Source organism: Trematomus bernacchii, unplaced genomic scaffold (genome assembly GCF_902827165.1).
Source record: "Trematomus bernacchii unplaced genomic scaffold, fTreBer1.1, whole genome shotgun sequence".
Lineage (NCBI taxonomy): Eukaryota > Metazoa > Chordata > Actinopteri > Perciformes > Nototheniidae > Trematomus > Trematomus bernacchii.
In genome coordinates, this window is record NW_022987564.1 from 3,812,512 (window position 1) to 3,876,666 (window position 64,155).

Below are 64,155 nucleotides of genomic sequence, written 5' to 3' on the forward strand. Positions count from 1 at the left end.
CCTCCTCCTTTTGCAATCTATTAGCTGTTTCAGTTTTGGTGTGAACCAGGGCTTGTTGTTGTTGAAACTCACCCTGGTGCGTGTTGGTACACAGCTGTCTTCGCAGAAGCTGATGTATGACGTCACAGCCTCTGCATATTCATCCAGACTTTGAGTGGCACTCAGTCCTAAACATGTCCCAGTCAGTACAGTCCAAACACGCCTGAAGTTCCTCCATAGCTTTACTGCTCCACTGCCTGTCCTCACTACAGGCTTACACAGCTTGAGTTTCTGCCTGTATGCAGGAATCAGGTGAACCATGGTGTGGTCAGAGTGGCCCAATGCAGCGCGGGGGACGGCGTGATAGGCTCCCTTGATGGTGGTGTAACAGTGATCCAATATATTCCCCTCTCTGGTGGGGCATTTAATAAACTGTTTATATTTTGGGAGTTCGTGGCTGAGGTTGCCTTTGTTAAAGTCACCAAGAACAATAACTAGGCAGTCCGGATAGGTCCTCTCCACACACAGTATCTGGTCGGCAAGTGTGCTCTGTGCCTCCTGCACATGTGGTGGAATGTACACACCGACCAGTATGAATGAGGAGAACTCTCGGGGGGAATAAAAGGGTTTGCAGTTGATGATAAAAGTTTCCAGAGTGGGAGAACAGTGCTGCAGAATCACTGATTGTGATGATTAATTCAAAGGCTGGGATGAAGATTAAAGGTGGGGTAGGTAAGTTTGAGAAACTGGCTCGAGATACACTTTTTGTTATATTCCATGGAATGCTCTTAACATCCCGATAGCAATGAATATCTTAAGTGCTTTGACAAAAAATCCATTAAAAAAAATCATCTGTGGAAGCCGTAATACTGTAAAAAGTACGACCAATCATTTTAGCCGGCCCGGCTAAAATAACTGGATGGCCTACCTGCCTGTCAGCCTTCCATCTGTGCACAAACTTATCTTTCGAGCCGGTTTCTCAAACTTACCTACCCTACCTTTAAGCATTTCAAAGTATGTAACAAGGCAGGAGACAGAGAGGAAGGAGATAAAAGCGCATATATAGAGAAAAAAGAGGGGATCAGGAGTGCCAGGAGCTAAGAGAAAGTGGTACAGATGGGGAAACTGAAAGATTGCCGCTTCTGTTTCTCCAGTCTGTTAGTTCTGTGTCTTTGTAGGCTCTCTCCTGGGAAATGGAGGATATAACCCCTCTAAAGTCTCCCTGTTTCATGTAGGGTCAAGATCTTTTTGATCAGGGGTGACTGAGAATAAAAGCTCAAGAGGGGGGCGAGCGAGGGTGGGGGTAAAGAGTGTAACTGAGGAGGGAAGAATAGAGGATGAGTGACAGAAGATGAGGAAAAGAGGGTGATGGGAAGATGAGGTGGACAGACATGGATTTCACGGTGTCTGCTTCTCAGAAAAGATGGAGGGGGAACTCAGTCAAAGGAAGGATGTTTCTCAATTACCATCCTCCAGAGCGAGCATGCCAAAGTTTGTTGCAGAATAGTTTCATGGATATAAAATAAAGGCAGAGTGAGAGGGTTTCATATGACAAGAAACACAAGAGTCAGCATTGTTGGTGTGTGTTTCTGTGTGTGTGTGTGTGTGTGTGTGTGCAGCTGTTGAGGTGACACACACATGACATGGCAGGCACAGAGCGTTGCTTCCATATTGACTCTCTCAGGGGGGGTCTCTACATCATAAGCGTCATATTGATTACAGAGACTATGAGATGAATGGCGGACACCAGATACTGCAGCCATATGTCCACACAAAATCTGTGTGACCGTCACACACACATGCACACACACCAGTGGTGGAAGAAGATACTTTACTACACTATGAAAATAAATACTCCCTTTAAAATGAGAGTCCTGCACATTAAAACCTTACTTGAGTAAGTATGAGTTTCTTCACATTTTCTAAATAAAAGCACTCATTGTGCAGTACAATGTTCTCCGTCAGTGTACTTTTTTGTATGATGTTTATTGATGATGTTTAAAATCAGATAATGCATTTGACTGCTGCAAATGTTTAGGTTTAGTCTTTTATACACGGCAATGCATCATATTCTATAAGTTCATAATATTTGGCGTCATTGTTCTGTGAAAACCACATATCTCTAACAGGTCAACTTTCTATGAGCTCAGAAAAAAACTCCCTGCTGAAGAATTCTGACAATGTTTCTCTGGTTGATCCAAGAGGAGTTCTATATAAATAACTCACACAATACATCCCACTTTTCGCTAAAACCGTGCTATTTCATATGCTTCCACATAGACAAAAATGTGTAAATGACTGAAAAGAACAAAAGGAAGACATGCTCTTATAATCCCTCGAGGCGAAATTCAATTTTCACTCTGTTATTATCACACAAATAGGTCTGTAAATACACACATGCACATACAAGACCTGCATGCAATTATGGCTATGGTTGAACACCTCGAGCAGTTGGGGGTTAGGTGATTTCCACAGAAGCCTCCACAGGGCCCATGAGGCCATCCACCACGTCATCAGGACTTGAACCGTCAACCCTCCGGATCCCAAACCAAGTCCCTATTTTGGACTGAACTACAATGAGACATTGATATACTGCATGAGTGGTGTCACCATTTATAAATGTTTTGATATGGTTTAACTGTTGTTAAATGTGGCCCAATTTTATCTCAATGTAAAGTATTTTCTAATTTTTTAGGATATTTCGCTCATAGTCTAGGAATGCAAGAAATGATGTATTGTAAAAACAACAAAGCAGTATTGTAGTGGTAAAACTGGGTGAGTAATTAATACAAAATCATCATTGTGTGGGAAAAGCATTCCTTTAAGAAGTAGGGCAACACATAAAGGAACACCTCAGCCTTCAGTTTATCTGGAAAACAAAAAAATCTGGAAATACATGGATTTCACTGGACAGGCTTAAAGCTGTAATCTAAAAATATAATAAAACATGTCAGAAAAGATAAAGTCAATACAAAACAATTACAACAATCCATAAAATAAAAGTAAGTGAAGTAAAAGCAACAAGAAACAGAACAAACACTTCTCTCCCTAGAGGATCTTATCACAACCTGTCTTATGCAGCATGATACATAAACACATGGTGTACACGCCCACACACTCACACACGTTGTTATTATGTTTGCATAATTATTGCAAAAGCAGAGGAGTGTCACCTTATGAAATCAGTGTCACATAATGCCCACTGCTCTCACAGGAGTCCCTCTGCATGCATGTCTTCCTCCAGTGTGTGCCTCACACATACACTGAATATGTGGTGCTGTGCCTTTAAGCTGCAGGCGTGGCTCTACTACTACGACCCGCCCTTTTATGCATAACAGCCAACTCTCCTTTCCCCCGATCATATAGTGCAGTAGTCTGCAAAGAAAGTGACCACAACCGAAGCACATCCAGCCCTCTGTGCGGTGGGTACTGCGACCATTTACCTCAAACACTGTTAAAAACCGGAAAAAGACGCCCATTGGATAATTTAAAACCTTTACATCTGAGGAAGAGGAGTCGTTGTATTTTGGTTTGGACACCTTACACTGCGCCCAGCGGATCTATGAAGACGCGGGCAGGGTTTTCACTCCCAACACCAGGTAAAACCCTTTATTTTTATTTTTTATTATACAGCAACTTTTCCTTAGAGGCATGTTAGCACACAGGCATAGAATAAGGACAGGTTTCACGCGGAGTTGTTGATGTTTTTGCGGCTTTCCCACCGTGACTGCTGCTGCTTAATTACCTGATTTTGAGTCGCAGCTGATTTCTCTGAGCTTAACAAGGAGGAATTGAACCGGGAGGAGCTAAATACACTACTTTACATACGACACCGCCGTCTGCACAGGTTCATTGGCAGCCAGGAGGAGTACCTGTCTATCCAATTAATCTATTTAATTCTAGTTTAATCTCCCTATTTTCTGCCAAGCAGTCAGCAGAAAAAAAACAAAAAACTGCTCTCCTCTTGCTGTCAGTATACTACTAAAGCAGTGTTATGTAATGAAAGACTGTTGCGAAACTTGTACTTCTCAGCAACGGCACAGAGTAGTTTAACTGTAACTTTGTGTAAAGATAGTCTGTGTGTCACCAGCGTTTTGTTCCACACATCTATGGTTCTCTAGTCTTAAACCTTTTTATAATGACTATTTTCTACCATTAATTGGCTAATTACATATTTCCTCAAATAAAATAAAAGAACAAAAAGCTGCATGGCACCAAATCCTCATGTCTGTGATTTATAATGATGAGAATAAGACTCGGTTGTGACACTGTTGGCTCTTTCTCTCCGCAGACCGAGGGAACAGGGTGTGATTCATCCCCCCGCCTGTAAGCCCTGATGCCGGGCATTAGCTCCACCGCGCCTCGGTATGAAAACTGGGACATGGAGCACCTCGACCACTACCAACATTATTTCTACGACGACCACCACGACCCGGATGAGGATTTCTTCAAGTCCACAGCGCCTAGTGAGGACATATGGAAGAAATTCGAGCTGGTGCCGACCCCGCCCATGTCCCCTATCCGGGCAGTGGAGGGGTCCGGCCGGGTCGGGCTGCTCTGCCCGTCTCTGGGGGACAAACTGGAGTGGGTGTCCCAGTTTTTAGGGCAGGACGATGAGCAGCAGCAGCAGCAGCAGCAGCAGCAGCAGCAGCAGCAGCAACATCAGCAGGAAATCCCCTGCAAGCTGACCACCTCCAATGACTCTTATGGGAACCTCAGCTCCATTATTATCCAGGACTGTATGTGGAGTGGGTTTTCCGCCGGACAGCAGCTGCAGAGAGTTGTAGGGGAGAGACTTGCATCCTGTCCCGGGACGGGGGCCGGTGTTAAAGTCGTCGCCGCAGCAGCCGCCTCTGTGGTTGCTTCCCCGGGGAGGCAGCAGCAGGGTGCCCCCGCAGAAGCGTCGGCTCCAAGCGGACTGGCTGCGGACTGTGTGGACCCCGCTGCGGTGCTCACTTTCCCGGTAAACGGTGGATGCAAGAAGCAAGTGTCCTCCGGTTCAGAGTCTCACACCGACTCATCAGGTCAGTAACATATATATATGGCGTTTCTGTTTAGAGAAGCATGTTACTATAATGGATCTTCTCCCGGCTATTTCAATAATATTCCTTATCGGAAAAAATATAAAATATGTGCATTTCTCTCTATTTGCCCACCTACATTTCCTTAAAGTAAGGATGAAATTGGATTTTTTTCTTTATCTGACCTCATATGTGATGTGTCCCTCCACCGTTTAGTTAATATTTTTGCTCTGATAAGCCATTATCTCGCAGTAGGGGTTGGCAGCATGGCACATGATCACTGCATTGCGTTACCTTGGTGTATGCAACACATGCTTCCAGCCCAGAGTGACACGCCCATTGAAACATCTGCTGCTTGGCCCTGCTCCAGCAGACCAGCTGGTCCCTCTCCCTGTTCCTCCAGTCTGACTTATGATAACAATATCCTCTCTCCACACTCCCCGGCTTCGGATTTGACATGAATTCAATAAGAGTGCTCATTATTATTGGAAGTTTATGTAGCATGAAAGGAAGGGAAAATTGACCCTGTTTTTAGTTATTGTATCCAGACTCCAGGCCTACTTTTGATATCCATTTCCACTCTGTTAACTCATATGATTGAGATTGGTATGTAGGCCTGCCATGTGATGTTGGACCATGCATAATGGTGTGTGGAATGCCACAAAGGGAACTTGTTGCTGCATTCCTCCGCTCAACAGGCTGCAGCGCCAATTGTGTCAGTGGGTGGATTTGGTCCGAGCCAGCCCAGGCTGTGAATAGAGCGGGATTAGCCGTTTAGGAGGTCGGCTAGGCGTGCAGAATGCTTTGACGTGAGTTTGGAGGCTGTGTTTCACACCGTTTCAGTTGGTAATATGCGTTCAAAGAAGAGGAGAATGAGCAATCACAGGACATACATGTGTGCTTAAGCTCCTACAAAGAGGCATTATATAGGGCTGCTTGAAGGAATCAATTCTTCATGCCTTGTAATGTGAAATGACATCGTTTGTCATATAAATGTAAATAATAGACGGGCAGCCCTCCCCTCTAAAGCTTTCCCCTCTTTACTGTGTTAAATAGAGCTTAATACTTTCTGAGCAGTGAAATCCACAGAGGTGCAATTAATTTAAAAAGTGTGTTTCAATTTACAAGAGCATTGAAAATCTCTCAGGAGTCTTGTCAGTTGGCGGGAATCAAGTCAATAAGACCTTTTTCCTCGCGATTAATACCCGTTACCACTCTGGTGGTTTCAAGCGTGTGCAGCGTTGGTTATTAGTCGGCTCATTTTAACAAGAAGAGTTGTGGACTTGCACCTGAGTGCTTCTTAACCCGACCCCGACTCTTATCCTCGCTCTTGAGTGAAGAGACGGAGCTGAACTAATGCAGTGAATAATCCCTGCGACTGTGTGAGGTCATGTGGAAGTGTGAATTTTTAAAGAAGCAGAAGTGGACTCATCTTTCAGCTGTCACTTGCAGTTATTTAGCTCATCAAACACATCACTTAATACTCTTTATGCTCCTTTTCAGATGATGAAGATGATAACGATGAGGATGAAGAGGAGATCGATGTGGTGACGGTGGAGCACAAGCAGCAGCAGCAGCGTAAACCTCGTCGGATGGTCAACTCTCGCAAACCAGTGACCATCACGGTGCGAGGGGACCCCCTGGACCCCGGCATGAAGCGCTTCCACATCTCCATCCACCAACAGCAGCACAACTACGCTGCCCCCTCCCCGGACACACTCCCTCAGCATGTGGAGCCGCCTCGGAAGAGGGTCCGACAGGAGGCCTCCTCTCACTCGCGCCTGAACTCTCATCATCACCACCACCAGCCTCGATCTGGCCACGCCCCTCTGAACTCAGACAGCAGAAAGTCTCATGTGGCTGGACTCAGGTCCGAGTCGCCTGACCTCAGCGCCTGCTCTCCTACCTCCTCCTCACCCCCTTCATCCCCTCCCTCCTCCTCCTCTTCTTCTTCCTCCTCCTCTTCCCATTCCCAGATCTCCCCCTCAAAGCCCCGCTCCTTCTGCCACCTCTCAAGCCCCCAGTCCTCCGACTGCGAGGACACGGACAAGCGCAAGGCGCACAACTTCCTCGAGCGCAAGCGGAGGAACGACCTGCGCTCGCGCTTCCTTTCGCTGCGGGACGAGATCCCGGGCCTGGCGGATTGCCCCAAGACGCCGAAGGTGGCAATCCTGACTCGAGCCACGGAGTACCTGCAGCAGCTGCATGTCAGTGAGAGGCAGAAGGCCCAGGAGAGGAAGCAGCTGAAGTCCAGACAGCTGCAGCTGCTGCAGAGGCTGGCGCTGCTCAAACGCTCCTGAGCGACGTGGGGGAACCGGCTCTCACCACACGCACACAAACACTCACAGAACTGAATACATGAAGGAGAAGAGACACTAATGTTCACTTTGATTTGATCACGTTGGAATAGTGCGGGTGGATTTAATTGTTTTTGTTTTCTATTTTTGTGGTTTGCACATTTAGCTTCTGAGTGATTGACAAGGCCGTAAGCTGGTCAGGACAGCAAGCTAGGGACTGATTTTATAGGGCGTTTTACGGGCAGATTAATATGTCCATGGTTATTCAATATAGGTTCATGCTATAATCCCCCCCTTGCTGAAAAATGCTCAAAAATGTTGCTTGTTTACGGGAAGGATTGCTGTGAATGAAGCAGCTGCTAGTTGATAAACTACTCACATTTTTCTACCTGCTGCATGGTCTGGTCAGACGATTTCTTGATTGTGATGGGGCTTACCCAGCAGATATGTCCTCTCTTTCTGTCTGTCATTTTCTAAAAGGCCCTCTATAGATTCTAATGTTTTGTTCTTTACAGCCCTTTGCTCCTTGGCGCTTGGCAAACAACTTTCACATTTTGTTATCAAGTTGTGCCTTGTTTCTGATCTGTTTTCTTTCCCATTTTCTTTTCTATTATTCTCAATCTAACCTCATTTTCTTGTTCTTTTCTTACCACCGTTTCCCTCATCAGCAGTTGAGGCATGTAGCTTTTATGCTTGCTGAAAATGGGAAAGCAGGGGGCTGTAGTGGGACTGTACTGAGCCATGCAACAAATGACGTTACAACTGGATACAATATATTCTGCACCTCTGGAATAGCTCAGGTTGAGTTCTAACTTCTGTGCCTGCAGGTTTTCAATTCAGTGTTTTCCTCTTGCATCGTAGACATTTCAACAGCAGCACCACGCCCACAGTAATACCTGATTTGTAGCATTAATTGGATCAAGAAAAGACAAGTTGCCATAAAATTTCTTTGAGAATAATCGTGTTTTCAATCAAAAAAACACTATAAAGATGTTCACCAGGATAATTATTATTGTTGTGCCATGGAGACCAGCGGAAAGTTGAATGTTGGCTTCAAATTATTATCAACCAAAAAAAAGATCTCTTAAAGAATGGCTTCATTTAACCTGTATGTTTCGAGACATTTAAACATGCCAACATTTGCTTTGAGATGAAGCCCAACGAGGTCCAACTACATTTCTTTCATCTTGCTGTCTGATCAATTTGTTTTTGCATTCAGTGTAACGCCTATAGAAGCCTTTCAATGTACGTAGACTATCCTGTTGGATGTTATGTATAGTTCCCTTACGGTACAGTCCTTTCCAAACCAAAACCAGAGCTGTCTACTTTACTCATCCTAGTTTTTGTTCAGCCCTAAAGCTTGCTGGCTTTTCAAAGATAACTCAAAGCTTCTATTTTTGTTAATAAAAAGATTATGAAAAAGAGTCGAAATAAAACACTTACTGAACATTGATCACACTAGACACTTTGTCGCCAGGTTTTCTTTTTTTTTTGCCTACTTGTTTTCATTACTGTTCATTATCTGTTTCTGGGGTTTGATTTATTTGTACAAGTTCACAAAAGTTTTATACTATATTTTCCTACAGAGTTGTGTTTCAGTGTGAGCTAATGACTGTTTTTGTTATTGTAGCTGGCGGGGCTTTATTGGTGGTTATGTGCTGAAAATTGGCATGTGCGGTCTGCTTTTTATCTGGAGTTGAAAGCACCTGAATGCTCCTGTCTTCAATCCAATCACTGTAGCTGTAGCACTCTGTTAAATGTTTTGTGGTGTGCAGGGAGGAGGGAGGACTTAAGAGGATCTACCGATTCAACTTGTGGCTGTGTGTAGCCTTGAGTAACCTTATGCTTTCCCTCTGCCTTTGTTTTATTTTTTTTGCAAGGCCGATGCCCCCTATTGTTCCCATAAGCCATGCAACAGAGAACACTGTAGCCCTTGAAATAGTACTGTAAATGGCATGAGTAGTGTACTCTGCTATTACTAGCACTCAGGAAACTCCCACGTGTAGCTTGTAGCTATTCTGATAGGGCCAGAGGCTGCGCTTGAGGAAACACCCCCTGCTTTATTATGCTGTAACATAAACACAGACCCACACTGATGGAAAGAGAGCATTAGATCAGGGGAATCATCATGTATGTGAACACATATTTTATGTCCCCCTTTCTAATTCAGCACAAGCCACCATAAACCCTGGTTTTTATTTTCTCTCAATAGGGTGCATCCACAGCAGCCCCTTTTTGTTTATTATTTGTTGTTTGACTTGTATTGGTCACAGGTTTCTGCTGTTGGCACAGTCAGTGGATGTTGCTTACTGACTTTTGGAGTTTAACCATGGTGATTTTGGAGCCTTGTTTCAGCACTTTTTTTTTTTCTGTACCTCATAAGCCTCTATGTATGAAGAGTAAGTCCGGAAAATAATAAATTCATGGTTTGACATCATAAATTATTGTTTTGCTTGTTCTGGTTGTCTCTTGCACACACACTAATGAATGATCGTCTCACCTGTTTTTTGACAGCACCTTGGCCAATAAAAACATACAAATACATAAATAAAAACAAACAAAACATTAATAAATTCTCTCCTTTTTTTGAGAAGCTAGTGCAGTAGCACTTACTTTGGTTATAGATAGGAAATGTGCAGGATTCTTGCTTTTTAGTTTGTTTCTTCATGGTTGAAGTACTTACTTGCGTCAGCCAAATGAAATGTAATGTTATCTTATAATTGGCTTGAAATACTCTTAAATCTTTAGGAGGTTTTTTCAGAGTATTTTTGTACTGCACACAATTGTTTTCCATTAAAACCACCTGTACGAGTAAACACAAGTCTCCCTATTCACCATTTCCTCAGAGCAGTCTCCAAGGTAACTGATCCTGGCATCTTTACCATGGCAACAAGCATCTCCCGCAGAGCTCCGTCAGTTTCCATAGAAACAATTATAACTACGCTGCAATCCACCATGTAAAGGCATTTCTTAAACACCGTTAATGTTATAAAAAATTGCATAATATGTTCACAAATGCAGCAAAAAGATGAGATACATTCTTATTGACAGATTTTTTTTTTTTTATCCAATTCGTAAGATGTAAGTCTGCAGGAAGCTTTGAATTCACACAAAAAGTCAAAAAACTGAAAAACAATTACATTCTCGAGCAATTACATTCAATTAGTCTCGAGTCTCATAAAGATGAAGGAAACTTCACATTATCCACTGCTTGTTGCCTAGTAACAGAGCCAACCTCTCATCTCGACGCCCTATGCGCATGCGCTGTACCAGTCAGCTGGGCGCCTAGGAAAGAAGCATCATGGCGGCGTCCGCTGCTAGCGTGCTGTGTGGCTTACGCAGAGCCATGGTACCGTCTTTGGTGGTGATTTTAGGAGCTACCGGCACCGGGAAGTCCAAGCTGGCGATAGAGCTCGGAAGACGGCTTCAGGGAGAAATAATCAGCGCCGACTCCATGCAGGTAGGAGGACTGTTAAACTCCAGGAAACAAGCAGGGAGTCCTTGCCAAGGCAGCCATAATGCTCTTGATAGCACGCTAACGTTTGAAATAAGTCGAGTAAAGTCAAACTAAAACATCTGCTGTTCAGTCAAATGATTACAGACGTGAATACAAACTAGTAGGCTGTCTTATAACTGTGTGTTTCCGAATGAGGAGTTTGTATGTTGCGATATTTATGCTACCACGCAAGCTAGCAGGGGTTAGCTTAGCTTAAATCAGCAAGTCAGGTAATGAAAATGACTTGTATTGTCAATGTAATGCGGCCATTCCTCTACCATGTTCATTAAAGGTCTACACTGACTTTTATCCAGCTCTAAACCTCACCTCAGGTGCACTGCAGGGAGACACAGCAGCTGGAGAATACAGACATTTAACACAGTCATTAGAGGTCTGTTTGAATGAATTAAGTCATTTAAACTTGTCCTTTAAGTCTTTAAAAACTCACACACAGGTAATAGAGGATATTAACATAGAAGCATTGCTATCAGTTTATGTATACCAGCTGTACTGTCATTTCTAGCTTCTCTTAGTCATGGTGCACACTTTAAAAACTAAAATATATGGATGTATTCAATGTTGTTGACTGTCGATGAAATGCATGGTAAAGTTATCTCAAGACCCAAGGCTGTGGTTTCTAAGCTTTATGATAATAACAGACATGTTTTATTAAGGTGTAGTAAGGTTACAGAACATAATTGTTATTGTTAGTTTGGTATGACAAGTATAATTAAATCCTGAATGAATCCTTGATCAACCATATCATAAGACAACCATTTCAGATAACATGAATTTAAAATGAAATATCACTGCAGCCAGAAGAAGAAAGTGCACAATTGGATGTAAAGCATAGATTTGTTTCTGTCTAGAACAACACTGACTGTACTATGAACATCTACTTTATACAGTATGCATAATTGACAATAAGAGTAACATGTACAATATGTGCCAGACATATTAGCACAATTGTTGAAATTGTTAGCAAAATAAAATACAGTTGCATTGACAAAAATTCAATGTATTTATTAGAGGATATAAGAATAAATATATATAATTAATCTATAACTATTCTGCGTTTTGACATTTTTTTGTGTATAAATAACACTAATAAAAAAGGTATGTTACTGCAACAACTCACTATTGATTTAATCTGACAATTTGATTATGGTTTAATAAAATAAAAAGTAGTGGAAAAAAAGGGTCCATCCACATTTTTCGAAAGTCAAAGGTGATGTCTTGTTTGGTCTGTCCAACAAACTAAAATATGCACTTTAATTTGATACAGATTAGTGCATCAATAGATACTTTAATTTAAGTTATCAAAATCAGGAAATCTAGCTTATAATTTTTCTGTCTGTCTAATCGATAAGTCCACTTATTGTTGCAGCTCTACACATTATCTCCTCTTCTAGAAATGTTGACAACTTTCAACTAAATATAAGGGTTATATGACTGTGAATATTTAAGATGAATAAATATAAAATGTTATATTGTAGCAGTCGTTTTCTTTAGAAATAATACAGTGTGACTCTCTTCTATTTATAAGTGAATGGACTCCAGTCATAAATCAGTATACTGTAACATTGAACTTTTGTCGTAAAGAAATGTGTTTGTTCTTTTATCACTGTCTCCTATTGTTTTTGCAGTTAAAAATAAGCATAGATTGCTATATTTAAACCACAGGACATTACTTTCTCACTTCCACTTAGTGTGTGTGTCACAGTGACATTTATAAAACTCCAAGGCTTGGTGTCGTCGCTCCTCTCTCTAAGCCCCGCCTTCAATTTAGGTTCTCAGGCTCTGTTGCCGCAGCAACGAAAGGGCACGCACGCGAGAAGAAAAAAGGTTGGGTACCAGTTTTTAGACTAGGTCACACCAGTGCTCAGAGAGGAAACACACACTTGGAAACACACAGAGTGACCGCTACATCTAAAGCAGCCTGCAGTGATTCCTCTCTGCAGATTTTCATCACCTTGCTCCTGTTTCAGCTTTTTCTCCCTCTTCCTCCTCCCCTCCTCTTGGCGTGCATTGTCCTTGAGAGTGTGTGTCCCTGCGGGGGAGCGCCTCTTCAAGCAGTCACCTGGTACTGGGTAAACTGGGTTACGCTAATAACATTTCAGCCCAGAATATCTCAACGACCCTGCGTGTTGGAGAGAAACCGTGGCCTAGATACGGCACGGCAGCCCCGGCCTATCTCCACAATCCTTGGCCTTGTTGCCTCCTGTTGGTGTGTGTGACAGCCAGGCAGCCAGGCAGACATACAGAGAGTGAGAAAGGGACTGCTTATGTGAGAATGAGGCTGTGTATAGGCTAGAGCTGGCCTGTGTTGTCTTTGGGATAGGAAACAGTCTGGTCTTGTTTGGGAGAAAGCTGCATTGTGCTGAGCTGGTGCATATTCAGCGCCGTGCTACGCCGGCCCAGCAGCTGATAGTGAATGGACACGCTGTGGCCACTGGGAAGTGTCTATTGTCCCGGGGAGAATCGGTTCCCACACTCCCCTAACACTCCTATTGTGTTATGATCAACCCCCCCCCCCCCCTGCCCCTGGCCCATGCCCTCAACACACAGTTCATTGGACATGCTGGGGGATATTATTCACTCATTAAATGAACATGCTATCCATGGCACACACACACACACACACACACACACACACACACACACACACACACACATACACATACACATACACATATACACACACACAGCTGTACTGTCAGGGAATGAGGCACTGCCAAATAGTGTAAACCCATGGTTTCCCAAAGTCTGAGCCCAGGGACCAGCGGGGGTCCCTCCAGCAACAACGTCACTGTTCCCCCGCTCCCTAGTTGGCATTTGGGATTATGGGAAAATGTTTGCGTGTACAGTATGAGCGTATTTAAAAAGAAAAACGTTTTACAACCCTCACTGTACCTCACCCATATATAGCAAAATGTGTGTCACAGGGTGTCTCGTGGGTGTGAAATGTCTCTAATTAGCCAGTTATTTCAAGCCTTTGGAAGCTTTGCACCATATTCCAAGTACAGTACATTGTGCTAAATACATCTAAAAGTGTTTTTTTGCCCTTTTTACCTTTTTTTTAATGGATGGATGCAATACAATATTTATTAGATATCTGAAAAATACTGATCAAATAGCTGGATTGGTATTGGTGAGAATGAGGCCTATCTATGTCATTCTATGTTTGTATAACATAACATTTTAATACGATACTCGAAACCCAGGTATTGGAAACGGGAGAAAATAATAATATTCAAATATTTCTAGTGCATGTTCACACGTTTTTAATTTCCCCCCATTTTTCATGTTTATTTAGCTGTTTACAGTTAAAAAGACTGTTATTACTATACAGGTAGCATTCAAATATATTGGTAGACTTTGGCATTTTCTTAAGGGTTCGGAGATTCCTATTTGAGCTCCTGGGGCCGCTCTTTGGCAGTGATAATCTGTGTCTACTGGTTAGTAAGGGACATATTTTGGTTGGATAGGGAACATTTTAAAAAGTCTCTCTAGGATGTATAATGTGGCTTACATTTTCAGTTTGAGAAAGGTTATACTAAAACTGTACATTTCTGTATAGTAGGACTGTGGGTAAGCGTTAGGATAACCAGATAATCTGACTACACATTTTGAATGAATGTGTCGTCTCAAATGTTCATATAATCATTGAAATCATATACATATATATGTCTTATACTCTGATTGCCTTTTACTCGTTTAAATAGTATTTTTAGTCCTATACGTGTTTAACAGAGACATATTTTTAGGGTTGACATTGCAGGAAGGGCAAAAGCTGGCTTTGCAAATGGTTAAGGACAGGGGGGTTTTATGGTTTAATGGTGGGGATGTTTAGATAATGCCTAAGAGAATTGATGGGTGGGACCAGTTGGCTATTTTCTCTCTACTATATAGTGTGACTGTGAGCTGTATTCTGGGTGCAAAGCCATTATATCCTTTGAGGATGAAGTTGCTCTGTTCCTGCATTTGAGATTGAGGTGCCGTTTACACGAGGACAAAACGGCTTGTATCTGCATAGTTTCTCTTGCGTATAGCCCTATTATTTACACGAGGCCGATAGAAACGGACCCCACAAACGATAACGGGTCCCAAGGTGGATAGATTTGCAAACGAAACTCTCTGGGGGGTCAAACGAGTCCGTGTAATCGCCTCTATACGAATATTTCCTGAAAAAATAACGATAGCCCCACCTCTCCCCGCCTCTGCTGCTCACTGCTGTAGCATGGCCAGTAGCCATCTGTAACGATCAACTATCAAAAATAGCTGTGTTAATTAAACGCACAAGGGGTTCTTGAATGAAATAATATTATAAAAGGCAAACCAGAATTGTTAACGCCCAATATACTCCTTAAACAAAATAAACGGAGTCAGATTTCATGCATTGATCCATTATATTGACAATTTTCCAGCCAAACAACACAAACAAAATTAAACAGTCCGCTCTGCGATACACAAAATTGTCTTTACTGCCTAATCCAGGCCATTATTGTTCATTGCTCCTGTGCCCGTCTGCGGCAAAAAGAGAAATGTGTGTAGGCCTATTCAGGCTATAATCCACACAAAAAAAGGAAACACGGGGACCGGCGTGTCCCAGAGGAGCGATCTCACCCGGTGTTTGTAGAGAATATCTCTCTTTCTGAGCGCGTCCTCTCCACGGAGACGTGCTTCTTGGTCGGTCGATGCAATATCCACAGATTCGGTTTCTTTCAGTTAACTTCCCCGTTGCATTTATCCATATATTTACATGCTGAGGAAATTACTATATCCCGCTGAATACCAGCAATCGCCACACACACTTCCTCCTGTCAGTAGCTACTGCTAGTGCTACTGCTACTGACCATGCTACAGATGTTAGTGCAAAATCTACAGCTCCTCTACCACAACCATCAAGTGGACATGGAGAATTACATTTAACTACTACATGTTGCTAAATCCACCGCGGGGCATAAACAGAAGGGTAGCCATGGCAACATTGCTGCGGGCTGCTCCGGGGTCGTCTTCGCTGCTTTTGGTGTATTTTGTGGCGGAAGTTACAGCGCCACTTACAGTCCCGGCATATGTACTACAGCGTGTCCAGCGTTTCCAGCGGTCTCGTTTGAACAGACACGTTAAATGAAACGAATGCATGTGAACGGAAGACTTTTTTGAAAACGCATACTGTGCATAAACGCAAACGTTCCCGTGTGCACAACACCTGATTTCAATTGTGTATAGAATTTCTTTATTACTTTATTAAATATAACAAAAGAAAACTTTACCACGAATAATTTATCAGTTTCTCTTAAGGCGAGACACCCCAGGTGAATAGGGTAATTTTTTTAACTTAAAGATATCAGCTAAACATTTCTCCAGTTAATTACTTACAATAAGGCAATTGTTTTTTGTATTACAAGTTTTCTGAAATAGCATGTTTAAATATGCAAATGAACCATTATCTCATGAAATATGCGCGTATTTTAACACATTTCAGGAACCGAAATCTGAACTTTGGATAAAGCCAGGATCAAAATTATTGTTTCATTTTGTAGTCATATTAGTATCTAAGGCTTTTACAGAAGGGATTTTGGATATCTCTTTGTATCACTCCATAAATCAGAAAATACTGTCAACAGCCCTAAAATATCAATTTTCACCATGTTTTTAGGTATAAAATGTTATATAATTCAGGCTATGAATTATATATGACCAAACCCTTCTGTAAAAGCCTTCATAATATTGATAGGAATATAACTGGAAGATTTGGTGTATGTAACTGCTACTGAAGTGGAAATTTCGAACTCAGAGTAGGAGAAAAAACTCATTTTGAGAAAACAACCTTTAAAGATTGCAGTGTGACGCTAGCTAAACCCTCCTGTTATCTGGATGATAGCTTGCGCATCGACGCACTCCGTGAAGGTATTTCATGTTCGGGGTCATTTGTTTTTTGTATAACCTTGCTTTGTGCAAGTGACAATTGTTGTCGTCTTCTCTGTGAACGTTTTTTTCTCCGTTATTTTGCCATTTTCAGATTTAAATTTCTAGCGGAAAGCTAACCAGGAAGTGCTTTAGCACACCACGTGACGCATCTGAACGAATCACGTTGTCAGAAATTGACACCAGCCAATGAGATTTTGTTTCTTGGTTTAAGACCCCTTTGCACTTTCACGATTGGTTGCTGATACAAAGGAAATGACCATATTTGGATCCGATGAGATTGTGCAGGAGAAACGGAGCTTTCCAACGATACCTCTGAAGACATGGTGCAAACAGCGGTTGCGGTACTTTATGTTACGTTAGAATGCTAACTTTTGGTGAATGTAGGAGAAATCTACAGACGCAAATAGACAAACTATAGTAAAATAAACACTTAAATGTGTATTTTGTACGTTTTCCTTCCAAAAGCCTGAAAGAAAACATGTTATGGAATCAAAATAGCACAAAATCTCAAAATTGACCAGTGCAGGAAAAACGATGTTTTTGCCTGCCGTGTCTTGCCTTAAGGGAATTAGCATTTGTGGACAATTTGAGAACTGTATTTGTTTATTCAATCATTCCACATCCAGGTAGCGACCCACTGTTGCACTGAAGTGGTTGCGTTTAATTGGCCGAAACATGCGTCTGATGAGCAGTAATGGACAGACATTTGTTAATCAAGTGTCACCTCAGGGGAGAGGACGATTTATTCAGGCACAGTGGCCTTGCAAAGCATTATTGGTAATGAGAAACATTTGACACGGCCGGTGACGGTAAGAGGATAGAGTGAGGGCTCTTCACAGATGATTCATGTGAGGACGCTCAGACTGAAACATTACACCAGTTTACTCAGAGCTGTGAGCATCGTTTAAACGTTGCTTATGTTCTGCTGCACATTTCATCAGTGATATATACAGCGGACCCCCGTCTCATCTTCATTTAACGGATATTGACAGCTTCAACAAAATAGTGCTGTCCATGTTTTATTCATTTTTTGGTCTGTTGCTTCTTGCACCTTGTTTCCACTCTTTTGTCACAAGCAACTCAAGGTTATTTAAAGAGAAGATCATTTTCAGTTTCATATTTGTGTTTTTTGTGTGGAGGAGAGACACTTTGGGATTTTAGGCAAACACACTATAGGAAAGGTAAAAACCCCCAAAAGCATAATAGAGCCCCTTTAATCAGTAATGTCAAGGGTCTGAATGGAAAGTTATGGTGTTTATGCATCCTTTAGCAAACAGCAATTACTTCATCAGTAGAGTGCAATAGTTAAAATGCTAATTAAATATGTGTAATTATATATATATATATGTATTTTGGGATTTCGACTTATTGTGATTCACTGTTTTAGGTGTGATTAGTCTAATATATTTTAATTTAGTGAGGAGCACTTGAACACACCAGAAGAAAAGTTTTGAAACTAGTGTTTATAGTCGTTTTCTCATATGAGCTCTGGACAATATCTAGAGAACCAGTCAAATGTTGTCCACATGTTCCTGACGCGTATGTCGCACACAACAGATTGTCTGTGTCAGACTCTTTCTCACGAACTGAACATACTCAGTTTGGTTCAGGCCAGGGGGGTTCCTGCGTAGAGAATGCGGGAGTCCTATTACACATGTTTCATAACGGTCACATAGCCGTAATTTGGTCACAAGCTACCAAGTGATTCTTTCAGTTCCTTGAATTTCACTGAACATTTTGACCTAAGCCCTACCCGAACAGTTTTGTCTCTTCTGTTTTTAGTTCCAAAGTCTTTGAGTAAATGCACTTCTTCTGCATTTTTGGATGTTTGTTTTATCTTTCTATTGCGTCATCAACACACCCATCCATCGGACATTACACAGACTGACTACACCGGAGAAACTCCGAGTAAAGTCTGTTTGTTTTATCCGGATGATTCTGCGTTTGCGTTGTAACAGAAAGCTTGGCTTGGTGAAGGTAAGATCATTTCAGAGTTGCTGTGCATGTGTAAAAGGGGATTCTGTTTTTAAAGTTGGCAATTAAAGGTGGGGTAGGTAAGTTTGAGAAACCGGCTCGAGATACACTTGTTATATTCCATGGAATGCTCTTAACATCCCGATAGCAATGAATATCTTAAGTGCTTTGACAAAAAATCCATAAAAAAATGTCATCTGTGGAAGCCGTAGTACTGTAAAAAGCACGACCAATCATTTTAGCCGGTCTGGCTAAAATAACTGGATGGCCTACCTGCCTGTCAGCCTTCCATCTGTGCACAAACTTATCTCGTGCCCTCATTGGTCATGTGCGCGTTCGTGTGTGTTGGAGGAGGGGCTCTGTAAGGAAGTGGCAGATTTTTTCCGGCTGTGTATTTTCAAATTCTAGCGCACTCGAGCTGGTTTCTCCAAAAGTACCTACCCCACCTTTAAGTTGACTTACTTGTGAAAATCAATGAAAACATTGATGAAAGAAAATGAATTTCAGTGTATCATAACCAATACAAAGTCCACTGAGTATCGGCTGAAACCACCAGCATGGTTTTGTGAATACTGCATGAAAAATCTGAATTATTCAACACTTTCCAGCCTCCAATCAAAGTTAGTTGTTTGCAAAAGAAGATTTGTCATGCTTAGTCAGCTGCTCGATGCATTAACTAAATACGTTGTCACCAATAAACACATTGTTTGACTGCAGGGTGTAAAAAGAGGCATGTTTGAGTTATGTGTGGGCGGGGCTTTGGGGTATCATACCAAAGGGCCATCATCAGGGGTCGTAAAGGGGCAATTTTACAGGTCATGCACACGTATGCACCACCACTTGAGTTTGTTTGACCGTTGGAAGTATCGGTGGCCGGTGACCCTTTCGTTTTTCGCCTTTATGAAAGTAGGGGTTGCCGTATTCTCTCAAAGACAACATGGGCGGTGAAAATCGGGACAAAGGACGACAATTTGTCAGGCTTGTGGTTTTGTGTTGAATGTGAGAAATTGGCCGGAGCAGAAGGAAAAGCCGTCATGTGTCATCTTGACCCTTATAGTCCCATAAAAGTGGAGTGAAGGAGGGCTAATTTGTGTTTTAGGGTCGTCAATTTGGAAATGTGACTGTCGTAAATTTGGAAATGTGACTGTAGTATAAAGGGGGGATAATTCTTTCAAAGGTTATGCTTATTTTTCTGCAGGTTTTTCTTTTCACACATGCACCGACACCAGCTGCTTATCTACGTATTAAACACATCCTACACACAAATACTGTTCCGCTATGTGTTATATCCCTCTAATTCGCTCGCAGTCATCCCTCCTCGCTCGCTCTGTGCGTCCCCCTCCCCTCCCAGTGTCTCTCTGTCTGCTGTGGCTATGACCTGTCTGGGCTTTGACGTATCTGTTTGTATTGTAACTCAGGCCTCCCACATCCCATTTTATGATGCATCTTTTTAAGTAATCTAAGCCCGTGTAGGAGCGAGCCAAAAAACGCTCTGATTAACTCTTATTTTTGTTGTGTGTAAGTGTAAATATGCAGTCTGCGGGCGTGGTGATGCGGTCACCGCTACAGTATAGCAGCGAGCGAGAGAGAGGAGGATGGCAGGATGGAGGAGAAAGAGGGGGAGGAGGAAAGGGGGGGGGACAACGCCATGAATGATTTATTAGTCTGGCATTACTGGGCCATTCCCCGCAGAGGGACGGAGAGAGGAGAGGAGAGGAAGATGGAGGGATACATTGTTGAAGGGTAGTGCCTAAAGGGGGAAGGGGTAAAAAAAAGAGAAACATAACAAGATAGGTATTCTGTGTTAAATGTAAAAGAGGAAACGATTTAGAGGGAAGGATAAAAACAAAACAACGCCGCTTACAGTTTGGCTGTTGAATGTGTGAAGGGCAGTGTCCAGGGGTCAGAATAAGGACGAACTGCATCCTCTTCCTCTCTCTCTCTTCCTCTCTTCAACTGAACCTGCTTTTGTCTTTGATCTAAATTTGATGGCAGTGTATTTATGTACTGTAAACGAGGACAAGTGTTTTCCCCTAATGTTTTTGTAAACTCATCAGAGGATCTCTGAAACCGAATCTATTATTGAATTGGAAATAGTAGCACATATAAGGACTATATTAAAGACTTTTCTGTTATTGAATAATAACCGGGATGTAAACTAGGATATCATCCAATACCGAGTGGTTTGATCGCCAACATTTGAAAAGTGTAAACCTGTCTTTGTGGAACTTGTTCAAATGTTGTTCATACACAAATATTCTCTTTAGGCTTGTGCAATTTTGAATCACAGCATAGTAGCACAACTGCACGCCCACCCTGAAAATAGATCTGTTTACACACCAGCGATGAAATTGATTCGTTACAATTGTATCCATGCAAACGATTTCCAGGCAACTATTGAAGACTTCCCTTTTATTAAACCATTAACCTACAAGACCGTGTTAATTAGCAAGCTTTTGAAATGCTGGTATTATCTGCTGCTTTTTCCCAGTGTTTGTGCTAAGCTAACTGTCTGATTGGGGTAGCTTCATATTTAGCGAACAGATAAAGAAGGGGCATTCATCTTCTCTTCTGTCTTTTGGCAAGGAAATGAATGGGCAAATGTCCAAAATATCTTAAAACGAATGGATTTGCCTTAAAATATGAGTGGATTTGATTAGCGAGACCCAATCTGCTCAAATAGGGCAGTATTTGCGCCTACTTCCCTAAAAAAAAGTACATTTATTTAGCTAGCTTTTCAGTCTTGTATGGTCATCTCTGGTCAGAAGTATCTGTTTTTTTGTAAATGTATAGAACACTGACAAACCCACTGCCCAAACACTACTCTGTAAGGTCTGATTTATCCTCCTTTATCTGCCTCTCTGAATCTTATTTCATGTCTCAATGAGGTTTTTGTTCTCTCCGTCTTTTTCTTTTTTCCCTCACCTCCCCTCTCTGTCTCTCTTGCCCTCTTTCTTTCATTTTGCCATGCCCGTCCCTTATTTATGTGGCAGAGGAACAGCTGTCTCGTGCAGGGCGTAAGGTTGGCCAGGCAGGCCGGCTGCAGGCTCTGCAGGGCTCGAACACTGAGCTCATTGTCTCACACACACACACACACACACACACACACACACACACACACACACACACACACACACACACACACCCTTGCGCACAAGCCACACGGTCCCCTCCATTCACATTCATTTAAAAGTGGGACAGGAAGGAGAAGACAGCTGAGCCCACATTATCTTGGTTTCCATTGAAGTACATTGGCGTGAAGTATGACTTTTGCACTGTGCCTTTTTTCCATTGATATTGAAATGACGCAACACATTAAGATCTTACACTTATGGAACAATGAATAGTTTCACATCTTTGCAGACCAAATGTCTCTCCACCTTCCAGAAAGGTTGGTGCCTCCTGGCTTTTCCTCAGATGGCGGAAAATATGACAAAGCTTAGAAACCAAAGAACAATTCTGCAATAATCAATTCTCACTACATCTCCCCTCTAATACAGACATGTCATATTGAATTTGCATAATTTGAAATGTTTACTTAAATCCCTTTTTAGTATGACATTTCCTTTCATCTCCTTCCCGAGGACATGTGTGAACACGATAAGCTATGATCTGACTTTTATCTTTAGTTCCTTTATGATTTGAGGTTTTAATTCCGCTGCGATTTGTAGTCGAGCCGCTCCTAATTTATTTCTCATTTACTCCCCGATTTGTAGCGCCACCTTCAAAGTCATTTTCTCACATCCTCCAATCAAGTGGCTCTTGTCATTTCTCTGATTTACACTTCAATCTTCTTATGCTTGCTTTTAATCCTGGGTGTTTTTGTCCTCGTTAAGGCGAAATAAAAAATCATAATCTGTTTTCGCACAAGAAAATGAATGTACATAAAGGAGTGGTTTACGGGACGGTTTTCTCGGTGTCAGGTAGGATGGACACACAGAGGATTGTGAGGAGGAGGGCAGATGGATGAGAGTCCTGCTTGGAAGAAAGAAAGGCCAGTTTTCCAGGAATCCAGGGGCTCTGGAAGAACGGATGATGGAACAGAAGATCTGTTTCAATGGATTGATTTTGCCCAATTGTCATGAAATCTGACCTTTTTAAGCCAATACGGATGAGTAGTCACGAAAACAGTAAAAGAAAAATAATTTGTGCGTTTAACAGAGAGCTTTTGTCCTTTCACCGCTTTTTGTTAATCATGGAGGTGTGAGGCTCAAAATCACACACACATACACATACACACACACACCAATCTAATAGCAGCATTTATTTTCTGTCTTTTTCTCACTATCATTCTGTCATCCTGTCTTCATTCTACATCTTGCACAAGTGTGTGTGAGATTAAGAGACAGAGCAAGGATGGGTGATAGAGGATAATGTGTGCAAATTTGTCAAGGAGCATCCTGTTCTCTGTAACAAGTACACGGCACTCTGCTGTCAGCTCAACTGCTTTTCTCAGTCTTCCTCTCCAAAAGCTCCCCCCAAAAACTCCCAAACCTTCACTTGCTCTGCATCTCCTTCATCTGTCCATCCATGCATCCGTGCCTGGCAGTGGTGTCGTGCAGAGAAGTTGTGAATATTTGATGCGTCTGGCTTGTTCTGCCCTGCCCTGCTCCCCACTTTTGGTTTGCCGCTTTACCGAGAAACATTTGGTCAAAAGTACACGCAACCCAAACCCACACTTTAACTAAGGATGTGATTGATACCTTGCACAGCTGTACTGATCTCCCAATGTATGTATGTGCTGGTTTTAAACAACAGTCTATAATGTTGTTCCCTTGAAATATAAGATTTGGACTACTGGAGAAGGCTTGATAACAATGTTGGGGGGGTTTCAAGAGGATGTGGGCACACCTTCCAGCCCAAAATACATCCTAAGCTGAAAACATAAAATACAACTAGGTGCTAGCATGTTCTGTCTGACTATAAATTACATACAAATGTTTATAAATGCTTGTTTTTGCTGAAAAGACACATGAGGGAACTGTTGGATTTGAGCCTTTACAGACCATTTACATGCACAAAAACCTAGACAACACACTACAGGAAAAGGGAAAACCCCAAAAAGCATACATAATAATCTGTGCAACAATTGAGACACATTTTAGTTTTTTCTCATTTCTACTTGCAATGAATCTGCTTGTAGAAATTACAGCTACTTCACCTGGAGCTAGCTAATGTTAGCTTTAATAGCGTTCGTCCCTAAGTCAAAACATTCTAATGGCGCATTTCCACTGCAGGGCCTCGCACGGCTTAGTATGGTATAGTTAGGCCTTGGTAGGCCAGGCTCACTTTATGCTGCGTTTCCATTACAGTTTAGGAACTGGGGTAGTAACTATAGTAACGCAGTGTAGGCGGAGCCGTGACGTCATCTTCAATGCGAAACACAAAACCAACATCAGCCGTTAGCTGTTAGCCCTCAGAGCTCACAGCTCCTCATATCTGTTCAGAAACTAGACAAAAGTTAAACAAGTACAAACCACAGACTGCCTGTGTCATGGCGAATACAGTCGCTGGTTTATTTATGTCTGTAGGCCGTTGTTGTGAGTGTGGACGGTCGGAGCATATACTGCGTTAGCTTAGCCAATCTCCATTCAGAAAACACGCATTTGAAAAGGTTTTTCGCCTGCCGTCTGTCTGCAGACTTGTCAAAGCGTATCAGTATTACCTCATTCACACCAACGCAACTCTGGTTCAAGCTCCGTGCTAGAGCTTTTCAGGTTCAGAACCGGTTCTTCGGTTTAGCTCCGGCTCTTTTCACACCGCCCAGAGTCCGACTGGTGCTGCGTCATTGCGTCATCATTTGCGTCATGACGTAACCGTTTGCGTGCCTGCTTCATAAAGCCAAACCGCGCGGAAACCCCTCGCAGCTCACACCGACAACAACAACAATGGCCGATTGTGCTCCAGCTTCCTCTGTACCTCTTCGGAAGACCAGATTCCCAGTAGGTATGGTCTCTTCAGTGGACCACTGCTGCTTGTTAAGTTTCTCCATCGTTGTGTACAAACTGGATAAAACGCGGGCTTTTTGTTGTTCAGGAGTTGATCCCGCCCCTGCCCCTGCCCCTGCCTCGACGTAAGCGTGACGTATGCGGTGCTTTTGCTCTAGCCTGAAAAATTGTTGGTGCTTGAAACAAACCGGATTCCGGAGCTCAGAGGCTGCTCCGCTGCGGTGTGAACAGGAAAACCCGGTGCTTTTCAAGCTCCAGCTCCGAACCGGCCCTGAAACACCGTTGGTGTGAATGAGGTATAAGTTGTTACTTCGGCATCATTTTGAAACGTGTATTACAATTAAATCACGGTGAAATATGTTCATTTTGTTGTAGTTGCCAGCGATTCTCTCACTAGTTTAGCATACTCAGCCCGGTTGTTGGCCCGGAAAGAACCTCGATTTGAGAGCCAGAAAACTGTGAAAAAGTACCCGCTAGCCGAAACTACGCCTAGTGGAAACGCAACCAAAAATGGGCCGGGCACGGCACGCTTAAACCGTGCTCCGCGCTGTCGTGGAAATGCACCATAACTTTCCTCATGCATCACTCATCGTGAATCTTTTCTCAGGGAAAAACAAGCTCATGAGCGAAAGTCAAGAGTGACTTTATTCATCCATTGCTTTAGTCCCAATAGCAGGCTGACTTCTTATGATTAAAGGCCCTGAATTATTGAACAATAGAGCGTTTCACCATGCTCCTTTCTTCTTACTCAATTCAGAGCTGAATAAAACCAGAGCTCTCAGCTTACTGGTAATAATGTTTGACTCAAAGGGGCTTCATCAAGTTTTCCTGGCAATCACCAAAAATGATTCACCACTCTGAGACACACACACTCTTAACGGTTGATGTTATACAGATGCTTTGCAGAGGACAGGGGCATAAACGTGTATTTACATGATAAATGTTTATATTTTGCCATCTACAACCTGATCATTGGTGTCATAAACTGCACAACCAAAAGAAATAGCTTCTGTTTCTCTGCAGACAACTTATTTGTGTGTTTATCATGGCTAATACATCTACAATACCCAATTAATTCATGCATTTCGACTTGCATATGTTGCAGCACATTGAATGCACTTATTTCATGTTTTAAAGCCACCTGAGCTACCGGCTGTGGCTAAGTGGATAGAGTGCTGGACTTCGAGTCAGGGGGGTAGCAAGTTCGAGTCCCACTGCAGTCAGCATGTCGTTGTGTCCCTGGCCAAGACACTTGACCCCAAATTGCTCCTGTGGGGATTGTCCACAGTACTGAATGTATGTAAGTCGCTTTGGATAAAAGCGTCTAACAAAAAAAAATGACATGAAAATGACCTGAGATAAAAATGGGATATTTATCCAGACATTACTCTTAGAGTGCAGATCAAGTCAGAAAGTGTATATAATCTCCTAAAAGAGCCTTACGGAGTTTGATTTTCCGAATGATCAAGGATCAGGGATGCAAACTTGTCACCTTTCGGCGAAATTCGCCGTTTTGATTCCAAAATAGGTCGTTTGTGTGATTCATGTAGATCTGCAATAAAAATATTTTTGGGGTATGGGGGGGGTCTGGGACCCGGAGTAATCTGCGGCCGCGAGCTGTTATGTGCCATCATGACACGCATGGTGTTCTTTTTTTATATATTATAATGAAGCGCGAGCACAAGTCTTCCTGCCTGTCAGCTCTGCTCATGGATGTATAATAAGGCTCTGCTGCTCCGGGATGAGGGTCTAGCTTCAGCAGCTACATTACCTACGGTGCGTTCGTTAATATTAACTGTGCGGTCCAAAGTCACTGTGGCACAGACTGGACCGCTGGTTAGAACGGGGTGTTTAGAGCAGAGCTCCCTGACCTGAGCGGCAGAGCGTGATGTGCACTGAAAAGTGTTTCTGTCGCAATATTATTTAATGAATCGTTGAGCTAGCTAACTAGCATACATTGTCACTATCTGCTAACGTTAGCTTTAGCCTTCGTTTTCAAATAGTTTCTTTCATAGCCTATAAACGGAGGTGGTATAAGTATCTTGTACTTGAGTAAAAGTAGAAGCACTCAGATCTTGTACTTGAGTAAAAGTAGAAGCACTCAGATCTTGTACTTGAGTAAAAGTTGAAGTACTCAGGTCTTGTTCTTGAGTAAAAGTTGAAGTACTCAGGTCTTGTACTTGAGTACAAGTAGAAGTACTCAGATCTTGTTTTTGAGTAAAAGTATAAGTACTCAGATCTTGTACTTGAGTCAAAGTAGAAGTACCAGAGTGTAGGAATACTCTGTTACAGTAAAAGTCCTGCATTCAAAATGTTCCTCAAGTAAAAGTAGAAAAGTATTATCATCAAAATATAGTTAAAGTAGCGACAGCAAAAGTAGTCATTGTGCAGATTGGTCCATTTCAGAATAATATATCTGATATGTTTTATAATGATTGATCATGAAAGTGTTCTCAAAGCTGGTAAAGGTGCAGCTAGTTTGAATGACTTTGTATACTGCAGGGTAGCTTGTGGATTTACTCCAGGTGGAACTAAATTCTGATTTAACACTTGATTATATTTCACATCATTCATCCACATCTGTAAAGTAACTAAAGGTATTAAATACATGTAGTGGAGGAAAAGTACACCATTTACCTCTGAACTGTAGAGGAGAAGAAGAACAAAGTAGCAAAACATTGAAATACTTAAATAAAGTACAAGTATCTCAAAATTGTACCCAAGTATAGTACTTGTTGAGTTTATGAACTTAGTTACTTTACACCACTGGCTATAAAGATAGAAAGACAGCCTTGCACAGAGGCATGAAAATACATTTTCAAAATGCTCAACAGTCCTGCCAAAATTATAAACTGACTGCTACACAATTAAAATAAATGCTTAAATATATTTCTATTAGATGTGACTCTTTGGCGTTTCTGTTATTATTAACTGCTGCTTTAGTTGTTCTGACTGCTAAAATCCTCTGTTATTCCTCATTTTAAAGCCGATATTCCGTGGGGTCGGGGGGCTCGGATCCTTGTCACCTTTTTCATACCTGATGAGTTTGCATCCCTGAAGGATATTGAACAAAGGAAAACTCAACTTCGAAGATTTAAGGACTGAAAAAAGTCCTTCCAAGTTGTCCCGAGATCCTTTTAAACCAGGGGTCTCAAACTCAAGGCCCGGGGGCCAAATCCGGCCCACGACTTCATTTTATGCGGCCCTGCAATAGCTTGCAAAGAATATAATGCATTTATTATACGGTTACATGCCACTTTACAGAAGCAGGTTGCCCATAAACTACATGTCCCACAATGCATCTCGTTTTGTGACATGCACACTGAAGAGACTTGCAATTATTTGCCCATGACTTCTGCTTTCAGACGTAGTTAATTACTAAGTTATTATCCTATCCGATAATAATCCAATTCAGAGGCAATAATGTAATATAATACATTATTTTATATATATATATATTATATATTTATATAGTTACAACCAGCCCTTTGAGTGCAACCTTTATGCGAATGTGGCCCGCGATGAAATTGAGTTTGACACCCCTGTTTTAAACTCTCTTCACCCTGTTCGTTTGAGAATGAAAATCATGACAGACTACTGTATATCACACCCAGCTGTCAAATTCCATGAGGGAGGCCCCTTCGCTGGGTGAGGGGGATACAAATGGACAGAGGCGGTGTGTACCATAGTTTGTAGGAATGGTGAGAGCCTTTTCACACAGACGACATACAGAGCTTCTCATTATTCACTTCATAACTCTGACAATGATTAATATACACGCACTCGGACACACCCTAGCACTAAAACCGACTTCAATGTTCTGCTCGATTTGTTTAATTGACATCTTTTCCAGGAATTTATGCTTTTAAGGACAAAGAGCTTCCATTAACCTTCTGTTCTTATGGTGCATTAATTGGGACTGTTTTGTAGTCTTATCCATTTGTTCTTGGCGAATAAAATGGAAAAAAATCAAAAGTATGTAGCACTAACAAAGTTATCAGTATTCTTGCTTTTCTGAATTGGTATCCTCACGGTTTATTGCACCTATTGTAATTCACTTTGTAAAAAAGAGTCTGCTAAACTACATTTAATAGAATGCTCTCATATTATTGCAATTATACCTGCCTATCGAACTTTTTTTACGATGATTCTGATCACCTTTCTCCTGTTTTTCTGCTTGTTTTCTCCAGGTGTACCAGGGCCTGGACATCATCACCAATAAGGTGACAGCTGAGGAGCATGCTCAGTGCAAACATCACATGATCAGCTTCGTGGACCCGTTGGTCAGCGGCTACACGGTGTTGGACTTCAGGAACAAAGCCCTGGCTCTAATATCCTTTTCCTAGAAACGTGCGCAAGAAGAGCAGCAATACTATCCATAACACCTCTCTGCATGCTGCCAGCACCTCCGTCACATCTACCCTCCCAGTCTATCACGCGGTAACTGCAGGAAAAAGGAATGCAGTCAATTTGACTTTTACTAATTGGTCTGGAGGTGTGTGTGAATATGTGTGAGGAAGAAGATCTGCCATGTCCTTGTTTTGTCGACATGTCTCGCTGCAGATGTTTTACTGAAAATGAGAAGAGAGAGATCACTAGAGATGATATTGAGAGAGAAGTGTGTGCGTCTACACACACTCTGGGCCGTCACACCCTACTGCAGACACTGGCCGTCACACAGATGTGGAGACAGGAGGTGATAACTAGAGGCAGTATTAATAGATCAGGAAGGCATGCACACACACACACACACACACACTTCTCGCACACTCACCAGTGCAGCGAGGGGCTCCAAGAATAGGCTCAGTGCGGCGAGAGCTCACCGGTGGGAAGAGGGAGAAATTGAAAGAGATGAATACAGATTAGTAGGGATAGCGGCGATGTGGAGGATTTTAAACTGTAGAGCAGGAAAGAGAGATGATGGGGGATGGGGGGGGGGGGGGCTGACAAGCTTGAGAAGTTCAGAGACGCAGGACCTAATGACGCATCATCGGCTATCAATCCTTCACTCCACATGCCATTCACATTAACTCCCTCCGTATAGCCCCCCCTCTCCTTTATTGCTCTCAATCTTCCAGCCTTCTTTTCTGTTTTCCCTCCCTCAAAATCTCTGTCAGCGATCATCCTCTCTCCTTGCCTCTGCAAACACTGATGCAGACCTCTCGTGTGTGTATGTGTGTGTGTGTGAGAGGGAGAGAGGGAGGGGAGGTGAGGTGAGGTGAGTGAAGATGGCTGATGAGCCGTTATCTTGTTTGTGTGGTTATTTGATTATCCCAGAGAAGGTGGGCGAGGGAAGGGAAAAGAGAAAGTGCAAGATGAGAGCAGATGCGACAGAAAAGGGGAGAGTAAGGGAAATAAGGTGTGGCAGGCAGGTCGTAAGCTTGAATGGCTGTTTAAATTCCAATATTGATATTTGCGTGTTGATTTAGGAGCTGACACAAACTAACGGCTGATATTGAGTTTGTGATAAAGACACAGTATTGACTCTGTTGCCATAGCTAAGGATTCTTTACATTATTAATTAGCATTTCTTCAATTTGGGCAATTGAAGTTTCCAAGAATTGTGAAAAATGGGCATTAAAACTTTCCAGTTGACATTTTCAAATAGTGTGCATTAAAGGGGCCCTATTATGCTCATTTTCAGGTTTAGATTTTTTTTTTTTTTACTGTGACATGTCTCCATGCTTTAATGTTCAAAAATATCTTTATTTTTCTCATACTGCCTGTGCTGCAGCACCTCTTTTCACCCTCTGTCTGAAACCAGAGCCCAGTCTGCTCTGATTGGTTAGCTGGCCGGCTCTGTTGTGATTGGTCAACCGCTACGAGCTGTCCCGCCCCTTAACCTATCATGTATAATGTGTTGGAGCGCTAGCCAATAGAAGCGCGTGGGAGAGAAACTCCCTCTGGAGGGAAGTTTTGGATTTTAGCCTTTGCAGACCATTTACATGCATCTGATACAACACACTACTGGAAAGGGAAAACCCCAGAAGCATAATAGGGCCCCTTTAAGGTTCTTAGTTAAATTCCCTGTACACTGATATGCATGCACTTTAATTGAGGTGCATTTATGTAACAACTATGCAAATCAGCAACACTCTGTTCTTGTACAGTATATACAATGTTCACAGTTTCTCCTTAACAGCCTTCAACATAGAGGACATGCACAGCAGGGACACACTGCCAGTCGTTGTAGGAGGAACAAACTACTACATTGAGTCTCTGCTGTGGAAAGTCCTGGTGGATACAGGGGTGAGTGCAACTCAAACACATCTCCCATCCTCCTCTATGCCTCTCTACACTATTTTTCTCAATGATGAATGAATTTCTTATTTCTATTCAACTTTTCATTACGTGAAAATAAGTCAGTGCTTAGTGATAATAAAGTGTGTCCTTGATTTATTTGTCAGTTACCAAGATGTAATTTTTAAGAGCTGTTTCTTCTTGCTGCTCTTACATTGCAATTTATCGAGGATGCTTATTGTTTAGCTTCTTAAATAGTATTTTGTGTCTCTGATCGAGCTCATTTTAGCGTTTTTCCCTCCAAGCCCCATTCCTGGAAAAGACCAGTCTGATCAGATTGGCTTCCAAGAATAAAATATAGCGCATCATTGCAAAAGTTGAAGAAGCCATTAGTGGACATACACAAATCTAAATGGTTTGTTGAATGTCATTTTTTTTCTAATCTAGAGATAACACAAAAAATGACTTTGTTGTATTATGTATGGGCACAGTACTGAAAAAGACAGTTTTTCATGACATGTCACTTTAGAAGATCTGGAAATAGGAGTTTAAGAGCAGCTTTTAAAGGCAGATTTGGTTTTTAAATCGCTAAATGAAATGTGTCTCACAGCAGGAGACCGGGGCGCCAGGGGACGGAGGAGATGGGGCTCTGGACAGGAAGCTAGAGCTGGAGAAACTGGGAGTAGAAGAGTTACACAAACGACTGGCGGAGGTTGACCCCAAAATGGCGGCCATGCTGCACCCCAATGACAAACGCAAGATAACCAGGTGATACAGCTGGTAATTAAAAATAAGGGCCTGGAAATGTCTCAGTTCCTTTAAATACAAACTGCAGAAACGGCTTCATGTGTTTGTGCTGGCAGCTGTACTTTACTGGTGCAGCATTTTAATAAAAAATAGAATAGAGAAATGCTGTGCCCACCTTTTGGATAATGTAGCGTTTGTGGGTGTTCAGATTAAGGTCCTTAAGGGCTCTCGCTCTGTCTCAGGCTGACAGCCACAATACATGGACTGCACGCAGTGTCTGCTGACAGCACAGGCATCTGCTTACACACACACACACACACACACACACACACACACACACACACACACACACACACACACACACACACAGAGACACACAGAGACACACAGAGACACACAGAGACACACAGACACGGCTTGATGAGTAGCAGTCAGTGCACTCTGGTCTTCCGTGTGAGCAGGTTAGGTTACCCTGTTCTTCTGGATGACAGGAGGCGACAGGAATAATATTTTCTCCGTAACCTCAGAGCAGCGAGGAATGGCTGAAGGGGCTGCTTTGGATTTGAATCTCAGCATCTCGAAAATAGATTTAGTGGCTGAATGTTAACTGTGTGAGGAATAGACGGATGTTACTCTGCAGTGATGTATCTAGTTTCATCCCTTATCTTATATTTCTTCCTGCTTTATGTCGTTTGAATTGGTGTTGGGGTGTGTTAATCCTTTGTCAACACTCAAACTAGCCTCTTGATGTGAGCCTCAAAAGGGGGGGTTTTCACTTGCACTGAATTTAATGGATGAGTGGATGTTTAACTAATCTAATCTCAGTTAACCTACTGAGGCCCGACATACAGGGATGTAAACTCATTGTAAACTGTAGATCATTTACATCAAATAACAAACAGGAAGTAACTTTGCTTGTTTCAACACAGTGGGAGATTTGACTAAGTGATGTATTTAACCACATCTCTGACGCTATGTGTTTTATCTACAGGAGTCTTCAGATCCACGAGATGACGGGCGTCTCTCATACCCGCTGGCTGCAGGAGCAGAGGGGGCAAGAGGGGGGCGATGGGCTCGGGGGGCCGCTGAGATACTCAGACCCCTGCATCTTCTGGCTGCACGCTGACATGGAAGGTGAGGATTTAGGATTCGATTGGATTTCAATTCACTGTTTTTACTGGAGCTGCAAGATTTGAAAAAATAAGTAATGCGATTATTTTTGACTGATCTTGCCATTGCGATATGATTCATGGTATTGGAGGGGTTTATCATTTTTTAATTATTGTCTCATTATCATTGTAGTTTGATTATTTTAAGGGGATCTGTACCAAACAAATATGTTTTATTAAGATATATAATAAGATTTGTTGGCTCGGAAATCTTTGCAGCCCCGCACATTTTTTATTTTTAACGCATAAATACCCAAATATTCTGCTTCCTGCAATTAGAATATTGCACTATTCTATATTGCGATTTTTATATAATTTAGATTAATTGTGCAGCTCTTGTTATTCAAACAACAACAATGGCAACATTGCTAAACAGCTATAATAGTTTAAAAGATTTTCTACATTGATCTTGTCTTATTTAGCTGGTGCAATTGTTATATTTCTCCCTCTGTGTTCCCCTGCAGCTCTAGACAAGCGGCTGGATGCTCGTGTGGATGAGATGTTGTCTGCTGGACTCATAGAGGAGCTCAGAGACTTCCATGTTCGCTTCAATCAGCAGAAAGTCCAGGATGACAGGTAACTGATCTGCAGGAGAACATGTCTACCATCCTGATGAAACACTATCAACCCGATGCTAAGTTGTTATTTTGATAGTGCTCTCAAATGTTGTCATTGCAACATGATAGTTATTGTTTCAGATGCAGGGACATCACCTAAGGCAATTTGTCAGACTTTGTGCGGCGTCAAAAAACATACACATGTAAATAATACTCCCTTAAAACAGACTGATGTGTAAAAAACAGTTCCCCTTTAACACCTATTAGTCAAAGAGGCCCTCTTGTGCTTCCTGTACAATGTTATTTAGATTTGTGTGCATGTTAATGATCTGCAAAGGCTAAAATCCAGCCAGCTAACCAATCAGAGCAGACTGGGCTCTTGTTTCAGACAGAGAGTTTAAAAGAGGCAGAATGAGAAAAATAAAGAGCTTTTTGAACATTAAAGCATGGAGACATGTCACAGTAGATGAACAGAATACATATATGAACCTGAAAATTAGCAGAATAGGGTCCCTTTAATGTTGCTCTTTGCCCTTTAATGTAGCCAACATTTGCTTCATACAGTATTTCTTGTGTTTCTGGCAAGCCTTCTCTAAAAGAAACTCTACAACCTTTTTAACTGCAAAATCCCACTTTAAGTGACAGAGTGGGATCTGTAATCTGTTAAATGGGCCAAGAAGCTACGTCATACTTGGCTCTGGCTCCTGTCGCATCATTGTTATTGCGCATTAAAAAGGATCCAATGTCTGTGAAACCAGTCCAAGATCACATTCTCATCCTCCTATCCAAATGGGTGATTCAGACATTCAGGCTGCACACGTTCCTCCTCTCTTTCATGTAAGCAGGGCAGCGGAGTGAACTGGGTCCAGCAGTTATTTATTTCTCCTTCCCCAGTCTGACAGGTCACTCCGTCCTGTGTGCTGTTGTTTCCCAAAGGCCTGCAGACCAATTTAGATCTGGGCATCTGGCCCACACTGTTGCTAGTTTGGTTCAGATGAGACTGACATTTCTCCAGGATGTCCAGTGATTATTAATAATTGCCGAGATAAGCCCCCTCAATAGGACATTAGCAATAACAGGGGAGTCTGGTGGTCGCTGCTTATTACCTCAGGGCTTCGCACTGAATGGACATCCTGGTGGCCCTGGAACAAATTACTCACAGCGCGATGTGGTCTGTTAGAGATGCTATTGGAAGATAATATTAATATGATTAGGATTGATTGTCTGATTTTCACACAACGTTGTCCCTGACATTTTCTACAGTAAACCTCATGACCAGGAGCACACTGCAGCTGCGTCACTCCTCCTGCTCTGTGTGTGGTGGGGTGGATCATGAATTTAGCTTTTATTTACTAATAATTACAACTAGAAGACCAAATACAAAACCAGTCGGGGAAAGGAAATGCAGGGTAAATCAATTCATGTAAAAAAAATCTATTCATTTAAAAACAAATAATAATGTTACTGCTAATACACAACAATCCTATACACCAGGGGTGGGGGACATTTTTCCTCTCAAGGGCCATTTCAATTGTTTCATCATCCTCCGAGGGCCGTACAAATTATTGACCTCTGCTTAAAAATACTAAAATCACAGCCCATTCATTTCGCCTTTCTTTCATGCTGTGCAAAGAAAAAGCAACCTCTTAATCCAGATATCTTACCATGACTCGCGTATGCATGCACGTGCACGGTTGTGGCATGACCACCCAAACAGAAAGATATGGACACAAGATGTTTGCAAATGTATTTAGTTTCCTATCCATGTGAACATGATTTAAGTGGGGGGGGGACCTAACCTTCTCTAGGGGGTCCGCATGCTCCCCCGGGAAGATTTTTTTTTTTAAATGTTGAAGTTAAAAGCATCAATCTGGTGCACTTTGAGAGCAACATTAGGAGATCTATGGATACATCTCTCAACACCCATATGAAACAGAACTGTAAGCAGATTTTATTTTTCTTTATGTATATTTTACAAATCACTCTCCTTTCAAACTGTATTCTTGTTTATTAATGACAACTTTTTTTTACTGTCATATAGTATTTTATACCTGTTTACTTTATTCTCTTATTTTTTTATAACTATAAGGATCATATAAAGATGTGCCTTTACCTCACTGGTTGTAGAAAAAGCTTCTTATATTCGTTAGCATAGCTAGCTAACCAGATGCTAATAACAACAAAGTTATTGACTGTATGATCAGTATGACAGATGAGCAGATCGCCACTGGGCTTACAACTAAAGACACAGCCACGCAAAGACTGCGGCATGTGTACGGCTCCTTATGGGTACTGCAATTTCTGAAGTGCCGGAGCCGCGTTCCGGTGCTCTCCGCCAGAACTACAGCCCTGTCAGACGAGACATATACCACGTGATGACACGTTAGGCTCGTGTTGTGTTCAAGGACCCTGACCTTGGCCAGGAAAAACAGGCACTTGCTTGCTTTTGCGGTCTAGATTTCTTTAATTTTTGTCTTTTTTGCGTGTGTTTATAAATTACCTCGAGGGCCGTAACAAATGGTCTCGCGGCCCGGAGGCCGGAGGTTGCCCACCCTTGCTATACACCAAATCAAAGCTAATGTCAAGCATTAAAGTGGGATTTGTTGAAAATCACTCCCACATGTGCAAGTTTCTTCAAAATAAAAAAGGGAATCTAGTCTACGCCTACCAATATTATTTATGTAGTTCTTATTTGATAAGTTACCATTTTGGTTTAGCCTGAACTTACACTAAAAAACGTTAAAATAAAAAGTGTTTATTTGTGCAGAATTAGCATGAATTTTTTTTATCTTTTGTCTTAAATTTGCCTCTATGTGTTTACATTGAACTGATATAACTAATGTTAAACACACTTTACTCCAGTTTTCAAGCCACAATGCATTATTATTAGCGCACTCAAATCTGAAATCCTTTGTCCCATTGTGGGAAGTTTACAGCATTACAACAGCAAAGGTACAGAGCAGCTAAAAGGCTAAAAGAAAAGATCATACAAATTAACTAGAGGCAAGCACACATTAAATACAAATGATACTGCAGTAGATGCTTGAATCAGCCCCTCTTTGTACTGAATCTCTGGAACTATTTTGAAGAAAATTGTGAAATCGATTGACACCCCTAACAACCAACAATACTTAAATAAAACCTTTCTATGTGCTCTTTGTGTCTTGAAAGATGTTTACACATGCATGCAGGCTTCAGTATAGCTGATACAGCTATGATACACTGCTGAGCTGGATATATTGATGTGTGTGTGTGTGTGATGGGGTGTGGCTGCGGGGAGTTGATGCATTGGTGGACCGATGCCCAGGAAGCTGCCAATTCCCGTCCCCCGTCCCTCCTCTCCATCATCACCCCATCCCACCTCCTGCACCAGCCTCCTCTTCCTCCTCTTCCTCCTCCCCCCTTTCTCCCTCCATCTCTGCCACTATTGCCCTCTCAGCAATTTGATCACCCCAGCACTTTACTCCCCCCTCCCCCTCCGTCTGTCTCTCCTTTGCCCTCATGTCTCCCTCTCTGGCTGGCTGCTGTGGCCAGACATCAAGGTCAAACCTCTCCCTCCCTTCCTACGTCTCTCTTTTTCTCCCCCCATTCACTCTACGTTTCCTGTGCTCTGTGGCTATGCTCACATTTCTGTCTCTGCCCGTCTAGCCACATTTATTTTTGGTTATTTCCTCCTCTTGTTTCTGTTACAAGTTTAAGTTACAGACCCGGAATAGTCATTGTATTTTTTTATTATGTGGATTTTTACAGGGCGTTAAAAGGCAAATTTTAAAGTGCTTTACAAAGAGAGAGAAATCGGCATCAAAGCGAATTAAAGGTCAAAATGCAAATAATTACATAGAAGCAAGTCTGTAAATCAAAGTTAGTTAAAAGAAGAAAAAAACATTATAAGAACACCTTACCTAGAATAATAAATAATAATCAAATGAAGTATAATATATAAAAGCAACCATTTATTCTCTCACGTCTTTTCCTGATTAGTGATTTCCATCTTTTCTCTTCAGTATCAAATCTAACTGCTATATACTGAGGACAGGAACTGCTGGGAGACAGAGACACTTGTTTTGGTTTGTCATCAATAACTTTACCAGGGTTTGTTTTAGGGCTATACCCGAATATCCGAATCGGATATTCTTTTTTTTCTTTTTTCAAATTGAATTTATTGAAATCTCCAATATCAACGTAAGAGCTTGTGCCTCTTCGGGGGGTGCTAGCACTTAACCATACACTTTATCGTTTACTTTCTCCGTCTTTATATGTAGATATTACTTTTCTCCGTTAATCTACGCTCCTTTTCTCCGTCACGTTGTTTCCATAGCAACAACAACTTCCTGTCAACAGCGCTAACTCTCCTTCAAAATAAAAGCATGTCCATACAAAATAGGAAGCCAAGCCAAATTACACTTAAGACATATATACAACTGCAACGAAAGTAACAAACACAATATCATTTTCAATTTCAAAGAACATAAATTGGGTTATTTACATTAACAAATAACTATAAAACAACAACACTGTAGAATAACAAAATGAATGCCTTGAATAAACCGAAATACACGTGTTGAAGCGGCGCCTGCCGAATATCCGAATATTCGCTGCTGATTACTACCGAATATCCGGAGCCCGAAAAATGGTATTCGGGACAGCCCTAGTTTGTTTACCAGTGTTTGTTTACCAGTGTTTGTTGGGCACTGCATGATATTGATGATAGGATAATAAACCCTTTTTAAAAAAAAAATGTTTTTATGGATGTCATACGAGCCAAAGTTTAGTTCCGTTGTAAATGTGCTTGCAAAACTGCCAAGAGATGCTTCCTGAGATTACAGATTTGAATGAAAATTAAAATATAAACATATCAACAGTAGAAGCAATATAAATATGTCAATGGAGTATCTAAAGAATATGCAATACAGAATAATAAGAGGATTATATCAAATCTACCCCTTAAACCGAAACGTATGAATATAAGATATTATATACGTGTGCAAAGTAGCTGCAGTTTTTTTATTAAATTAAAATGTAATCCAAAATCTAAAGTGAACTGTTATACGTAGAACCTTTTCTTGTAGAGGTACACAGAAAAATGCCAAAAGGTCAGTGAACTCAACACGCACACCAACTGAGGAGCTATATCTACAATCTGAGACCGACAGTAATACTGGAATTACGGGGAAACGGAGTGACATTGATAGTCAATATTTTGGCTTTGCTGTCGTGGAGGTATCCTGTGGGCTTCCTCTCGACCTCATGTCACTCCGGTGAGGATACTCGGACCCCTGAGGATCCTCTGTCGGGCCGTTCACTTCCCTTAATGTCATTCTGTCACGTTGTCCCCCAAAGGGCCCCACATCTGCTCAGACTGATATTCCTCGATCAGGGAGGGAAGGAGAGATAGTGGAGGAGAAGGAGAGAAGGTGAAATGAGTCACCACCCAGTGTCTAGAAATGTCAAGATGGACTCGGAAACTTTGTGCTCTTTTATTGATGGAGGAAGTTTTATTTTCTTCTCTTATCCTTTTCCTGTCCTCTCCTAATTTCTCATCTCTCCTTTAATGTCTTCTCATTTCTCTTCTTGTTTATTTTCCTTTCCTATCCTCTCCTTTTTTACTGTCCTTTCCCAATCTTCTCTTTCCTTCATTCTAATCTCCTTTCCTATATCCTTTAATGTCTTCTCCTCTCCCCATATTGACTCCCATCTTTTCACTCCTCTCCTCTCCCCTTTTCTCATCTCCTTTCCTGTCTTATCCTCTCCTCTCCTTGTTTACTGTCCTTTCCTCTCTTCTCTTTCCCTCAAATCTAATCTCCTTTCCTATTCTTTAATGTCTTCCCCTCTTCTCCTTTTTGTTTCGTTGTCTTGTCTCCTGTCTTCTCCTCTCCTCCTTTGCTCTCTTTTGCTTTCCTTTCCTCAAATCTACTCTCGTTTCCTTTGCCTTCACGTCGTCTCCTCCTTCCCAAATGTTCTCTCCTATTCACTATTTTCCTTTCCTTTCCTCAACTATACTCCTTTCCTATTCCTTCATGTCACCTTGTCTCCTCTTTTCACTTCTCTCCTCTCCTCTCTCCAGTCAGGACTATCAACGTGGGATTTTCCAGTCGATCGGTTTTAAGGAGTTTCATGAGTTCCTGACCGCTCCTGAAAGCAGCACCCAGCAGGAGAGAGACGCGCTTAAATACAAAGGTCAGAAATAAAGTGATGAAAGTCCCAGAGATGGATTCAGATTCCCCGTTTGTGGACTGATAAAACCTGAAGAATCCATTTAAAGATTTCGCTCCTATCGCCCCTTCATCTCTAACGGCCTGCTTTCAACTCTTTCTAGGAATAGAAGCTTTGAAGATTGCCACGAGGCGTTACGCCCGCAAACAAAATAAATGGGTCCGTAACCGCTTCCTTAAACGTGAGTACCCTTCACTCATCGTGTTTGTGTGTGCGTTTTCTCATCAGCACTCTCTTTAACAAGATGAGATGCACTCCATTAGACACATAAGTGTGTGTGTGTGTGTGTGTGTGTGTGTGGTGTGTGTTGTGTGTGGTGTGTGTGTGTGTGTGTGTGTGTGTGTGGTGTGTGTGTGTGGTGTGTGTGTGTGTGTGTGTGTGTGTGTGTGTGTGTGTGTGTGTGTGTGTGGTGTGTGTTGTGTGTGTGTGTGTGTGTGTGTGTGTGTGTGTGTGTGTGTGTGTGTGTGTGTGTGTGTGTGTGTGTGTGTGTGTGGTGTGTGTGTGTGTGTGTGGTGTGTGTGTGTGTGTGTGTGTGTGTGTGTGTGTGTGTGTGTGTGTGTGGTGTGTGTGTGTGTGTGTGTGTTGGTGTGTGTGTGTTGTACTTTTAAGACGATCATTGTAGGTTTTTTAGAATATAAGAACATCAGCACAGTTTCGTTGGAAATATAAAAGTGTTTATTTTTCATTAGTCATCCACCTTTTTTTATAGGCTTTCATAGGGATATTTAAATATTCAACTTATTATTGTAGCTGCATTTTTACTCTTTTTCACTTTCCAAAGGTTTCATATTCTTTAATAATACCTTACCATTAAAAGAATGGTCTAACACTTTTAGGAAATGAGCTTTTTTCTCTTTATGCTGACGGTTAGATGCATAGATCGATGAAAACATGACCGTGTTTCCTCAGAATACAAAAGCACTATTCTGTAAACTTTAAATGTGGAAATCACCACATTTATGACTTCACTGGCACAACATTGGATTTAATTTGACTCAGCGTGTGTGAGCTGCCATGAAGTTAAACAGAGGATAATGTTTCCAAATCCATCCCCAGCATACACCTGCAGCTGTTTTAATGACTTGTTCCCAGCATTATGTCCCCTGTGGCACTGAATGCATATAAAGGAACTGTAGTGGTTGGGTCTGGCGCTGCTGAATGGATACACGTTTCCAAAATCAACCCGTGTTTGGCAGCCGGTGATTTCCCACCCTGGTTGCAACCCCTGGAAGTCAGATGTGTTTTAAACGGCACATAATGGCTCAGTTTGTTTCTGTGTCCCAAACGGAAAGCTGGCCTCTGAGCCTCCAGCAGCCGCCCTGTAGTGACCCAGCCTCCTAATCCTGTTAGGCCCAAGTGGCTTAGGCTGCCGGGCCTACAGCTCAGTACCCCTCTTTCTGCCTACGTGTCCGCGCTGCGTGCACCATATGTTCTTCATCACATGTGTTCCTGCGCTTTTACATATGCAGTAATCTGTCTGAACTTGTCTGCGATTTTGCACATTCATGTGGATCTGTCTGTGTGTGTCATAACTGCCCTTAAAGACCCTGCTTACACTTAATACAGAACAAACAGACCGTTCCTTGCGACTTCAGGCAGGCCTGGCTGTGCCGGTGGAAAATGAAATCAACATTTTTAAAGAGGCCCTATTTAGCTTTTTGGGGTTTCTTATTTCCTGTAGTGTGTCATATTCGTTTTGTGCATTCAAAAGGCTAAATTCCCTACCTCTTCTTTCATCGGAAAACAAACACCCTAGATACACAATTATGGTGTTTTTCTTTCCTAAACTTTATCTATTTGACTATGTATATTTCTCCTAAATTCACGAAAAGTTAGCTGTTGGAAAATGGCATATTTATTAATCCTCTAGGGAAAATTGAGGTTTCACTCTGATGTTGATATACAGTCACAGTTCAAATACACACATGCAAAAACATGCATTGATGGAGATGTGTAGTTTGAGTTAAGAGTTTCAAGAGTTATAGCTGAGAAAACACTGCACATAGTTTTTGGGATATTATAATGAATTGGTTTTAAACTCTATAAAGTTACGTTTACCATAACTTTATCGTGAACCTTTTATCTAGTTTATTTAATAAATGAACATGTACTCTTAACAGTTTTCCAAAAAGCTCTAAAAACATTCCAGCCTGACTCAAAGTAAACCTGGAAAGTTTCTGCTGGAAATCCATGTAGCTCCTGTAGCGGACTGTACGGCAGGGACCACAACATTTTTCTGTCAAATGTTATTTTTTCCTGGAAAGCAGTAGGAAACTTGGCTCCTTTACCCCAAAAGATATAATGCTTGCTTGTCAATGTGCAGTTAAGGACGGAGTAAAAACACTTCTATTTCACAAAACGTTACATCCCAGTAGAAGAGTAAAATGTTCATTGCTGTCACTGCAAGAGATCTTGTTCTGTTCGGCTAAAGCTCTACAGATAGTAGTATATGTAAAAGGAAAAATAACTCACCTCCGTTACCTTTAACTCTTCCAAAAACAGAGAACAGTTTGAATGAATTTCAGCAAATGGAAGCCACATTTCACACCAGCTACATTTTATGAAAATAAAACAAACTCACAAAACTAACACAGCAGTCCCAGTCTCATGTATCCAGTCGTATGCTCACTACTTCCCAAACACATGCATTTCACTCAAACCTTACTATTTATAACACTTATAGTTTTTGCATCTGCACAAGTATGACACTGTTAACGAGGAAGTGTTTTAAATAGAAAGGTTACGTGAAATACATGTGTTTGGAGAGTAGTGAGCATACATCTGTTTGAATGAGACTTGGATCATACTGCTCAAGTTGTGTGAGAGTTTATAAACAGATGTTTTGATATAGTTAAGCTGTTGTTAGACGCTGCCCACTTTAAAGGGGCCCTATTATGCTATTTGTAGTTTTCCCTTTCCTGTAGCGTGTTATATACTGTAGGGTTTTGTGCATGCAAATGGTCTGCAAAGGCTAAACTCCCAAAGTTGTCTCCAGAGGGAATTTCTCTCCCCCTGAATCGCCTCCATTGGACTCCTTTGTTAACTTCAGTAACATAGTGACATCACCATCTTACACTCGCACTTCTATAGTCAAGCACTGTTCCTTTAATATGCATTTGAGATGTTTGTTGTTTTCAGTGTCACACAGCTCTGTCCTTGTGCCCACACCTGTTGGGGATTGTCTCTGGGTTTTGGTCTCTAACCCCGCTTATCCCACCTTTCTGACTGCATCGTCTGCGTTCACCTCCCTTCCTCTCCGTGACTGCTGACCTATTTTCTCTTTCGTCTGAGCCCCCCCACACACACATACTCACACACACATACTCACACGGGTGCCGGCAGGCCTCAGCTGAGCGGGCTAATCTCCTGAAGCATTACAGAGCTGCCGGGAATTTGGCTCGACCACACAAACTCAGGCATCGGGGTCAAAAGGGGATACTCGGGCCAAATCAAGCATACAGGGACTAGTGGGTCAAAGGGGAAGAATGAATTGGACATGACAGGGGATTGCAGACAGGAAAACACCAGCAAATTGCTCATAGAAGCTCGAAAATGACCCAAATGCTTCATGTGAATGTACTGCAGGTTTCCCTGTCTCGAAAGCACACGTTTACCCTTTCTGTGAGGGAGCAGGTGGGCGTTCGGTTTCTTGAATACTTTTCAGCAGGATACGTGGTTTTTGTTTGACTCAACTCTTGTTGCTGTGGGGATTTAAGCGCCAGGTCAGCCAGCGCAAATTAAATCAAGCTTAATTTGTCCTGCCTTTAAGTGCGTCTGTATGTGGGTGTACGCTTTATGTGTGGGTATAGGGGAATTGTTAATTAGTGGATTTAATTAACCATAAAGCAAATGGTGATTTGAGGTTATATTAATTTTAATAAATGCCAGCAGTTGCCAGTGCCCTCTGAGTTTTTTAATTTTTGTAATTCCCGAAAGACACACAAGCACTTGCGCTCTGTGTGTAACCAGGGTAGGCAGGTGTCGTGTGGCTGAGGCCCTGTGAGTGTTAAGTAACAGGGTGTAGGTATCTTTTAGTCCAGAGGGAGAGAGAGGGAGGGAAGGATGGAGGGAGCCAGACAGAGAGCGACGGGACCGACACATGGGCAGCTGGGTGGATGGAGAGGGGAGGTAACCGGATCCAGCTGGGGGAACAGGTGCGCGGCGAGTTTACACCCTTGTTTTATAGAAAGTGCGAAGCTTTCATGTTCCCATACACTAATGCAACCCCCTCCCTGTGGGGATGAAGTCAAGTCAGGGCTGTAGAGACCCCTGTCACCTGACAAGGGGGAGAGAGACCAGAGCGCTGAAGGAGATGAGAATGTCACAGAGAGTTAAAAAGGAAAAGCAGTGAGGGGTGTCTCTATACCAGAAATGTAGAATCGAAACAGTTTTCGAGAACCAATTTGATACCATGAAAGACAAAAATATACAAAAACGAAATAATTAGTGCTAATGTTCGGAAGTGTAACGGGCCGAAATTCCCTCTTTAATATCCATATAATATTGCTGTTAAAAAATGTCGTTCAACATTTGAACACACCATGATAACTTTATATTTTACATCACATATTATTAATTTTACTGAATAAAACTTGAAAGCAGTTTAATTTAACTTAGCTATTCCTCTGTCCTGAAGGCATCCTTGGAAACATCTCGGTTTGACCCGAACACATTTTCTTTCATCCCTGAGAAGATGAAAGCTGTAGTAAAACAAATACTGTCTTGTTTCAGAATTTTTCTATCATCTCATGAAGAAAAAGACAGCGCCTCCAGATGTGGGGTACTTTGAAGAACACTATTCACATTAGGGCTTTTAATCCCATTTTATTTTCATTTAGGAATGTGTGATCGTTATCTTCATCATGTGAGCGACTTCTTCACATTTTAGCAGTCTTGGGATCTATTGTTGATATATAATTACAGATTTGAGCAGCTTCAATACATCTAGAGTGAAGGAAAAGGAACAGGGGCACAGTGTACGCACATACAATAGATATATAAGACAGCCTGATACAATGACTCATCTTTTTAATCAATTTGACCGGATCTACAAAAGAAATATCCTTGACTTAAACTTGACCTGCTGCAGAAATGTCAAACAACAAACAACAAAGGCGGTGAAGGAGACAAAAAGTGGAAGAGGAACCATAGTAAAGAGGAAGGAGGCCACTCAGTGAATGGAGGCAGCTGTTACTGTGTGGACGGCAGCCAAAGAAAAACAGCTGGGGGGGGGGTAGATGAGTTTCTATAGCAAAGCACACACAGGCGCACAACCCTCGCTCGGCAAACACCAGGATGACGCAGCAAATGATTCCTTGCCTGTTTGTTGCAACAGGTGGACTACTGTTACACACACACACACAGACACACACACACACAGACACACACACACAGACACACACACACACACACACACACACACACACACACACACTGGCAAGCAGCTGCTGGGCGACAGGGGATGCTCTTTCTTGTTGGCACAGTAATATCCCCTGTGTGTTTGAAACGCAACGCTTACAGTGTATGTGTGTGTGTGTGTGTCGACCCCCCTGCTCTTTGTCCTTTTAACGTTTCTTATCAACCCTCATTCACTACAGAGTGGATTAGCAGAGTTAAATTTCACCAGATCCCAAACGAGATCCCATCCAGCATCTGGCAACCCACCGTACATTATCTCCTTTTTTTATTTACCGCTCTGCCCCGTGGGAGGCGGCAAAAAGGGAATCGTGCAAAGTGTGTGAGGGGGGTGTTTCAGAGAGATTAATAGAACAAAGTAAGGAGGGAGATAGCGGTACAAGGGCGGCACAGGAGCACGGCTGGCGAGGTGAAGTATTTACGATGATACTTTATCAGATCGAGTCTGAAATGTTTATTTTCTGTTCTCATTTGCAACTACAACAAGGACAAATATGAAAGGCGAGATGCAAGAGAACAAACATTTAACAAGACATAACTATCACTGAAGAGAAACATGCTCAAGACCCTCTAACTTACATTTGACCTGGGATTTAGTTCTGTATTTAGGATTGACTTGATTCAATCGCAGGACCCTGTATCTCTGATTTAATGGTAACAATTCATATTATAAGAGCTATTTATTAGAGCACCTAAAGGAGAGAGCTCCAACCCTGCATCTGGTATAGGTATGCCACCACCTGCCTGCTATTGTGCAACAAACACAAAAGACTTTCCTAGTATTGACTTTCCTGGTATTGAAACATGAGGCTGTGATTGTCACTGCTGTTTAAAAAGAACAACGTTCTCTAACAAATGGACTATATAAACACACACCACACAGTCCGAGTGTTGGGATTAGAGTTGTGCACAGAGAAAACACACTCTTGGAAACAAATTGAATGCAGGTGCAAGAGAGCTGAGACGTTGCCATGAAGGACCTTTGTGTTTGTTTTGCCTTTGTCAGCAATTAAATTAAGCAAAGCTGGCATTAACAGGAAACTTAAAGGAAAGCACATAAATGTTTAAGGAGCTTATTGTGAAGGAAAAGTCTCTTTGCAATGTGAGAAGGAGTTGGAACAAGCATCAAAAAGAAAATGCGGAAATGCCGTCAGGAGGGGGCGACTCCATTGTTTGCAAAAAGAAGTCTGATTGTATAGAGGTCTATGAGAAAGTTACCCTTCTTCTTACTTGGTTTATTACTTCAGGTAACGTTTTCCCAATTAGTATATGATCTCAATCCTTAGTTTCAGGTCTAACTTAACATAAAATTATGTCAAATTAAGAAATTATTGTCCCATTTTGCGTAAAATAGACGATAAACCAGAGTATGCTTTAGGGCGGGGCTTCCTTATGATTGACAGGTTGCTGCAAAGGCTTGGTCCACTTTGGTCGTCGTCTGTGGTATTTTCTTATAACTTTCCTCGTTTCATTGATAGTTCCAAAGAAAACAAGAGAGCATGTTAAACATCAACTAGCGGCTTCAAAACCGTTGTCCACACAGAACAATTATTCATGTCATGGTGGCTCGAGGCAACATGTAAGTATATAGCTCTTAGGCGTGTCCATGTGAAAACTCTCATTGTTCCCACACACACTCCTTCTTCTCAGAGACTCAATAGTTGTACAGATAACCAGTTATACAGTCGGTGCTCTGTATGCCTCTGTAATGATGGAGTCCCAGACAGTTCCCAGCAGAGATAATAACTTCAGTCTGTTGGGCGTCTGCTGTGTTTGGAAAGGATTAAGCCATAATTGAGTTTGCTAACTGTGCCTTACAGGTTAATGGGATTCATTTACGCGAGTATATGCTCTTAACACATTTCTATAATATGAAAAACGGCTCCCTATTAGGTCCTGCTGCTCTGTCTCTTTTGTGATTTTTAGCAGCCTGGCTCTATAAATGACAATGACAGTCGATTCTGTTTATAATTCAGCTTTGTATTTCACATGTTATATCACCACCTCAGCACTAAACAGGTGTATCATACATGATACAAATTCCAAATGGATATGTGAGCACAGATAGCATGACATTTTGCAGCTGCATATGTAGCCACCATAGGTGCAGCATAACCCATTAATGCTGAAGAAAAAGCCATCTTAAAGGGGACCTATCATGCAAAATGCACTTTTTGATGTCTTTTATACATAAATATGTGTCCCCGGTGTGTCGGGGAACTCACGCAGCGTCAGAAAATAAAACCCTCTCTTTTCCTCCGTACCCAAATCTCTAAAAACGGGGCTACAACGGAGATGATCCAGATTTGCGTCCGATATGACGTAATATCGGAAATGTGGACCCGCACGGCACTATCAGAAACGTTGCTATCAGAAACAATGCCCGACTGTTTTGGACGTATTATGGTTGGTGTTTACATTAGCATCGCTAACACTCAGAGCTAACCGGTACTGGAGAGCATGTGTGTGAAGAAGCAGGAAATAAGAAGGAACTCACCTTGTGGTATAACCGGCAAGAGAGAAAGCCTTTGAGCTCCATACTGTTTCAGAAATAATCCTTGAGAATCCATGATATGGCGTTTCATCACCGCAGTATTTAGTTTAGACAGTAGCTGCCGGGTCCCGCATGAGCTCAGCCCCCTCCTTTTTTATTTTATCAATTTTTTTTAAATCAGCACTTTTGAAACCATATTATGCTTTTTGGGAGTTTTCCCTTTCCTGTGGTGTGTTATATAGGTTTCAGTGCAATGGTCTCGCTTCTATTGGCTACTGCTCAGACACATTGTACGTTATAGGCTAAGGGGTGGGACATCTCTTAGCAGTTGACCAATCCCAACAGAGCCGGACAGCTAACCAATCAGAGCAGACTGAGCTCTGGTTTCAGACAGAGGGTGAACACATTATTTTGTACTTAGGAAAACAGCTTTGGATTTCCCTGCTAGTGTAGTACACATTTGCCCTTTAGATTTCACTTTTCTTTATTGTTTGCTATTTTTAATATGTTTTACTTAAATGTGCTCAAAATGTATAAGGTATGCATGCAATTTTTTTTTTCACACACTGTTGCAGTCTTTTGAAGTCACTTTCTCTTCAAGTTGCACACGCCCTCATTTCCAGTGCATCTGTGTCAATCAATGCAGGGCAGTGGCTCATGATGCAGACACACAGACACACAGACAGACAGGACTCGTGCTGCTGTGTAGTGCTGAGGCCCAGCCTAGAGACTGCTGACTGATGCAAAATAGAAACACGGGGGTGGAACAGTTAGAGGGAGAGAGAGAGAATGAGAATGAGTGAAAGCTGAAGCCAGACTGATGGCAAAAGAGAAAGAGAGGGATGATGCACCAGAGAGAAGGGTGGGAGGAAAAAGGGAGAGAGAGGGAGAAACATTATCGAGCCAGTGTGAGTCAGCAGGTTGACGGAGCTTCAGGGCGCGGCTCCTGCACATCACTGCTACTGTCAGGGTCCCGCTCTATGCTGAATGCATCCTGAAGTCCCCCTCATTGTCCCTGGTATAATGTCCGTTTGTTTCTTATCAGATGTCAAATAATAAGTAACATTATTAGCAAGTCAATCCATCTCAACACATTAAGAATCAAGCGTCAATGAGAAGAGAAGACCTTAAACGCATTGGGAAGATATAGTGTCACTAAAACAGTAGAAAGTGGTAGAAAAGTTCCTGTTCAAGGTCCATAACCCGGTCCATAAACGGTGGAAACACTAATCAAAATGTTGGCCCTGAACACGACTTAATTATATTCATTGGCAGTCCTTGTTGGACTTGTAAAATGCATAATGTGCGTTTGTGTTTGCCCTGTGTGTGTAGGACCCGGGGACAACGTGCCGCTGGTGTTTGGCCTGGAGGTGACGGACGTGTCGAGGTGGGAGGAGACGGTGCTGAACCCTGCACTGCAGATACTGGACAGCCTCAGCAAGGTGGGGCTCGGCACTCTGAACCAGCTGCTTCATCTGCTGTTGGGACAAACTCACACATCCTCTTCAATGCCTTTTGTTCCTGCTTTTTGTCATTCTAACCTTTTTTATTGCTTACTTTGTTTTTTCTACTGCTTTTGTTGTTTTTGTCCTTTCTATCTTCCTTTTCAACCCATTTATGTGCCTCTTTTACAATCCGTTTCTTCCCTTTTGTGTACATTCATTCTTACTTTTTGTCCTTCTCTCTGTATTTAATTCCTAGTATTCCCTTAAGCACTTGCTTTTGTTCCTCGAGTCCACACACACACACACGCACATACACGTGCACACACACACACACAAACAGGTGCTCTCAGAAAATATTCATTATTTATTTTTACGATGACTCATCAGTAAAAAAGCAAGAACATTCTTGTGAGTTCATAAAATGACATCACTTTACTGAAATGCAACCTTAAAACCAGGAACAAAATACTTATGCAATGCAACAATATCCAAATATAAGATGATATCAAGTCTCATATCACAATATATCTATATAATATCAATATATTCTGCCTTACCCTTCGTAACATGAAACCTTTTTTGTTGCATATCTTGTGTGATCATTTTTAATGAGCAGATCGTATAATATTTCCCATAATGTCTTTGTTGATTGTCTAACTAGTCATTTCAGTGCAGACTTAATCAAATAAATTATTGGTGAATATCTGCCTGACAGTTTACCTAATCAGTCTGAACATGTCTGTAGCATTCTTCTGTAAACGTTATTTTGAGCTACTTGTAACCGCCTACTGGACCAAATCACATAACCATAACAAACTTAAGAACTTAAACTTGAACGGCTTGTTTTATGACCTCAAAATGTTTCATATGTCCTCATTTGTTCCCATTCCTGTTTGCTAGATTACTTAGAATGTTCTGTCCTATACTCCTTTCTTTCATCTTCTTACTGCAACTTATTCTTCCACCACTATACCTCTATACATTGTGTTACATGCTTTCTTCCCTTTTCCCCCCATTACTTTCAACTTTACACATTTATGTATGCCTTTTCCAACTATCCCACACTTCTTCCAGCTTCGTAGTTCTTAATTAATAGGTTTATTTCATAGACGCTCTATTGAAGGAACCATGTGGAGTTTTTCCTCTCATTCTCTCCAGTTGCGCATAATAAATTGTGGGTTTCGTTATGGACTCGGCTCATTAAAGACGGCAAGTGCAGACTTCCTGAAACTGGTATGTCTGACAAAGATAACATCAGGTGTGCTGTTTGGAGATGCAGGGGATACAAGCAAGTCAATAAATAAGCAGTGCTAACTAAAGGTGCTAAAAAAACTCCCCTTAAGGACATGGACTCGCTGACCTCACTAAACTATTTGGAGAGGTTTGTGACGTGTTTGACACCGAAGCATTTAACAACATGGCCCAGTAAACTGTTGTTGACATGTGTGTGTTGTTGGCACTACAGCCATGTGTAATACTTAAAGCTTAACTAATCCCCTTCAGAGCTTTGAGTTCAGGGGAATCTCAGACAACAGTTTCAGAAAGAATACTTTGACTCGGGTCAGAGGTCATTCTTCAGTTTTTTGCTACCAGCCAAGATACAAAAAGTTGTAATAGCATTCATTTATTTATCTGTTTGAAGAAAAAAAAAAATCTATTCCCTCCATTTTCCCCTTAAAAATGTATCAAATATAGTTATTCTTCAGGGTTCTGTATCCAAGTTGAAATTCCATTTTTGTTGCTAAACTAGTGCACATGTGACATGGCAACAAACACAGCTATACCCCAACAAAGGGACTGGTGAAGAAGACTACTGGATGATATAAACAATGCACATTTGAATCATAAAAAAAGAAACTCTACAGTGCATGTTTTTTCACAATCTATCAGGGTGAGGAGCCAGCGATTCAGCCAATCAGAGTGCAGGGGGAGGAGCAGCGGAACAAACGGAGCCGAAATACGTGTGATCTGTGTGATAAGATCATCATCGGAGACCTGGAGTGGACAGGTGAGGCATCTGCTAAATAAAAAACATATTATTACTCTTACGTGCAGTGCTGTTTATCTATTTAGATTTTTTTGGTGTGGATGTTCGAGATATGAGCTGTTGACATGTCTGCCTTTTCTTGAATATATATAATATAAGGGAACTAAATGGCACTTAGCTCATCATGCCTAAAGCACAAATAAAAATACATCTTACATACTCCAAGGGCAAAAAAAAACGTACCTACAAAGGCCACAGTGTCATAAAGAGGGATGACAAACCTGATCACCCCTGATACCCTGCCTCTTGAAACCAAATCCCCATTTATTTTTCCTGTTGATGATTCATGTTCATGACTCATTGAGGTGAAACGGTCCCATTTCATACCAAATATATCCAACAATGTCCTCTTGTTTATTTTCTTTACCTGCAGCTCACCTGAAATCCAAAAAGCATCACCATCATGTGAGGAAGAAGAGGAAGACTGACTCGGGCTGTGAGGTCTCCTCCTCTGCTGTGGACAGCGTCTCTGAGGACTCCTCTGCTGCTGTTGCCCCCGGCAGCACAGAAACCTCTCAGGAGTCATCCCCAGAAACCGTGACAACACACAAGGAAGTCCCTGTGACTTTTTAAGGGTGACGCAGACTCTCTGGACATCTTCACTCAGGTTCCCAACACTGTCCTGCACAAACAGCTGTTTTCTTACCGTCCTTATAGGGCTGCTAACTTGGTTCCCCTTCAGACACACTGAGCTCTATCGTCCTGGAGTACTATGGGATGACACAGGAATTTATGACACTGAATGTGGATGCCAATACTCGAAATTCACAACGTATTTTTTTACCTTCATCCGTAAAGTGTATATAACCTTCAAGCGGTTCATCTTTAGGCTGAAGGACGATTCAACATTGGAGACACAAAGGATAACCTTGACTTTTGATGTGTGATTTTGAAGGTTGTGTTGTTCCCCTTGCCTGTTATTTAAAATAATTAACTTTATTTTTCCATTTTAAATGACGCGGAATATTTTTCATACTGTCCATATCTTCAATTTCGTATGTGTTAGCATTTCTGGATTCAAGTTTTTTTGTTTTTTTAAACTTGTCATTAGCATAATCACATTCTCTTTCCCCTTCATCCACTAAATTAACATTTTCAAAAAACTGAAGGATTTTAAAGTTTATTTACCGACGGAGGATGTAGTGATTTGATGTGGCAAACTCCACGTCTGTTAATGCCCAAGTGCCTTTAAACTGCATATTTTCTAATGGCCAGCAGGGGGCGACTCCACTGGTCCCTGAAGAGGGAAGTTTGATTGTATAGAAGTCTATGAGAAAAATGAAATTAATTCTCACTTGATTTGTTACCTCAGTAAACATTTTCCCAATGAAACTCGAGTGTTAAGTCTTCCTCCATGCATCATGATGTTCATTTTATAAATGTTATTATTTAGAGTAAAATACAAAAGCGTTCAAAGGCTTAATTTGTCGAATGCACAATAGATTCAGCCAAGTTCTGGCAATGAAGGTCTTTAGTCTCAGACTGATCGAACAATGCGAAATAGACGATAAAGCAGGGTATGCTTTCGGAAAGAGGGGCTAACTGGCCATTGACAGGTCGCTACCACCGTGTTGGTTTGGCTGTTGTGTTTGTCTTACGACTTTTACCCTTTCAGAGTGTGTTTTCAGTTCATGATCCAACTTTTTGTGGTTCCAAAATCCCAAACCATAACAGCCAAAATGCCCAAAACTCAAGGTTTGAAAACAATAGTCCACAATCAATCGGTGACATCACAGTGACTACATCCACTTCTTATAAACAGTGAGTGCTTATGTGTCACTCAAGTGATTACTAAATGAAATCAGAGAGCATTTCAAATCAGCTTTAATGTACCTTTCTACCAGTCACCGCAAAGCTTACACAGCACAAAGTGTTCGCATTAAATACGTTTCCCCAGCCCTTTGTGTGATAACGACTCGTCACCTGATGACAGTGTCTGTCAGCGCAGCTTAGCGAGCGCATTTCTGTTCTGACGGTGCTATAAATGGCTGGCTGCTAGCAGAGCGTGTGTTTTCACAGCAGTGTTTGCACGTCTTTGTTTATCCAGCGGCTTGTTGTACCCTCTTTCAAACCAAGGTGTGCCCGCCTGCTGCCAAACCACTTACACAATCGCTGGCATGGCTCCAGAGCCCTCGATTGGCGCTCCCTTTCCCTCCTCACCTGCCACTCTTTCTTCTCACATACCCTCCCTCCCTCCCTCGGAGTCGGACAATTGTTCCACATTCCCGGCTAACACTCCATCATCTCTTTCTTCAAGTCTTCAGTCCGGGTTTTAGACGTTTTCTTTCAGCGTTGTTCACAGGCTCCCAGTGTTTGACCTCATCCACATGACTAAAAGTATTTCCAGCCGTATAATAGCTGGAAATATGTGTGTGTGTGTCCCACATTTCCAAACTGGGTCAGGCCTCAAGCTTACTGGAGGCTTACCAAACAGTATGTATTCACACTGATAGCAAAGGTCACTGTGCAACCGGTGTCTGTTCTTTAATACCCTTTCTGTGTTGCTATTTGTTTTTCTTTCCTTCTGTTGGACATTTTTAAATCAGACGGACTGTTTCCGTTTCCCCTTGGGTGTCCCCTGTGTCATCTATAATTACAGAAACAATGAGAGCATTGAGAGGAATTCTTATGAGTCAAATGATTTTCAAAGCCTCACATTTTTGTAACTTTATGTGCGGTATGTTCTTATCTCGAGTGCCTCAGAGATCTGCCCTGGCACCTCCAGGCACTACTGAATCACTCGGTGTAAAAAAAAAAGAAAAAAAAAAGGAAGCTTGTGCAACTCAATGACATAAGGCCTCCTGGACAGAAGTGGAGAACTGGGGCAACGTCCGCGGTCACAAGGCTAATGAGTGATTTACCGCCATGCAATGGATCATCTATGGACACACACACACACACATGTAAAATGCATTGAGTGAACTCATTAGTTGCAGACAGTGAGCACAAAGAATAAACACACCTCTTTGAAACCGGCAACTGTGGCCTCCCACACAAATACCTGCTGTGAAAGGGGATTTTTCTGCTTTCCTGAGTGTTTGATTTGATGAGCGCTGCTACTTGAGCGGCCTCAGAGTGTGTATTTACATGTATAGCTGCATCTGTCAGCGAGAGGCGCGTTTATTCGCCCCGTTTTAGCGCTCCATTTCTGTCTCTCCCGTTCTCAGTCTAGCTCCATATAGCCGCTCAGTAGCTGTACTTGTTCACTGTCTGCATGAGGCCCACCGGGGGGGGACTTCAGGACTGCTTATGCAACTCACTCTGCAGCCTATGGATGCTGCATGTGTGTCTCGACTGTTTGCAGTGGACTTTTGGCCTCTTGTTCTCTCTTTTCTGTGTACTGCACTTATTGCGAATGATGCGTCACCTTCACACTGACTTGTGTCATGATGCATATATGATGGTGATGATAACAGCTGACATTATCGTCCTACAGTATGCCTTCAACTAACATTTATTTTCACTATTGAGTCTATCTAGAATAATGAAACATGTCAATCCCAGTTTCTCAAGGTCTAAGGTGACGTCTTTAAAAGTTCTTCTCTGAAACTCAAACATACAATATTCAGTTTATTAACATAAAACAGTGAAAAGCAGGAAATCTCTACAAATTAGTCTTAACAAGGCAGAACGTATAAAAGTTAGCGCTGAGCTTCAGTCTGCAATGTTCAAAACAACAGATAAAGCCAGAAATCTAGGTGTAGTCATGGACTCTGACCTGAGTTTCAACAGTCACATTAAAACAGTTACTAAATCAGCCTACTATCACCTAAAGAACATATCTAGGATTAAAAGACTAATGTCACAGCAGGATTTGGAAAAACGTGTCCATGCTTTTATCTTCAGTAGACTCGACTACTGCAATGGTGTCTTTACAGGTCTCACTAAAAAATCTATTAGAAAGCTGCAGCTGATTCAGAACGCCGCTGCTCGAGTCCTCACTAACACTAAGAAAGTGGATCACATCACTCCTGTTCTGAAGTCCTTACACTGGCTTCCTGTGTGTCAAAGAATAGATTTCAAAATATTGTTGCTGGTTTATAAAGCTTTGAAAGGTTTAGGCCCAAAATACATGTCTGACCTACTGCTAAATTATGAACCATCCAGATCTCTCAGGTCTTCAGGGACTGGTCAGCTTTCTGTCCCCAGAGTCAGAACTAAACATGGAGAAGTTCAGTTATTATGCTCCAAATATCTGGAACAAACTCCCAGAAACCTGCAGGTCCGCTGCAACTCTTACTACTTTTAAATCCAGGCTGAAGACTTTTCTTTTTGCCGCTGCTTTTAATTGAACTATTCACATCTTAAACTGCACTGTAACTTTTAACTTTTATCCATGTATTTTTTCTTTTAATGTTTATTTTATTATCTTTTCTTTTTAATGACTGATTTTAAATGCCATTTTCATAATGTCTTCCATTTTTGTAAAGCACTTTGAATTGCCTTGTGTTGAAAGGTGCTATATAAATAAACTTGCCTTGCCTTGCCTTAACATTTCTCTTCTTCAACTAATAGATTAATTGAATACTCGATGCTCTAGGAAATAAGTTGATTATGATAAGATAAGATGATACGTTGCATTTTGTCTTTTATCCAGAGAAGTTGGCAACATTAGCTGGTTTGTTTTCAAATGTGAAATCTGTTTTTCTGTTTAAAGATCCTGTACATTAAATATTGTTTGAGCTTTTGGCTTTAAATCGAACAACCAAACAATCTAAAGGATGTACATTTGGGTGCAGAATAAATATAATTTCACAAATATTATAGACGCTAGCAGTTCGAGTTTCTGGGGGGAAAACACAGTTAAAAAATTAGATAAAATAATCTATACCACCTTTGATGTTGGTACCGATACGACACGGTGCTGTCGCCGCAGATTTGCAGTTGGATGGTCCTATTTTTTCCAATCCGAAGAAATAATCATTTAAAAATAAATTAAATCATCAATATTGTGTTTCAAGTCGTTGGTTTATTAAGTAAACCGGATAATGTACAGTGAGGCAGTTTTTTTTCCTGAATTTTCCCTTATTGGAACATTTTGAGACAGTCAAACAACGTTTTTAGTGTTTTTTGTTGTTTGTTTGAATGTTACTGATGCTAATGACAGTGTGTGTTGTTGAACTCGCCCGCCTTCCTCTCCCCAGAGAGCTCTGCTGTAATAGTGTGTCATCCAGTGACTGTGCGTCTAGGTAATTTGAAGTCCACTTAATCCTAATCTTTAATCCCATTTGACTAAACATTCCCTGCCATCTGGCCCTGGTGAGACAAAAACACACGCACGCACACACACACACACACACACGGGCAGCTAATCAGATAGAGCAGCAGCTGTGGTCCAAGACACTGTTGACTTGACTACCTAGAAGAAGAACCTTTTGTTTTAAAAAAATAAAATACCAGTTTTGCTAATGTGTAACGTAGACATGTTTTTACAGATAATACAGAAGGCTGAATATTTGACAGAATACTAGACACCACACAGTTTTGTGATCTTGTAGAACTATGTGGAACGTGAAGGGCCTTATTAAGAATGTGTAATGTTTGTCACTGGAGGCAACACGGTGAAGATAAGGAAAAAGGTCAAATGTGGCTGCCAGCTGTTGTGTGCATGAATTTCTTTGAACTTGAGTATCGAGTACACAATCTGATCTGATGTGTGCCCTTTAACATTATTTACACATTTATGTCTTTTAAAGATGCATGTTTCCTGGAATGGGAGTTTCCTCCGTTCAGGGTCAGTGATTTGGAAGAGGACACAAAGGATTCAAAACTTGGGTGTTGCATAGCCAAGTAAGAAACACAACACTATCAGAAGTGACTCCATCAGATAAAAGAGCATTGTCTGTCTGTCTGTGTGTGCACGAGACATGTCTCCTTTTGGCATGTTACAGATCAGAAATGTATTAATAAACACACCACAAGCCGCTCTAGTGTTTCTCCCCGCGTAAGTGTAATAGCTGTGTTTGTACCTGTATTCATTATGGATAACACACACTAATTGCCAGAGAGTGCGAGTGTGTTTTCGGGTCAGAAACGAGGTTTTAAAATGTTTCAATGCGATCTGATGTATGCATCCAGAGCCAAGTGCATGCAGACCATCATTTATTGATGCGTGTGTGTGTGCGTATAGGGACGAATGAGGTTCAATGAGTTTATGCAGCTACCTCTCTTTTTGCAGCGCTGTCTGGCTCCCTTAGTGGCGAGGAAAGCGACTGAAGGACGAGGAGAGGAGGAGATGTGATGAGATGTGAAAAGCCTCTGAGGAAGTGACATAGGTGCAGTGTTTGTACGGCTTCCTATAGTCTCTCTCCGGCTCTGCTGCATATTTCCTGCCTTGGTTATGTAATGCGGGGGCCGCTCTACTTTTTTCCCCTTCTTCTTCTTCTTCCTCTTCTACCCTTTCTCAATCTAGAGCCTGACTTGCCTTCCTGTTTGTCCAGCAACCCAGTGAACTCTTTTCCCAGGGCAACACTTAGGAGAAAACACACACAGTGGGCAGACTATTGCTTATTTTAGACAAAGCTGCTTACCCTTGATGTAGTGTGTGTGTGTTTTATCTACCTGCATATATTAATAAACCCTCTCCTGCCCATTCCCTTTCTTATATGGTGCATTTGTTTTTCACCTTTGCAGGAAATAGGTGTGCCGGCCCATAAAACATCAACAATGCTGCCCAACTGCCGTGTGTGTGTGTTAGCAAGCAAGCATGTTAATTGTATTGCATCTGTGTTCACAGGGAGTAGTGTATACTCTGAAGTGTGGCTCATGTGAGAAAAAGAGTGTGTACGTGTGTTTACTGTTTTCCATTGTCAGTGGCTTAAGCGCTGTAGCTGGCTTTTTCCCGCCAGTGCAGTGTTTTGTGGGCGGGGCTCCGGCTGGGCTCAGCAGCAACAAAGACCCAGAGCTTCCCGCCCGATATGCAAATTAGCTGAGAGTAGGAGGGGCATGGAGCCTCCCCTACTGCAGCTGTTAACCCTTTCACTGCCTGAGTGGAAGTCATCGAAATGCGGTGTGTGGGTGTGTGTGTTTGGCTTCTTGTTCTTGTGTCCTCATAAGGACAGAGCAATGAGGAGGGTCTAAAGAAAGTAGAGCTCGATTTAGGATTAAGTTAAGGTCAATTTAAGAAGTATAGCCATGATATGTCAGAATCTAAAGCATCATGTTATACCATGAAGTGTAGCCTACACTCTGTACCTTTGTGTTTTTTGGTAGTTATTATACACACAATCTGTATGTGACCTACTTTATCCATGACTATGGATTTACTGTAGGTGTAAAACCTTATATAATGGAATACATTATTTTAAGCTTTGTAGACTTATTATGGGAGGTTACATTTACAAAATTAGAGAAAACACATTTCACACCCTTGCCAAAATATCCAATATGCTATAACAGCTAAATTATCAAACATGAAAAGCTAACACATGAGTTTAAACTAGCTCTTGAGGTATCCTCCTAAAGGCATGGCATAATGTTTAGAAAATAAAGCTGCTATAATCAATGTATTCATTAATGGATCAAATTACCAAGTTCATTTAAAGGGGGGTGCTCATAGTGACACAAACACTTCCAACTCTACACCAAATCCACTTTAGTGTCTTTCCACTTGTTAGGGTTTTCTGTACACAATTTTACTGTTTTGATTCACTCCTTCTTACACCACCTGTCCATCCCAAAAGCTAGACAGACACACTCTGTGATGATCTCAGAGTACAGTGGATCATTTAGCAGCTAAAGGGTCAGATAGAAGAAGGTGGAGAGCTAAAATCAACAGCACGTCAACTTTTACATTTGGATATTTAGATTTTCCAAATACTTTTTTATTTGTTTTCTTTTTCACAATGTTTCTGAAACTGTCTCATCACTGTCCACCATTTTTCTTCAATTTTTTTCAGGTGTCTTCATTTCCGTTGTATTATTGGAGAATCTTGTCAAGAAACACCTCGCTAAAACAAAAAAATGTCTCGCATGTATGAGACTGTAAAGCTGGTCTTCTTACCCATACATTCATATATCCCATGAATAAGCTCTTAATCTAACGATATGTCATCTTAAATCGAATCCATGTGATGCAAAAACACGTATGTTTGAACTTCCAGCTGCTTCTTGTTTGTGTTTCCATAGAGTTTGAAGCAAAAGGATTAACAGCTGGCTGCTCACCTAAACTTTCTCTAAATGTAAACTACTTAAGTTTTATTGTGTTACTGATACTTCACTAGAAACTGTAAAACCTTCTGCAGTAGTTGGAGCTCCGCTAAGTTTTTATTGTAAAACGTGTGTGTGTGAGTGTTTCCACTTTGGTGCAACAGCCCACAGCTCACCCATGTTTTAAGTGTGTTATGTAACCCCAACGTAACATTAGATGGCATGTAGACCAATAGCAGCTGTCGTACACACATGTGGCCCCACACACATCCCCCTTCTCCCCCTTTCCGAACAAAGGGCCCTATTATATGAACAAGTTGTGTGCTTTAACATGCTAAGCAGCAGCAGGCAGGATGGAGACTCAACATGGTCCCGCACTTCATACCCTGTCAAATATTTCACATATTCACCCACTGTTCTCTCCATGTGTGCATTTCTCTGTTGTATATACACTATATATACACATGCAGTTGTTGCTGGGGAGGCATTAGAGTCATGCAGTGTACAGAAGTCTTACAACATATGTGATATTTGATCCAAGGATCTGAGGTTTTGTAATGTATTGATTCTTTAACATGTGTACTCATGCAATCTGCTTTCCTCCTAGAGCCAGTAGCTGCATGCTTATGTGTGACCTATGTGTGTGACCTGTGTGTAAAGTCAAAGAGCCTTAGTTTATGAATGGAGCACTTGAGTCACGCAGCATTTAAAGCTTTACGCATGTGTAACATTACGGAAAGAAAGAGGGTACTTCCCTACCACGGCTCACATGTTATTCTTTAACCTGATCAATTCTAGAAGGACACTTTTGTTGACCCTGAAAGCAACACACTCTTTTCTGGTCCTGCTTCACCTATTTCCAGGTTGCATGGAGAAAGGAAAAAGTCTGAAGAGGCTAAAACTCCATTTACGCTTTTAGTGTAAAGTATTATATATTCTTTAATTTGCAAAGGTATGGCCATTCCCATCCCAAAAAGATGCTGAAAAACGTTACATTATTTCAAGCAGACTATATAGTTTGTATCAACTATTTTCCAAAACAATTCATGGATAAACTTAATTCAGAATTCTGCTGCTGGGGTTTTCTTTTAACAAGATCGAGGGAGCAGGAGATAAACTGCACTGGCTCACGGTGGCCTTAAGGACTGATTTTTAAACGTAATTTTACATGTTTACCAAACTCTGAATGCAAGAAAATCTCCAGCTTTTTAATTATGCACCAACATTATGGAATTCCCTTCACAAGGCTAAAAGAGACGAGATTATAACACACTTATGTATTGCCTTTACCTTACTGTTGCACTTCCTTTCCTTTATGATTATCTTTTACATATTCTTAACCCCAAGCTTCCATAAGTGGGTCTTTTTTGACCCGGTGAGGTGGTTTTCTTAGAGTATCTTTGTAATTACATGTTTTTATCATTTCATATTCCAGCTATTCCTCAAAAAACATGTTTTGGATATCATGCCATTCAAATTGTTTGTATTTCTACCCCAAGCTTCCATAAGTGGGTCAAAAATGACCCGCATGCATTTTCTATGGAATTTCGTTTTTTTTCAAAATGTAAAAAAAAATGTCTAAAATTATAAATAGTGAAAACTTAAATATAAAATATTTCTAGTGTGAACCAAAATATAATACTAAATATTATACAAGTGATTTTTCTTAACCAAAATGACAAAAATGGCATAAAAACACATATTATTCTAATACGGGTCCTTTTTGACCCACTTATGGAAGAGTGTAGTCACTCGTGCATCTAAGGGTTAACAGCGTCCTTTGTTCTATTGCTTGGTTTATTGCGCATCATTTGCACTTGTTTTGATCTTTGATTTTGTAAAACCCTTTGATCTACTTTCACTGTTTGAAAGGTGCTATATAAAGAGTTAATTTTATTACTTTTATAGGGAGCAAGTTAATGATGGACAGACTAGCTGAAACATGCAATAAAGGGGTTTAGGCTGCTAGTTATGCAGGTGTTTTAACATCCTAAACATCTGCTCATCACTTTGAATCACACAGATACATAAACAGGCGTGTTACATGCACACAGAAATGTCCCTCAGTTGGTGGGTTTTGCGTAGCAGCAGTTGGTCACCAGACTTAACAATACTCGTGCTGTTTTACATTTTGTCAGGCGAGTACAATGACTATCTGCTGATATGTAACACTTTAGGGGTGTGTGTTCAACAGTAAGGTGTGTGAGAGCCAGACAACAAGGGAAAAAAGAGATTATGTGTGTGTGATGTCTCAAAGTTCAGTAAAAAGGCGGGGAGAGGAAGCCAACGATGAATAACTGCTGTTGAATTTGTATCACACACACATGGCTGATAAGGTGTCCCCTCCTCCAGGCAGTTAACGGTTAATAGCTGATCCGTTTGCTGCAGACTTAACAATGCAAGAGAAGAATTTTCAAAAGAGGGAACTTCTGGGATTATCTGATAGCTTTGACTGTTGGAATAATATAAAAGTCCCTGCTCATTGCTCAACAGTCTTAAATCTACACTGACGTTATTTATTTGCATATTTTACTCCCTCATTTCCTTATAAAATTAGTTGTAAATGAGTTGTATTGAAAGGAGCAGTGTGTCACATATTAGTATAGTGCTAAATAATCCTACTATTGTCTGGTTTTTAATAAGTTTTATTGTCTGTGGAATGCTGTTTCAGCTTCAACAAGAATACATGCCAAGAGAAAACACTTATAGCATCTACATGTTTGTTAAGTGAAACATTTCCTTTGAATACATCTGCAGCCACTTCAGTGCCTTTGCTGCTTATCTGACTTCACTTTCCGTTATTGTGTGCCTACTGCCTTTTATCATGGAGTTCAAGGCAGTAAAGGATCATTGTTTGTCAGGAATAATGCAGGTTTGAATGTGTGCCATTAAGGGAAGTAAAGGGAGGCATGGTTCCTTATTTATCGCATGACAGTTAGGGCACAAAGCCAGACTCGTGTACACAACCACACTCAAACCACGAGATCATTTGCCTACTATCTTTTTTTATTTTACTTCCAAATAATCCCTTTTAATTCAGCGGTGTCTTTCTCTGTGTGTAAACTGTGGTTTTTATAACGTGGTACACTATCTGCTCGCTGCTCTCTTTTCCATATATAACTTCTGACAGGCTCTCCTGTGTCCCCCTGACCCACTTTACACCTTCCAGCTCTCACACACAAAACAGCTGGACTTTGTGCCTGAAGCTATTTCTGCATCCATCTTTTAAAACCCTACCCAAAGTCTTTATTACATTTGCAGAGATACCCCGCAGTTAAAGTGTTTAATTCGATGATTTAAAGTTGTTCAAGTGTCACACATTACTGCTTATTTAGACCAACAGATCAATTCCATCATTAATTATTTGCTGTTTCATTATAGTGTCAGGTGTTTCATCCCATTAAGCATCAAGTATTTATCTAATTGAATGGTTTTGTAGTATTTTCTAAACTGATCCTCTGCTGCCCCCTTGTGGTAAGATAGAGAAGGTGGCTGAAGTACATGTGACTTAAAGTATGATAAAGACATGACAAGAGTATTAGATCTTGAGACTACAGCTTCCATATCATATTATAAGATGATGTTTTATGATTTCATTGTTTTTGGCAGGCTGGAAAAAACAAATTAAGTCTCTTTAGTGCCTATAACATCCTTATAGGTATGTGTGATCATGTGGAATGTGCACCGATGAATACTTGTATATTTATATTTTATATATTCAACGTATATTGCATTTGCATGTCATGCTTTTTTACATGGAGTGAGGGGTAAACAGTTTGAAGTCCTAGCGAAGATAATTTGAAGATGTTCTTTTTTATACATGTTTTGGTTCTTATCTTCTACACCAGTGGTTCCTTCCATTTTTGGGGGGCATTTGACACCTCTTCACTGTCTCAAAAATGAACAGTAAGCAGTTTAATCAAAGAGTCATATCTAGTTTCCAGTTAGTTAATTTTGCATTTACGTCCTCAGTTGACGAAAACCACTTTTGTTCTAAATAAGTTGATGCCATTTTAAAAAGGGACAGGAAACGTGAGAGCAACATGCAGATACTTTTTCATGTTGTCTGTGCAGTACACATCTGCAACACTTTATAGATACTAAGGATATCCTGTTCAAACTGGAGATTTGAATGTTTTAGTTCATCTTAATTTATTATAAGGGGTCTCTCAGTTTGAATTGATCAAATAAAGTAGATGTTGGCCCTATGTATTGTTCCTTTATTCCGCATTCATAGGATGTAAACTGGTATTTTTCTGACTGTTTACATCATGTTTTTTATACGTTCATTATGTAATTTCCCTTCATGGGGAAAGCTTCATGGCTTTTGAAGACATGGTTGCAAATCATGAGGACTGTGGATTTTTTTTTCATCACTCACATTGAAAGACCATTAGGAGATATAATTCTCATGAAGTCGAAATTGATTTCTAAGTGGTTTTATTACAAATATATTGTGATAATTAAAAAATTGCAATCCATCAGTAAACAATATCCACAACCCTCGTTAGCTTAATGTTTTCATAGAAGAGTGATATTTAAATGACCACATCTATCTTTCCTAACGGTTTCATTTAAAGGTCCCATGTCATGCTTTTCTGGTTATTACCCGTCCCCTTGTGTGTTATGAAGGTTTTTCTGCATGTAAACGGTCTGCAGAGTCACAAACGCTCAAAGTACACCCTGTAGCGAGTAAAACTCTAACACAGAAAAGACCTGTCTATGCTTCCCCAGAACGCCTCGTTGGAGATTTCTCTTTTTCCATTGTTTACTTCTTGGGTATAGTGACGTATTTGGGTATAGTGACGTAACGTAACGTATCCAATCCGCGGAGCCGTTACGTTTGGACCAATCCGCGGACTTCCTCACACACACACACTCGGCGGGATGTTGCGAGGCTCGCTGCTGCGAGGAGCGGGACACTGTGAGCTGGCTCACTGGTGTGGGGTCGGCGAGACAGCGAAACACCGCGGAACTCAGCCTGAGCACACGCACAAACTCCCAGCCAGGCTGCGGGTGTGTGTGTGTTTC

General features: G+C 41.4%; 2 protein-coding genes across 3 annotated transcripts; both read left to right on the plus strand.

Moving 5' to 3' along the window:
• The first annotated feature begins 3,257 nt into the window (after positions 1–3,257).
• Positions 3,258–9,860, plus strand: myclb (MYCL proto-oncogene, bHLH transcription factor b). The gene is made up of 3 exons (XM_034125315.1): positions 3,258–3,578; positions 4,271–5,003; positions 6,504–9,860. Exons 2-3 carry the CDS (start codon positions 4,316–4,318, stop codon positions 7,298–7,300), a joined length of 1,485 nt encoding a protein of 494 aa, XP_033981206.1. The 5' UTR covers positions 3,258–3,578; positions 4,271–4,315; the 3' UTR covers positions 7,301–9,860.
• Positions 9,861–10,525: 665 nt separating this feature from the next.
• trit1 (tRNA isopentenyltransferase 1) lies at positions 10,526–52,308 on the plus strand. 2 transcript variants are annotated; one of them, XM_034125232.1, is made up of 11 exons: positions 10,526–10,757; positions 28,840–28,980; positions 30,800–30,898; positions 31,500–31,657; positions 32,628–32,770; positions 33,270–33,381; positions 39,427–39,539; positions 39,679–39,756; positions 48,817–48,926; positions 50,820–50,937; positions 51,350–52,308. In XM_034125232.1, the coding sequence occupies exons 1-11, from the start codon at positions 10,599–10,601 to the stop codon at positions 51,547–51,549; spliced, it is 1,431 nt and encodes a 476-aa protein (XP_033981123.1). In that variant the 5' UTR covers positions 10,526–10,598; the 3' UTR covers positions 51,550–52,308. The 2 variants fall into 2 exon arrangements, with proteins under 2 accessions (XP_033981123.1, XP_033981124.1); XM_034125233.1 differs by having other exon boundaries at positions 31,503–31,657.
• The last annotated feature ends 11,847 nt before the right edge of the window (positions 52,309–64,155 follow it).

What these genes read in the sequence shown, in the direction of transcription:
- trit1 (XM_034125232.1), top strand. Translation starts at nt 10,599, where the DNA reads ATGGCGGCGTCCGCTGCTAGCGTGCTGTGTGGCTTACGCAGAGCCATG. An exon ending in TCAGCGCCGACTCCATGCAG is followed by an intron (nt 10,758 to 28,839) that starts GTAGGAGGACTG and finishes TGTTTTCTCCAG; the next exon opens with GTGTACCAGGGCCTGGACAT. An exon ending in GGAACAAAGCCCTGGCTCTA is followed by an intron (nt 28,981 to 30,799) that starts ATATCCTTTTCC and finishes ACAGCCTTCAAC; the next exon opens with ATAGAGGACATGCACAGCAG.
- myclb (XM_034125315.1), top strand. Translation starts at nt 4,316, where the DNA reads ATGCCGGGCATTAGCTCCACCGCGCCTCGGTATGAAAACTGGGACATG. An exon ending in GTCTCACACCGACTCATCAG is followed by an intron (nt 5,004 to 6,503) that starts GTCAGTAACATA and finishes GCTCCTTTTCAG; the next exon opens with ATGATGAAGATGATAACGAT.